The sequence below is a fragment of the Canis lupus genome, chromosome 23 (assembly GCF_048164855.1).
Source record: "Canis lupus baileyi chromosome 23, mCanLup2.hap1, whole genome shotgun sequence".
Classification (NCBI taxonomy): domain Eukaryota; kingdom Metazoa; phylum Chordata; class Mammalia; order Carnivora; family Canidae; genus Canis; species Canis lupus.
Window position 1 is genome coordinate 48,862,281 of NC_132860.1, and position 72,089 is coordinate 48,934,369.

The 72,089-nt window shown below is 34.6% G+C and overlaps 1 pseudogene; it reads right to left on the reverse strand.

The window, feature by feature from the left end:
• Window positions 1-20,974: 20,974 nt before the first annotated feature.
• On the reverse strand, window positions 20,975-60,310 carry LOC140615348 (protein Jade-1 pseudogene; annotated as a pseudogene).
• Window positions 60,311-72,089: the final 11,779 nt, after the last annotated feature.

Below are 72,089 nucleotides of genomic sequence, written 5' to 3' on the forward strand. Positions count from 1 at the left end.
TCCTTTGTTCATTTACATATACATATATAGTTACAAATGCATAAAATATATATCCTTACTAGTACAATGTACTTCAAAGTGTGTGAAATAAGACACAGTAATTTAAAAAAACATTTATTGAAATATAATTCATATGTCATACAATTCACCCATTTAAAGTATACAGTTACAACTATCACCACAGTTAATTTTAGAATATTTTTATTGCCTCAAAAAGAGTTCATTGCTTTGCCTAACTTTCTATATCAGTTCCTTTCTTTTGTTTACTTTAAGTTTGCTTGTCTTTTCTTATTTTTTAATTGAAAAGTTTGGGTATTAATTTCAGATTTTATCTTCTTTTCTAATGGAGGCATATGCTTTTATAAATGTCCCTCTAAACACTGCTATGTGTCCATCTCATACATTTTGGTTTGTTATGTCTTTATTTTTATTCAATTCAAAATATTTTCTGATTTCCTTTTGATTTATTATTTGGCCTCTTGGTTATTTAAGACTGTATTATTTAATTCTCACATATTTACAAAGTTTGTAAAAAAGTTTGTACAAAAGTTACAAAACATTTGAGTTTACAAATGTTTTATTATTGATTTCTGAATTAATTATTTTATGAACAGAAAAAATGTTTTGTGATTTTTCTATATTTTCAAATTAACTGAGGTTTGTCTTACAGTCTAGGGTATGGCCTTTACTGGAAAGTGTTCCATGTGTGCTTGAGATGAATATATATTCTGCTGCTGGGTTATAATATTATATTGATGTTTGTTAGGTCTACTTGGTTTATTAAGCTGTTCAAGTCTTCTGTTTCCTATTGGTCTTTTTCCTGGTTATTCTACCCATTATTAGGTGAGGTATTTAAGTATTGGTCTATTATTGCTAAATTATCTACCCTTCCTGTCTTCCAGTTTTTGTTTCATGTATTTTGGTTCTCAATTTTTAGGTGCATATATTTCTTTAATTATTATATGTTTATTGTATTTCCCCGTTTATCTTCATAAATATCCTTTTATCTTTAGTAATTTTTATATTAAATTATCTTTTGTATGACATTAATAGTTTATACCAGGTTTTTATCATCTTACTATTAATCTACTTATATCTTTTAATCTAAAATATGTCCTCTGTACACGACATACAGTTGGGTTTTATTTCTTTACCCAGTCTGAAAATCTCTGCCTCTTGATTGAATTGTTTAGTCCATTACATTTAATTGTAGCCACATTAAATTAATGAGACTGGTGGAATATAAAACCTACTATGTGGGATATTTGGGATAGCCTCTAAAAGAGTGAAAAACATAAGTTGGTAGGTATTGCCCCACCAAATACTTAAAAAGAGATACATCACCTGGTTGGCCCCATTAAGGGAATATATATCATATTTTCTTTGTTGGTCTAACTCAGGAGTCAACAATTTTTATTTTTATTGGCTAGATAGAAAATATTTAAAACTTGCTGGCATACTGTACCTGTTAATACTACTGAACTCTGTCATTAAAATTTGCAAATTTATTTATTTATTCATATTTATCCTATTTACTATTTTTAAGATTTTATTTATTTATTTATTCATTAATTAAATTTTGAACAACGGGCCATTCATAAGGTCCTATTTACTATTTATTTAAGATTTTATTTATTTATTTATCCATGAGAGACACAGAGAGAGGCAGAGACACAGACAGAGGAAGAAGCAGGCTCCCTGTAGGGAGCCTGATGTGGGACTCAATCCCAGGGCCCCAGGATCACGCCCTGACCTGAAGGCAGATGCTCAACCACTGAGCCACCCAGGTGTTCCCATAATATCCTATTTATAATCAGTTATTATTTGATATATGAAGATCAGTTATTATTTGATATATGAAGAAGAAGAAGAAAGTTAACACATTAGCAGTAGAGGGGGAAAAAAGAGGCCATGGAAAGGAGACAATGGAGGGTTGATGAATTGGAATAGAGATTCAGTTATGCATGCTGAATTAGTTAGAGAACTGCCATACAGTATAGTGGCTATAGACAATAATGCTGTATTAAGCACTAAAAATCTTGTTAAGAGGATATGTCTTATGTTAGTTTTTTCTTTAAAGATTTATTTATTTATTATTTTGGAGAGAGAGAGAGAGATGGGGGAGGGGCAGAGGGAGAGGGAGAGAATCTCCAGAATAGATCAATGCCATCACAGGGCTAAATCCCAGGACCATGGGAAACATGACACAAACTGAAACCAAGAGTCTGATGTCCAGCCAATTGAGCCACCCTAGCATCCCAGAATGGTACACTTTTTGTCAACGAAAACCTACACTGACACATAATCATTCCAGGTATATAGTTTACATTAGGGTTCATATGTATGTTCATAACACACATATATTGTTTCTTTAAGAAATAAAAAGGGAAATCAGATTTTTAGGCAAATAAAAATGTGTGTTCTCACAGGATTTATTGAATTGAGAGAGGAAAATTTGTAGATGTTTTAGAAGAAAAAAAAAGATGACTTCACTATCATGAGTGAGCCATACATTGCATGAATTTAGACAAATGTCTATTACATATTATTATAATATCCTAGAGTATTTTCACTCCCTAAAAATAAATGGTAGATTTTTACTTCTTTATTGATCATTAATCCAGTTGGTTGGAGTCAGTGCAGTTGAGCTTCTTTAATTAAATGCCCCTGATGCATGTTGGTGCTAACTTTTGTATAAAGAACCACATAGAGCTCCAAGGACATCAGAGATAGGGTATGCCCTTGTAGAGCTTCATTAACTTTTTTTCACTCTAAGTATGGGGCGATGCATTTGTTTCCTTCTCTAATATGAATAAATCAGTTTCCAACAAGACATGAATTTGAAGGAGGATATAAATCAGTCATCCCTAATATGAAAACTCATAAAAAATGAGGAAAAAAGATAACAAAAGCAGGAAGGTTAACTTCCTTTGTGCCCTAAAAAGAGGTAAAACTGGAAGGTGGTTTTAAGCAGAAATTTTAAGTCTAAGAGAGACGTTTCAGATAAATTATTTAAAGCTATGTAAATTACCTTAATAAAACATGTTATGAATTCACTGTGATGAATTATTAGGATTTCCACATAAATACGGCTTATATATCTCTATATGGATGCACATGAGATGTATGAGATTCTAGGAATTTTATGAAAACAAATTATTGCAAAATAAACAAAAATAAAAAGAAGAGTCACTCGCATTTTCAATGATATTTGTTGAGTACCTTTTATAAGCCTGGCATTGTTCTAGGTACTGTTGATACAGAGGTGAACAAAGAAGGACCAAAGATAAACACATAAGGTGATAAAAATAGATTATGCTAATTATAAATGTATATATATATCAGAATATATAGATATAACTGAACATTTATGATAAATGATTTATAAATTATCAAAAAATAAATATAAAAATATTGAGTGGTGTTTCCTGAAAAAGAATACCAAACAACCTTTTGATAAAGTTGACTTTATTGCTTACCATGGATAAGACTATTATTGCCTTAGCAGAATTCTGGTGGCTCTCAGAGGAAAAAGAAAAAAAAAATTGCATTTTCTTAAGGTCTACATTAAAGTTAGGCTTTCATTGTAAGAGCTTACTATGGGCTGGTTATAGTCTATGATATAATATTTTAGAATTGGTGGACAGAGGAATGAGAGAGTTTGAGGAAGAATTTTCAGTGAGACTCAGAAGGAAATGGTCATTTGGCACTACCTGTTTTAAAATTGAGTATTTGAATTTCCATCTTTTCCTTCCTTCTCTCTTTCCTTCCCTTCTTTCTTCCTTCTTCCTTCCTTCCTTCCTTTTTTCTTTCTTTTTCTCTCAAGTTTTTATTTTAACTCCAGGTAGTTAATATCAGTGTTATATTAGTTTTACGTCTACAATATAATAATTCAACACTTCCATATATCACCATGTATTCATCAAGGCAAGTATCATCACCTATTTTACTCATCTTCCCCAACCACCTCCCCTTTGGTAACCATTAGTTTGTTCTCTATAATTAAAAGTATGTTTCTTAATCTCTCTCTCTCTCTCTCTCTCTCCCTCCCTCTCTCTTATTTTCCCCTTTACTTGTTTGTTTCTTAAGTTTCATACATGAGGGCATTCTATGGTATTATCTTTGTCTGACTTATTTCACTAAGCATTATATTCTGGTTTCATCCATATTGTTACAAATGGTAAGATTTCATTTTTTATGGCTGAATAATATTGCATTGTGTTTATCCATTCATCAAGTGATGGACACTTCGTCTGCTTCCACATCTTGGATATTGTAAATAATACCGAGATAAATATAGGTGTGCATGTATGCCTTTGAATTACTGTTCTTGTACTCTTTGGGTAAATACCCAGTAGTGTGATTGCTACATCATAAAGTAGTTCTTTTTTAACATTTGAGGAACCTCTATACTGTTTCACAGTGGCTGTTCCCGTTTGTATTCCCACAAATAGTGCATGAGGTTTCCTTTCTCTCCATCCTTATCAACACCTGCTGTTTCTTCTGTTGTTGATTTTAGCCATTATGCCAGATGTGAGGTGATATCTCATTGTGGTTTTGATTTGCATTTCCCTGATGAATGATGTTGAACATCTTTTCTGTTGGCTACTGTATGTCTTCTTTAGAGAAATGTCTGTTTACATCTTCTGCTCGTTTTTAAATTGGATCATTTGGGGTTTGGGGATGATGAATTGTATAAATTCTTTATATATTTTGGATATGCCATTTGAAAATATCTTCCCCCATTCTACAGGTTGCCTTTTAGTTTTGTTGGTCATTTCCTTCATTGTGAAGAAGCTTTGTATTTTGATGTAGTCCGAATAGTTTATTTTTCTTTCATTTTCCCTTGCCTCCGGTGACAGATCTACAAAGAAGTTGCTACAGCTGATGTCAAAGAAGTTACTGCCTGTGTTCTAAGATTTTTATGGTTTCAGATCTCACATTTAGGTATTTAATCCATTTTGAATTTATTTTTGTTTCAATCTTTTGCATGTTGCTGTCCAGTTTTCTCAACACCATTTGTTGAAGAGACTGTTTCTTTTTTTTATAATAAATTTATTTTTTATTGGTGTTCAATTTACCAACATACAGAATAACACCCAGTGCTCATCCCGTCAAGTGCCCCCCTCAGTGCCCATCACCCATTCACCCCCACCCCCTGCCCTCCTCCCCTTCCACCACCCCTAGTTCGTTTCCCAGAGTCAGGAGTCTTTATGTTCTGTCCCCTTTTTGATATTTCCCACACATTTCTTCTCCCTTCCCTTATATTCCCTTTCACTATTATTTATATTCCCCAAATGAATGAGAACATATAATGTTTGTCCTTCTCCGATTGACTTATTTCACTCAGCATAACACCCTCCAGTTCCATCCATGTTGGAGCAAATGGAGGGTATTTGTCGTTTCTAATGGCTGAGTAATATTCCATTGTATACATAAACCACATCTTCTTTTTCTTTTTCTCCCATTGGATATCCTTTCCGGCTTTGTCAAAGATTAACTGACCATATAATTGTGGGTTTATTTCTTGGTTTCTGTTCTGTTCTGTTGGTCTATGCATCTACTTTTGTGCTAGGACTGTACTATTTTCATTACTATAGCTTTGTGAAATAACTTGAAGTCTAGAATTGTGATGCCTCCAACTTTGCTTTTCTTGTTCAAGATTGCTTAGGCCACTCCAGGTCTTTTGTGGTTCTATACAAATTTCAGGATTGTTTGTTCTCATTTTGTGAAAAATGTGTTGGTATTTTGATAGGGATTGCATTAAATCTGTAGTTTGCTTTAGATATTATAGACATTTTAACAATATTTGATCTTCTAATCCATATGCGTGGAATGTCTTTGCATTTCTTTGTGTCATCTTCAATTTCTTTCAATAGCATTTTATAGTTTTCAGAGTACAAGTCTTTCATCTCTTTGGTTAGGTTTATTCCTTGTTGTCTTATTATTTTGGGTGCAATTATAAATTGGATTGTTTTCTTATCTTTTGTCTATTTATTATTATTGAATAGAAATGCAACAGATTCCTGTATGTCAATTTGGTATCCTTTACTGAAATCACTTGTCAATTCTAGCATTTTTTGGTGGAGTCTTTAAGGGTTTTCTATATACAGTAGCATGTCATAACAGTCAAATTTTTACTTGTTCTTTACCAATTTGGATGTCTTTTATTTCTTTTTTGTTCTCTGATTGCTGTGACTAGGACTTTCAGACTTTCAGTAATACGTTGAATAAATGTGGTGAGAGTGGACATCCTTGTTTTGTTCCCGACCTTATAAGAAAAGCTCTCATTTTTTTCCCCATTAAGGATGATGTTGGGTGTGGGTTTTTCATATTTAGCCATAATACTTATGTTGGATTTTAAAGTAATAAATTTGCTTTCTACTATTCTTTCTTTTTAAAGTTATAGCCTCATAAGAAATTATCATACAATGACTTTGCTACAATAAAATTAATTTCTAGTTCTGTACTTATGTGAACATCACCTCAATTGACTGAAAGGAATGGAGGAATTAAAGGCATAATTTTTTGTAATGGATTGAGTTGAAATAGTCTACCTTTAATGAGAAATAACAAAAGCTGAAATTAAAGTTCACAGAAGACTTCAAGTATCCATAACTCTGACACATAGAGATTAGAATTGGTGCTATGTATTGGTGATGTAAACCATTATAAATGCACATTTGGGTGTATATTGAGCAATTTTGCTGGAGGATGTCAAAAAGGAACATACTAAACTTGATATCTATGGATTTTGTATTCCCACTCTTAAGGAAAGTGCATGTCTACTTAAACAACCAATTTAATAATTAAAAAAAGAATGACTCAGGGAGCCTTTGGCTCAGGACATGATTTCGGAGTCCACGGATGAGTACTGCATTGGGATCCCCACAGGAAGCCTGCTTCTCTCTCTGCCTGTGTCTCTGCCTCTTCTCTATGTCTCTCATGATAAATAAAATCTTTAAAAATTTTTTTTAAAATTAAAAATTGACTAAACAATTGAATTAAATAATTTTTAATAAATAGTTACTGCCATGTTCCAAAAGTTTTCTATGTTTGTGTTCAGACATGGGCTTAATGAGTATAAAAAATAGGAATGCTTCCTGCTAACTTGCATCTCATAAAGCATAGATGAGACCTAGAGACAAGATTAGAATGCTTACAAAATTAATTATTATTACATTTGCTTCTCTCGATTGAGTCCTTCCCAAAAACCAGCCACTGGTAGATGTCCTATATATATTACCTCACTGAATCATATAACAATCCTGCAAGATAATTGTCCTCATTTATGTACGAGAAACTAAGGTTCTGTGAGTTTAATGAGGTCATTTAGCCAACACATTAAAGTGCTTCAATAAGGTAGAAATAATGATTTTGTCAAAGCTGCTGAGAATCCAAGCAGGATTAATGCATATAAATGATTGAAAAGTATTTGATAAACTTGAAAATAAGCCAAACCATTCGTGAACTTGTTAAGAACGGTGCTTTACAGTCAACGTAGTAGTCATTCATGGACTTAAATAGAAAGATGTCACAAGGGAATGAAAATCTGATAAGAGAAAACAGAATGGGTCATGAAGAATTAGAAACAGTAAACACAAACAACTTTTGTGGAGATTGTCTGAAAAATGGAAACAGATAATTGATCAATTGTTAGAGGTATCTAAAGTAAATGGCCAAGGGAGTATTTTACAAGATTTAATAAAATTAAGAACGATTTTGTTTATGCTAAACGTAACACGTGTAATACAGGATATAAACAATGTTGCAAAAAGAAAGAAGATAAATCAAGAGTGAGATTTTTGAGTGACAAGACACATGTAATATGTATAATAACTAAAAGTTTGGACTTAGGCAGAAGAAGGGAAAAAAAGAAAAAGCTAAATAAATAGGGATAATGAACAACCAAATGAAGGTATTTTTATGAATAATTAGGTCATATGTATATATATATATATATATGTATATATATACAAATTCATTGACTGAAAGCAAGATAATGGGGGGATGTTAAAAGGATACTCTTTTACCAGAATGAGAAAGTTAACCTATTGGAGCAACATAGTATTTTCAGTTCAGAGAGCTCAGTTGAAATCTGTGATTTTAAACTTGAAACAAGAAATCTGTGGTCAGTATAGTTGTGTATTTCTACAGATATATTCATCTGATTTGGTGTAGGTCTAGTTGTTGTATTCCCCAACCTAGAATAATTAGTTTATTCTTATTTTCATTTTTTAAAGATTTTATTTATTTATTCATGAGAGACACACAGAGGCAGAAAAGCATGTAGGCAGAGGGAGAAGCAGGCTCCCTACAGGGAACCTCATGTGGAACTCGATCCCAGGACCCCAGGATCACCACCTGAGCTAAACACAGATGCTCAACTGCTGAGCCACTCAGGTGCTGCAAGATCTGAGTTATGGCTGAGTAATATCTCATTGTTTATAAATACAAAATCTTTTTTATCCATTCATCTATCCATGGACACTTGCTTAGTTTGCTTCCATATCTTGGCTATTATAAATAATGCTGCAATAAACATAGGGGTGCATGTATTTTTTCAAATTAGTGTTTTAATTTTCTCTGAGTGAATACCCAGCAGTGGAATTACTGAATTATGTATCATACATTTTATTATTATTATTATTACTGAATTATGTTGTATTTATATTTTTAATTTTTTGAGAAACCTCTGTACATTTCCACAGTGGTGGCACTGATTTATATTCCTTCCAACAGTGCACAAAGGTTCTCTTTACTCCACATCCTTACCAATGTTTGTCTTTTTTTTTTTAAGGTTGTGTTTATTTATTTATTTGAGAGAGAGAGGGAGAGAGAGAGCATGAGAGGAGTGAGGGGCAAAGGGAGAGGTAGACTGCCAGCTGGGCAGGGACCCCAATCTACAGCTCCCTCCTGGGACTCCAGGATCATGACCTGAGTGGAAGGCAGACGCTTAACTGACTGAGCCACCCAGGTTCCTCTAGTCTTGTCTTTTTGATATTAGCTATTCTAACTGGTGTGAGGTGATTATCGACACTAAAATAAAATATTTTGCTCAGCAAAAGAAATAATCGACAAAAGGCAAACTAGTGAATCAGAGAGGTATTTATAATTGATATACCTGATAAGAGATTAATATCCAAAAATGTATGAAGAATTTACATAACTCAGCAGTAAAAACCCAAACATTCAATTAAAATGGGCAGGGTCCTGTAGAGACAATTCTTCCAAAAAGACACAGATGACCGAGAGGCACAGGAAAAAGTGTTCAACATCACTCATCATCAGGGAAATGCAAGTCAAGACTACAATGAGATATCACTCCACATCAGTTAAAATGGTCGTTCTTTAATTAAACAGCTTTACAAAGCTCAGAAATAAAATAATATTACTTATTTAATTTTATTTTTACTTTTTAAAAATATTTTATTTATTTATTCATGAGAGACAGAGAGAGGCACAGACATAGGGAGAAGGAGAAGCAGGTTCCCTGCAGGGAGCATGATGTGGGACTCAATCCCAGGACCGTGGGATCACCACCTGAGCCAAACGCAAATGCTCAACCACTGAACTACCCAGGCACCCTATTTTTTTTTAAGTTTGGAACAAAATGTATAATATTTCTAACTACAAAGTTCAGAGAAAATGAACTTGATTATTTAAAAGATTTGTCTACAATATGCAAAATAATATGCAAAAACACTTAAAAACATTCACTTATTTAACTGACTTATTGGTCAAATTGGCCTTGTTTATCCATATTGTTATCACTTATTGGATAGCAGTTTGACATTGAGAAAACTAAAAAAGGAGTATGTTTTAATTAGCTTAACATGTGAGGTTTGCAGTTATCTTTGCATGTTGTAGGGGACAGAAGATAATTGCTAAACCACACCTGTGAATACAAGATGCATAAGGAAAGAAAACTGGAATCCCAATTCTTAAGTAAAAGATGATAATCCACATATCCTCTGAATATTGTTTCCATACTACTTAGTCTGAGGAACAAAACACTGCAGACAGCTTTCAATTGTTATAATTAAAAATACAAAACAACAAGGTATATAAAGTAATCATGGGATCAATAAAATTTTATTATTTTAATTAAAGTCTCAGAAGCCCAGACTGTAACTGCCAGGTTTTCAAAATGAATTTTTTTTAGTTCCTTTCTCTCTTCTTACCTGCCCCTTTTTAAACCAAATATGTCACACAGTGTACTCCAGAGGATAGTTCATTAAGTTGTGAAAGGAAAAGAAATGCTTGAGAGAGCTTAATGCAGAGTTGTTTGCAAATAGCCCAATGAATCACTGAAACATTTATGGCAAAAAAAGAAGTGGATTACAATTAGTTAATTAACCAATTCATTAATTCCTTAAGAAAAGAAAGCATATTTCAAATAGAGATAACTGTATATTGAAGATATATCAAATATTCGGAGTAGATAATGTATCTACATCCCTTTGTTTCCTCAGACCCTACCACTCTCCTTAGATCATACAAGCTTCACGTTACCTCATTGTCTTTGGAATTTCATGTCTGTGTGGATTCCTCTATTAAATTCGATTTTCTCCTGTTAATCTGTCAATTTGATTCTAACTGGAAGGACCTTGTAGATCAGAGGAAGGTCTTCCTTCCCAACACTACTCAAACCTGTCTTCTCTGACCCTGTTCGTCTTACTTCTAAGGTCAATTATTTATGATACCAATGGTTTTCCCACTCTTTGGTCTTACTCATGCATTAGTAACCACTCTATTCTATTTCAATAACATGTTTTAGGTCTTTTTCTGCCATTTGGTCACCAATAATTTTATGTAATTGACAGGTAGCCATATATATATATATATATAACCATATATATATATATATAATATATATTATATATATACACACACCATATGCATATATAATATATCACATGGTATAATGGCATAATATATACCATTATATATAATATGCACTATATATATAATGTATACAATGTGTTGATTTGGCACAGGTATATATTTCAACATAATTACCACCATAGAGTTAGCTAATATCTCTATTCACTCACATGATAATTTCTTCTTTGTGTTGAGAACAATTAAGATCTTGTCTCTTAGCAACTTTGAAGTCTATAATATAGTATGTTTGATATAAAGTACGATATGTAAGTACTGCTCAGCACTGCAGTCATGTCTTGATTAGAATCTAATTGTCATGTTTTCAGTAGCCTTATATAGACATTCGTATGGCAAGGACTAATCTCTTCTACTGATAGCCAACAGGGACTTGATTCCTATTAACATGCTTCAAGGGTGAACATAAGTCTTCCCTCAGTTGAGTTGTGACTGCAGTGCTGGGCAGTACTTACATGACGTCTTTGTCAGAGTCCCTGAGCAAGATGAACCTAGAAGCAGCACCTGAATTCCTGCTCCACAGAACCTATGAAGTAATAAATGTTTATTAGTTCAAGCCACTAAATTTTATGGAAATGTATTATGTAGCAATTGGTAATTAGAATACCCTTTTTTATAATAAATTTATTTTTTATTGGTGTTCAATTTGCCAACATACAGAATAACACCCAGAGCTCATCCCGTCAAGTGCCCCTCTCAGTGCCCGTCACCCATTCACCCCCACCCCCCGCCCTCCTCCCCTTCCACCACCCCTAGTTCGTTTCCCAGAGTTAGGAGTTTTTATGTTCTGTCTCCCTTTCTGATATTTCACACACATTTCTTCTCCCTTCCCTTCTATTCCCTTTCACTATTATCTATATTCCCCAAATGAATGAGAACATATAATGTTTGTCCTTCTCCAATTGACTTACTTCACTCAGCATAATACCCTCCAGTTCCATCCACGTTGAAGCAAATGGTGGGTATTTGTCATTTCTAATGGCCGAGGAATATTCCATTGTATACATAAACCACATCTTCTTTATCCATTGATCTTTCGATGGACACCGAGGTTCCTTCCACAGTTTGGCTATTGTGGACATTGCTGCTATAAACATCAGGGTGCAGGTGTCCCGGCATTCATTGCATCTGTATCTTTGGGGTAAATCCCCAGCTGTGCAGTTGCTGGGTCATAGGGCCGGTCTATTTTTAACTATTTGAGGAACCTCCACACAGTTTTCCAGAGTGGCTGCACCAGTTCACGTTCCCACCAACAGTGTAAGAGGGTTCCCTTTTCTCCGCATCCTCTCCAACATTTGTGATCTCCTGCCTTGTGAATTTTCCCCATTCTCACTGGTGTGAGGTGGTCTCTCATTGTGGTTTTGATTTGTATTTCCCTGATGACAAGTGATGCGGAGCATTTTCTCATGTGCGTGTTGGCCATGTCTATGTCTTCCTCTGTGAGATTTCTCTTCATGTCTTTTGCCCATTTCATGATTGGATTGTTTGTTTCTTTGCTGTTGAGTTTAATAAGTTCTTTATAGATCTTGGAAACCAGCCCTTTATCTGATACGTCATTTGCAAATATCTTCTCCCATTCTGTAGGTTGTCTTTTAGTTTTGTTGACTGTATCCTTTGCTGTGCAAAAGCTTCTTACCTTGATGAAGTCCCAATAGTTCATTTTTGCTTTTGTTTCTTTTGCCTTTGTGGATGTATCCTGCAAGAAGTTACTGTGGCCGAGTTCAAAAAGGGTGTTGCCTGTGTTCTCCTCTAGGATTTTGATGGAATCTTGTCTCACATTTAGATCTTTCATCCATTTTGAGTTTATAGTATACCCTTATTTTGAGATACCAAAGTGGCTTTAATTGCTCTATTTTTTTTCCCCTTAGGTACAATCTTATGGTTTACTCATTTGATTCTGACATAAGACTAGGAATGGTCTACACCAACCAGATCAAGTATCAAATTTACAATCAGAGCATCACAAGAAACAAGTAATGAAAGTAATGACAAGTAATGATTTTGGAAAACCAACCTCAGAAAGCCATAGAGAAAGAAACAAAGAGCTAAAAATTCTGTCATTTTAAAAGTTGAATTTTTTTTTCTACTAAGAATCTTATAATGTGGTCCCTACAGATTCTATAATTTGACTTTTTCTTATAGATCTCTGTAGAAGTTAATGTGTACAATTATCAGTTTCAGTGGAAAAGGAGTTTAGGTGCTTTAATGGAAGGGGCTGTGTGTTAGCTTACTAGGGCTACCATAATAAAATACAACATAAATTTACTTTGCCTAGTTTAGGAAGCCAGAATCCAAAATCGAGGTGTTAGCAGGTGTGATTTCTTCTGAGGCCTATCTCCCTTATCCTGTGGATGGCTGCCTTCTCATTGTGTCCTTACATGTCTGTCCCTCAACTCTGAATGCACCTATCTGATGTCTTCTTCTCTATGAGTCCCAATCTTCTCTTGCAAATACACCAGCCATATTGGTTTAGGGCCCAACACAATTACCTTGTTATACTTACTTAGTCTCTTTAAATGTCCTCTCTCCAAATACAGTTGTAATCTGAGATACCAAGGCTTAGGGCTTAAAAATAGGAATGGGATGGGGCACAGGGCACAGTTCAGCCTATAGCAGAGTAGTAGTCTTCTCTCTCTCTCCCTCTCTCTCTCTCTCTCTTTCTTTGTCTTCTCTTTTTTTTTAATTATTAGGTCACACCTAGTCATCCAGTTCATATGTTGACTATGTTTCTGTGAAGGGGGAAGGATTTGTATACTACTTTAGACTTACAGATTTAATTTGTTTTACTTGTCAATTATCTTTACAGTGTGATGATTTAGTGAAAGATCAATTTATCAATACATTGTCAGAGAACCAAGTTTGTTCAAAGTACATACTCAAACATTGTAGGTAGTACAAATATATTGCTCTCTCTTCCTATACAATCTCTACTGGAATGTTTGATAAAATCAAGACCCTGATACAGTTTTTAAAAAGTATTTTAATGTTTTCATATGTCTATATATACCACACAGCTGCTCAAAACAAATACGTGCATTTATTTCCTGTTTTTATTTGGTATGAAGTATAATAAGAATATAAACCAAAAGAAAAATTATATTGCTTTACTTTTGGTAAATTGTATGTGTTTCATTCTGTTTATTTTGATTTAGGCTTTGAAATGGTTTGAGAAGTTGAAGAGACTCGATTTCAGATCTTGGCTTGACTGTTTACTAGCTCTATAGTTTTTAGTAAGGAACTTCATTTCTTCAAGCATCAGTGTGTTCATCTTTAAAAGAGGAGAAAATCATGTCAAACTTCTAGGAGTTATAAATGAATAAAAGTTGTGACTATACTGAAAAATGAATGAGTGTAGAAAATGTTAAGCACAGAAATTGCTGGAAATAAAAAAATTGCTATATTGATAAGGATTTTTTAAAAATTATTTTGTAAAATAATTTGACATGTACTACAGGAACTTATAAGAATGTTTGGTGACAAAATGAGTGAAAGAATAAAAGGCCTTTTACCCCTACTTTCCCAATAGAATTCCTGAAGCATTTTCTGTTCTCCAGGAAATATTGTCTTGATATGCTAAGTAGAGGAGCAATGTGTTTAAGAGTCATTAATCTCAATTAACTTTATTTTCCACCAGAAAGTTGTTCAAATGACCTTATCTATGCAAATTAGGCCTAATTACTCCCAGTAAAGGAGCTAAGTCCAATTATCTGATATCTTGGAGTTCCGCCAGTGTGTTTTGTCCCAAATATTTCAAACCTTCAGAAACTCATTTAGCATCTCTTTTAACAAAATGCCCCTTATGGTGCCCAGAATCTATAGAACTGGTGATATAACTTAATTTGTAGTGTACTGCATTTTGCCTTATCACCATATCTTAATCATGGTCTCACTTTAAGCTAACGTGGTATATTCAGAGGTCCTGTCAAAAGTAGTAACATAAGCTTAGCTTCAAAATGAACCTAATAGAAAGAAAAGCATGAATGTGAATTTTTATAAAAGAAAATAAAGTTTTAGAATTTTAAAACAAACATAATTAATGTTTCTATCATCTTTGCTGATCTCTAGCATTATTGCACCTAGGCCTGATCTAGGGACAAACACTGAGGTCTTTAAGTCTTCATGTGTACTGATTGTGTGTACTTTTTGATATTAGATGTATACCTTTTGTACATGCATGATTGTGAGTCTTTATGTTTGTGTAGGAGGTAGAAAATAAAAATTAAGGTTGTAGCTGCCAAAAATAGATATTCACGGTTTTACACCCAGATCTATTAGGTACCAATAGTATGAATTTTAACTAGTTGGGTTGTTTTCCATCTTTGTTCTTGGAATAATATGCCTACTATTCAGTTAGAATTAAGTGGGGGTAGTTCATGAAAGTGCTTAGCATAGTGTTTTATAAATGAAGCATTTGAGTAAGACAAGCCATTATTATTGCTGTGTTTGTTGACATTCTTCTCAGGGTCAGTAAGTACATAAATTTGTTCTGTGAAGCACATCATGAAGTGACATACTATTGCTGATTTATTTAGAATTCACCAAATACAAACACACAAAATACATCAACTTTCAGGATCATTTGATATTTTTAAGAACACAGATAAAACAAAACCAACAAAAATAAACACCTCTCAATTTTTGTAAGCGAAGATTTTGGCATTTCTTTTATGAAATGTTGACAATTGCTGTGTGTCTAAGCCAAAATATAATTTTGGATGAAAGGATTTTGGCCTCCTCAACATTTTTCTCCTAGACCTAAGGACTGCTCAGAAATTGTATAAGAGATGCCAAAATGCTTTATAATCAGCTTATATTTCACTGCCCTAAAAATAATACTGTCGCTGAGATTAATTACAATGAAATAGACTTCTGGAGAAGTTGTACTTTCTTGGATAAAACTGAAATTACAAAAACTCTTAAAAGCTTTTAAATCTCTGCCATTTATTTAGATTATCAGGTTATATTGTCCCTTGAGACAGTAAAATATTAAACTTTTTTTTTAATTCTTGTAACAAAATACATCCCATCATTACTTACTGTCATTTTATTGTTTATTTTGATTTAAAAAAAAAAAAACACATCCAGAAAAGATGGTTATGCCCTAATCTCTACAATCTTTGAATACATTAGCCTGGGGAAGAAATGTTGCTGATTTAATTATGGTTTTACTTAAAATAGTGAGATTATCTTGGTGGAGCCAATCTAATAACATGAGCTCTTAAAATCCCAGAGCTTTATCTGACTCAAAGCAGAGGGGTAAGGAGACAGATGGAGAAATGAGATAGAGTTGCAGAATATGAAAGACTTGACCCATTATTGGTTATTTCTGGGTTTGGAGATGGATGAAGGTAGACAGGAGCCAGGGATATGGATGGCATCTAGAAAGTGAGAATTGCCTTGAACCAATAGCCAAGAAATGGAAACCTCAGTCTTAAAACCATGAGAACTTGAATTAGAGCAACCACCTGCATGAGCTTGAAAGAAGGTTTTTTCCTCCAAGCCTCCAAAAGAAGCACCGTCCTCCTGACATCTTGGTTTCCACCTTGTGAAACCTGGAACAGAGAACCAGTTGAGTACTGTTGTGCCCAGAGCTCCCACACATTGAAGATAATTAAGGAATTTTGTTTTGAACTGCTGAACTTGTGGTAATTTGTATGGTGATAACAAAAGACTAATACACTCATTTAATATATTTTTCTGAAAAAATATATTTTTCTGTATCCATGCTGTTGTTATTTATGAAGCCAGTTAGATTTGGGTAGGAAAAAAGTGACTTTCATTTCCACCTTATAACTCTCCTTTTGAAATTTACTTTCTGATACTCCTGCTTAAATTTGTTTTCTAAATTTAAAAAAAAAATGTCACATTTATTTTATTTATTTATTTATTTATTTATTTATTTATTTATTTATTATATTTAAAATATTTGGGGACAGCTAACTTTAAGAAATAGCATGGATCAAAGCCATAGGACAAACTTCTATTGTAATACATATGTTTCTTAGGAGCATTCAGCTATAATACTAGAATATGGAGCCCAACTGTGGCAGACAAACTCTATAACTTTCATCATCTGAATCTCCTAGTGTTCACATCTTCTAGGCAGTGGGAATTATGACTTACTTAGGACAAATAGAATAGGATAAAGACAATGGGATGTATGTAATTACATTACATATATAGTAATGTCTACCTTGCTAGGTGAGACTTTCTTTTGCTAATTTTAAGAAAGCACTCAGACCTGTCAATTAGGAATTTACTGCAGCCTTCAGCCAAGAACTCACAAAATACTAAATACTTCTAGCAATCATGAGCTTAAAAGCAGGCCATTCCCCAGTCAGACCTTAATGAGATCATATTTTCAGCTAATACCTACATTATAGTTTCACAAAATCTAAGCAAAGTACATAACTAAGATGTCCTCAAAGTCCTGACCAAAAGGAACTGTGAGATAATAAACATGTGCTGCTAAGTTTGTGGCAATATTGTTACACAACAAAGATAAATACAATATTCTTATTTAGATTGGTAGTAATGTTAAATGATGCCTGCTGCTCCTACTCTAAAGAAATGAAAAGATGAGGACCAATAAAAATACTTATTAAGCAAATAAATACTTCCATCATGAATTTCCAAAATAATAGAAGTGATAATTATTTTTCCAGTTATAATTATTTTTTTTAAAGATTTTATTTGTTTAATTTAAGAGAGAGAGAAGGAGGTCACAGAAGGACAGTGAGAAGAAGAAACAGATTTCTCTCTGGGCAGGGAGCCCAATGTGGGACTCAGTCCCAGGACACTGTGATCATGATCTGACCCGAAGGCAGACACTTAACTGACTAAGCCACTCAGGTGTCCCTCAGATATAGTTACATGTGGGGTATTTTTTACATTTTTAGCAGCTGGTATGAATGATATACTTGCTCAGTATATAGTTTTCTTCAGATATGTTTTAAGCCCCAGTAAGTTGTGAGTCTTCAGGGCTGATTTAGTAGGTTAGATAAAAACTAGGGTGTGGGGTAATAAAGAAATCAGAAGAGGTAGGGCCAAAGACTGAAAGAAGAAAAAGAAAAATCCAGAGTCATGAAGTAGAGGACTTTGGGAAAAAAAATATGATAGATTTTAAATGAAATGATAGGCATTTTCTCTCACTCCAAAAATCTTCAAAAATAATGATATACTAGATAGGATTTGAAATATTTTGCAAGCCAAATCATTGGAGATGCTAATTTTATATCAAAGATATCTTAGGGTTTATTGCAATCAATCCACAAAGTCATTGCATTTTATTTTTTTGGTTAATATGATAATCAATAACTAATTACTTATTTAAAATGTGGCATCCTAGTAGACTAGAATGATATTTAGAGTAAAAAGACCAGATGTTGAGAGATATCTCTGCCATTTCATAAAAGTGGTTCAAGTTAAATAATATCTCTGGGCCTTAGTTTAACTAATGTATAGAAATATACACACAGGGGTGTACCTAAAAGTCTCAGTCACTTAAGCATCCAACACTTGATTTCAGCTCAAGTGTTGATCTTAGAGTTATAAGTTATGAGTCCCACATTGGGCTGGCTCCACACTGGGCATGGAACCTATTTAACAAAAAGAAAAAGAAAAAGAAAATAAATTCAAAGAAATACAGACAAAATATTAGTTTTACTAGGTTATTTTAAAGATGAGGTGAATAACAGTAAAAGAGTACATAAAAGCAAAGTAATATGATTAATGGAAATAACTTAAACTAATCTTAAATATCAATATGATTATCAACCAAAGTGATTTTATTTCGAATTTAAAAAATAACCAAAAATGCTTTATCTGCATTGTTAGTCAATGTGATAAGCAAGTAAGCTTTTTTATTAGGAAAATGTTTTGTCATTTAATACTACTTAGTGTATACACTCAACTTGCAAGGAGGTTGCTAAATAGACTGTCTTTTGCCATCATATATCTTGAAAATGAAAAATATTTAAATGATATCAAATTTTTATGAAACAGTAAAATTTACAGTTAAGCAAAGGAGTGGAAAGACATTTTAGCCATCATTAGAACTTCAGAATTAAAAGTCTGCTTTGTATATAGGAAAAGATCATGATTTCTGGCAGCAAAACAAAACAACACAACATATTCTCATTCATTTTTTATCCTGCCTATGGGATTTTAACATCCTTCTATTTTTGTGTGACTTTTGAAAAATATTACCAAAAAGGAACTTCTCCAGTGACAAAAAGATTTCATGTATTTTGTTGGTGGTTATACATTGTATTTGTAAAAACTTATCAAACTTTACTTATAAACTTGATAAATTTTATAATTTATAAGTTGTACTTCACTACAGCCAATTTAAAAAAATGAAAGGGTTCTCAGCATTTTCCCCCAAAGGAGAAACATAGTTCAGTCCTATATTTATTTCTTGTTAATAAATTAATTTTCTTGTTTAGTTCAAATTTCACCTGTTTGCATTAACCAAAATTAATATTACATTTTTTAAAAAGTCAAGTGTAAAAGAGTGGAAAACTGGTTAATACTCAATTCAAAAATGGATTAGTGAATGGGAGGGAAAACATGTATGTACTATATATTTAACTTCCTTCTTCCATCAATCATTACATGTTCCCTATGCCTCAGCCGGTGCCCAATTTGGTTAGGTTTCTTTGCCTGGTAGGTTGCATCAAAATTTCATACTAAAAATATCTGAGTCTTAGTGGTCTTGCCTGTATTGGAACGATATGAAATTCCTATTAATTTACCTTCAAATACATAAGCATTAAGACAAGCTTCAGAGAATTCCTTGGGTTTCAAATATACTCCTTTATATGATTTTAAAGCAATTGATTTCTAGTTCCAATATATGTGTGTTTCTGGGTCTCTTTCTATTAATTTTTCTTTTCTTTTTCTTAACATTTTATTGAATCATATTGACATACACAAAATTGAACATATTTCATGTGTACAATTTGTTGAGTATGGACATTCGCATATAACCATGAAACCATTAACAGGAAATAATAGATATACCATGACCTCCAAAAGTCCCCTATGTCCCTTTATTGTTGTTGCTGCTGTTTTGTAGTAAGAACACCTAATATGAGAGGCAATACTGAGCACCTGGGTGGCTCAGTAGATTGAACATCCCACTCTTGATTTTGGTTTGGGTTGTGATCTCAGGGTTATGAGATCAAGCCCTATGTGGGACTCTACACCCAGTGATCAGTGGGGAGTCTGCATCTCCCCTTTTCTGTCTCCCTCTGTCCCTCTCCCCTGCTGTCTCTCTCTCTTTCTCTAATATAAATAAAGGAAATCTTTAAAAAAAAAGAGAAGTGTACCATTCTGGTGAGTGATGTCAATAATGGCAAAGATTATGTATGTGGGAATATATGAGAAATCTCTGTACTTTTCCCTCAGTTTTGTTGTAAACCTAAACATGCTATAAAAACATCTTTAAAGAAAAGTTTGCTGATGTTTTAAATTATAAAAAAAATAAGGCAAGGATAATACTTTATGGTTTTAGTTACCCTTTTGTCATAATTTCTAAAACTATTTAGACACATCTTATATCAGGAAAATAGAAGGTACTCTATATATTTCAAGCATTAAGATTTTGATCTGTTGAAAACAATGAGGCAGCAAAGGTAGAGGAAGGGATCAGGGGATCTATTTTAGGCTAGAGTTCCAAGGTGAATTGTTCTCAGGAGCTACCCTGGAACTTCTGTAAATATCACAACCACTCATGTGTTTGGTCAGAACTTAATCCAGAGAATATTAGCTTCTCCTCTGCTTTAGCTTTCCAAATTGTCATTCAGTGCTTCTACTTGGTTAAATCTGGTCTAGAACTTTACTAGAAAAGAGATTCTGGAAAATACAGTTTCTCTATGTTGCAGAAGAGACATTAATAGGTAGTGGTGGTGATTTTAAGTTTATAACAAACATTTCAGGACATCACCACCAAAACATACACACACACACACACACACACCATACATATATAATCCAGATTTAGGTATAAATCTGCTTATCCCATCCCTGCCTACTGCCTAGATTCTTTTTTTTTTTTTTCCTTGCTTCTTTACAGAAGTGACTGGTCTAAGTCGGATGAAAAACTACAGCGTACCAAAAGGGCATATATGGCAGCCTCTCTCGTGCTAGTTGCATCACTTTGCATTTTAGGTTTTTCCTCTTTACTTTGGATTCTAAAGAGAATTTGGGGGATTGAAAATTAAAATATGAGAAGTAAACAGACTTGAAATTTTCCTTTGTTCTTGCCGTGTTGATTTTTATTACATTGAAATTACCTGAAGTTAAGTAGAAAAACCTGATTTTTACATACAAAAGAAAACATTTTTTTTTCACAAGAAAACATTTTGTCCTAAAACATTTCCCAAAAGGACACTTCTTATTTTTTTTTAAGATTTATTTATTTAGCAGAAGAGAGAGAGAGCCCACTGAATATGGGGGAGGAGCAGAGAGAGAAAATCTTCAAGCAGACTCCCTGTTGAGCACAGAGCTCAATCCTGGGAACTAGGAGATATTGCCCCTAACTGAAACCAAGAATCTGGTGCTTAACCAATTAAGCCACACAGGTGTTCTGGACACCTCTTATTTTTTGATGACCAATTGACTAAATAAAGTCCCATAACTTGGGTAAGTAGAAAAACAAACACGTAAGTTGAAATAATAACTGAGGCAACACTCACTAAATAGCTTCCTGAATATCTCAGTCTGGGTAATTAATACTAGGATTCTGATTTTCAAAATTCCAAGGATTTATTTTTTCTTTCATCTCTGTCTTCTCTTTGCAACCCTAAATCACTTAACTCATTTCAAAATTCACAAAAGCCTGCAGGAGAGCGAATCAAGTCAAGTTAATGTTTCACCAGCAAATTTTTGTGAAAAACTTGCTGTAAACCGTACCTTTTGTGCCATGCCACTATTTAATTTCTTTTACTCATTTGAGGTCTTCTTGAAACCCAAGAAGAACTATTAATAAAATTATTTCTAATATAGAACAATACTCCCTCATAGAAAAGACATCCTAATACAATAATCCACAGACTAGCAATAAGAAGTAACATAATTAAAAATACAAAATGTGTTCTACATCATGTTATAGTGATTTTTATTCTAATAGTTAAATTTCAATTCAGAGTGACCTAAAATTCTTCTTAAATGTAGGGCAATGGTTCTCAGCCAGGGATAACTCTGCCCCTCCATGGGACAGATATCTGGAGATAGTTTAAATTGTCACAACTTGCAAATGTGAGGGGGATGAAGGGAGATGGTTACTGGCATCAAATGGGTAGAGATCAGGACTGTTGTTAAACATTCTACAATGCATCCCAAACAAAAAAAATTAAAAGGTCTTAAATGCCAATAGTGCCAAGTTAAACATCCCAATCTAGGATGATAAAAGGAAATAGCATCAATTGCACCAGTGAAATTCTACTTCAGAAATGTTCTTTATTCTAGACCTTGCACTTGCACAGAAAATTAAAGTATAAAACAGAATTTATTTTAAAGTAGGATATAATGTGAAACACAATTAAAGATGACTTTAAAAATTACTAGTATAGGGCAGCCCTGGTGGCTCAGTGGTTTAGCACCGCCTTCGGCGGGGGGGTGTGATCCTGGAGACCCAGGATCGAGTGCATCAGGTTCCATGCATGAAGCCTGCTTCTCCCTCTGCCTGTGTCTCTGTCTCTGTCTGTCGGTCTGTCTCTCTTTCTGTGTCTGTCATGAATAAATAAATAAATAAATATTTTTTAAAAATTTCTAGTATATAAATAATTACTACCATATAAAATTAAAATTTCTGTATTTAAGAAAAAGAAAGTATAAAAGATAATATATAGAATTCGACCCTTAAGATCTTTATAGATTTTTTCATGAATTTACCTCAATTTAAACAAATTGTATTATCAAATAAATAATTTTAAATTTCATTTTATTATGTATGTCCCTAAGAGACCTCAGTGTACGTTATTCTTTTAAAATATTTTATTTATTTCTTTGACACAGAGTGAGGGCACAAGCAGGGGAAGTGGCAAAGGAGCAGGAGTCCAATGTGGGGCTCCAACCCAGGGCTCCAGGATCATGACCTGAGCTCAAGGCAGATGCTCAACCTACTGAGCCACCAGGTGCTCCACAAAGTACTTAAAAGAGTCATTAATATTCATAGGCTTTTATGATAGAACAGTCATTATTTTTTAAAAGATCTTTATGAAAATACTGGGTAGGTAAGAGGTTATCTAAAAATACGACTGGAGCACTTCTCTATTATACCCTGACAAAACTTTTCTTCCAGTTTCAGAGGACCTAACATCTCCAAAGAAATTCTTCCACCATACAATAAAACAATTGCTGCTTTGAATTGAATGTTCACACTGCCACCTTTTCAAAATGCATCCTTCATGCCTCTGAAATAGAAGAAAAAAGGATACGTACTCGGGATATTTATCCAGATGATCAACAAGAAATTGGATTTGATTCTACACAATGAGGAATATATTGTATCTAAAGGATATTGTCCAGCACTGTGAGATCAACTCTTAAAAGTATTTGAAGTTTACAGCAATTAAATACAGAAATGACTCTCAAGGGCTCAGACCTTTTCAAGAATAAAGTTTTGGTTACTCAGGCTTATAAAGAACCTTGGCAAAAAAAAAAAAAAAAAAAAAAAAAGAACCTTGGCAAGATAAAATTATGGTTGAAAGGGCAGCTCAGTAGTTTAGCAACACCTTCAGCCCAGGGCGTGATCCTGGAGACCCTGGGAGCGATGCAGGTTCCCTGCATGGAGGCGGTTTCTCCCTCTGCCTGTGTCTCTGACTTCTCTCTCTCTCTCCCTCCCTCCCTATCTCTCTCTCTCAGTCTCTGTCTCTGTCTCTCTCTCCCCTTTTGTTTCTCATGAATAAATAAATAAAATCTTTTAAAAAATCATGGTTGAGAGCAAAGGTAATATGAAATAGATAATGAAATGAGAAAGTTACAAACAAAAACTGCAGTTTTATGGCCAGTTACAAAAACAAAGGGTATAGTAAAAGCTTTTATTTTCTACATTTTCCTCTTTCCTCATTTCATTTTCTCTATTTTATACTGTGTTATGCAATGACTGTGGTTATTTCTATAGCTTATTCCATAGGGTACAGGTTATCCAGTTGGGATTTTGACTGAACAGAGAAGAATGCACGTAATAAACAGATTCCATGTCTAAAGATTTTAGTATCTCCTTTTAGAGTGACAATGAACATATTTATGTTTGCATCAGGGAGATGTTTGCATCATGTAATATAAGAGCTTGTAGATGTTGGTAGTTCCAGAAGGTTATGCATGGGAAGCTATATCCATGTATATGCATAAGAAATATCATAGAAGTGGACCATGGTGAATATGATGAATTGACAAACATAAAATTTGGAGTTGAGAAGTAAGGCAGGGGATACACTTTGGCTGTTTTGGTTGTTACTGATAGCTTTCCAAATGAGAAGGCAGTGTTCTCAGATTGCAAAAATAGCTCCCTTGAGCTATTTTTACCTGTTTTGTTTTTTTTGACTTGGTGTAATAGTTAATTTTATATGTCAACCTGTTTGGGTCATGGAATACCCAGACATTTTGTTAAACAGCATTCTGGATGTATCTGTGAGGATACTTGCGGATGAGATTAGTATTTGAATTGATAGACTGGGTAAAGCAAATTGCCCTTTCTAATGTCAGTGGGCCTCATCCAATCAGTTGAAGATCTTAAAAGTACAAAAGTCAATCATTCCTGAAGGAGAGAGAGTTCCTCCTGCCTAAGCTGTGATCGTGGCTTTTTCCTGATTTCAAACTTGAACCATGAAAACATTGGCTCTTCCTGGGTCTTGAACCTGCCAGCTTGCAAACTAAAACTGTGCCATTGGCTTTCCTAGGTCAGGTTGCTGGCTCACCCTAAAGATCTTGGGACTTGTCAACCTTCCTAATTGTGTGAGCTAATTCTGTTATAAATCTCTCTCGCTCTCCACACGCGCAAGCGTGCACACACACACACACACACACACACACCTATATATACATCCTAATTGCTTATCGATTCTGTTTTTCTGGAGAACATTGGCTAATACACTTGGATTCAGAATCTATAAAGAACACATCAAAATCAACACCCCAAAATAAATGATCCAGGTAAGAAATGGGCAGAAAATATGAATAGACATTTCTCCAAAGACTAAGAGACACATAAAAAAATGTTCAACATCACTCATCATCAGGGAAATATAAATCAATGCCACAATGAGATGTCACCTAAAACTCTGCAGGATGGCTAAAATTAACAACTAAGAAAGAATTTGTGCTAGCAAGGATGTGGAGAAAGGGAAACTCTTTTGCACTGTTGGTGGGAATGCAAACTGGTACAGACACTCTAGAAAACAGTATGGAAGTTTCTCAAAAAGTTAGAAACCAAATTACCCACTGACCCAACAATTGCACTACCAAGTGTTTATCCAAAGGACACAAAAATGCTGATTTGAAGGGGCACATGCACCCCAGTGTTTATAGCAACACTGTCAACAATAGCCAAGTTATGGAAAGAGCCTACATGTCCATCGACCAATTAATGAATGAAGAAGGTGTGATATATATATAATTGAATATTTCAGCCATCAAAAAGAATGAGATCTTGCCATTTTCATAAATGTAGATGGAGCTAGAACATAAAGACTCCTAACTCTGGGAAACGAACTAGGGGTGGTGGAAGGGGAGGAGGGCGGGGGGTGGGGGTGACTGGGTGACGGGCACTGAGGGGGACACTTGACCGGATGAGCACTGGGTGTTATTCTGTATGCTGGCAAACTGAATACCAATAAAAAATAAATTTATTATAAAAAAAATAACAACCGAAAAAAAAATGTAGATGGAGCTAGAGTGTATTATACTAAGTGAAATAAATCAGTTAGAGAAGACGAATACCATATGATTTCACTCATATGTGGAATTTAAGAAACAAAATAGATGAACATAGGGGATGGGAAGGAAAACTAAAATAAACTAAAAGCAGAGAGGGAGGCAAAACATAAGAGATTCTGAACTATAAAGAACAAACTGAGGGTTGCTATAGGAGAGGAAGATGGGGGGATGCATTAAATGAGTAATGGGCACTAAGAAGGGCAGTGTTGGGATGAGCACTGGCTGTTATATTTAAGTGATGAATCACCAAATTCTACCCTGGAAGCCAATACTACACTATATATTAACTAACTTGAGTTTAAGTAAAATAATAATAATAATAATAATAGAAATTATTAAAGGCAAATTTAATTTTTATCAGCACTTCCAATACTTTTTAGGCAGTTTAGTAATCTATTGTTAATCTTTTTTTAAAAGATTTTATTTATTTATTTATGACAGACAGAGAGAGAGAGAGAGAGAGGCAGAGACACAGACAGAAGGAGAAGCAGGCTTCATGCAAGGAGCCTGATGCTGGACTCAGTCCCAGGACCCCAGTATCACACCCTGATCTAAAGGCAGACGCTCAAAATAAATAAATAAATAAATAAATAAATAAATAAATAAAGGCAGATGCTCAACCACTGAGCCACCCAGGTTTCCCTATCATTAATCTTTTTATGCATAAACTAGACAGAATAGATTCTCTTCTGTGAAACTTAACTCTGGATGATATAAATGAATGTCTAAAATTGTCTTCTTTCCACCCTTAGGCTTGATTAAATGTTTAGTTAATTGATTGTATGCTTTTATGTTGGAAATAATACTCCCTGATAATTTTGAGGCTTTGTCCCATTTCTCCCTTTCTTCTAGTCCTATTATACATATGGTTCTACTAGGATAGTAATGTTTTGATCTTTCTTTCTTTTCTTTCTTTCTTTCTTTCTTTCTTTCTTTCTTTCTTTCTTTCTTCTTTCTTTCTTTCTTTCTTCTTTTCTTTCTGTCTTGTTTTGGATGGGTTCTATACCTGTGTTTCTGAGTCAATTGTTTTTCTCTTCTGCAGTACATAATCTGCTATAAATCAATCAAGTGAAATTTTCATTGCATATATTTATTTGTCATTTGGAAGTTCCATTTGTTTCTTCAACTAAACATATCAATTGTCTCACTCTGATATTAGTAATTTTCTTTAAATCTTTGAGCATATTTGTTAGAACTATTTGAAATTCTTTGTCTTCTAGTTTAATTGTTTTATTCACATTAACATTATGTTGTAGAGCATCTGAATAATATTATCTTCTCTTAAGAGTACTAACTTTGTTAGGGGGCATTTAAAATTATGAGGGTCAGCTTGGTCACTCTATTGGCTCAGTTATGAAATAAACATTACTGTAGAAGGTGCAAACTACTAAGATCTCTGGCTATCCACTGAATGTCTCAAGTATTCATGGTGGGTTCTCCAATTTCATGGGCTAGAAGTTGAACATCTCCTGACCTTGACTGTGTTCTGATAATTATTGATGTTGTTCTTTGCCAAGCCTTGCTGAATTTCACAATTTACAGACACTGGTTTTCACTCAATGAAAGAATCAAGAGAAAATGTGTGCCAATTTCTTCTATGCTGTGTCTATGTTATTCTCTCCACTAAATTACTGCATATCACAAATTCAGTGGACTACCTATTCCTTCCCCACAATGACCAACCTCTCTCTCCTATATTGACTGTTTTCTTTTTTATAAGATTTATTTATTTATTCATGAGAGACACACAGCAAGAGGCAGAGACACAGGCAGAGGGAGAAACAGGATCCCCACAGGGAGCCCGATGTGGGACTTGATCCCAGATCTCAGGATCACACCCTGAGCCAAAAGCAGATGCTCAACTGCTGATCCACCCAGGCATCCCTATTGCCTGTTTTCTATAATAAAATCTGTAATTATTTTTCCAACTTATGGTATTTGCCTTCTAAGATTGTATAATATTTTCCCCCATAAAGATGCCTTTATGTTAAATTTTTATTGAATTTATTTACCTTTTTATGACCCTTAGATTTTGAATTTTACAAAATCTCCTTTCTAAAATAACTAAAATTGTCAATTTGTTTTAATATATTTTACTTCCTTTTTTATATTTATGTATTTGATTTAAAACTTTTCCTGATATTCTTTGTGAGACATGAACCCAATTTATTTTCCCAAGATTACTAATTGCCTTCTTCAACACCATTTATTTTTTTTCAACACCATTTATTAAACACTTTGTTATCCATCCCTAAGTATGAGAAACACTTTTTTTTTGTAAATTTATTTTTTATTAGTGTTCAATTTGCCAACATATAGAATAGCAACCAGTGCTCATCCCATCAAGTGCCCCCCTCAGTGCCCGTCACCCAGTCACCCCTGCCCCCCTCCAACCACCCTTCCTCCTACCCCTAGTTTGTTTCCCAGAGTTAGGAGTCTCTCATGTTCTGTCTCCCTTTCTGATATTTCCCAGTCATTTTTTCTCCTTTCCCCATTATTGCCTGTCATTATTTTTTACATTCCCCAAATGAATGAGACCATATAATGTTTGTCCTTCCTAATTGACTTATTTCACTCAGCATAATACCCTCCAGTTCCATCCACGTAGAAGCAAATGGCGGGTATTTGTCATTTCTAATGGCTGAGGAATATTCCGTTGTATACATAGACCACATCTTCTTTATCCATTCATCTTTCGATGGACACCGAGGCTCCTTCCACAGTTTGGCTATTCTGGACATTGCTGCTAGAAACATCGGGGTGCAGGTATCACAGCGTTTCATTGCATCTGTATCTTTGGGGCAAATCCCCAACAGTGCAATTGCTGGGTCGTAGGGCAGGTCTATTTTTAACTCTTTGAGGAACCTCCACACAGTTTTCCAGAGTGGCTGCACCAGTTCACGTTCCCACCAACAGTGTAAGAGGGTTCCCTTTTCTCCGCATCCTCTCCAACATTTGTGGTTTCCTGCCTTGTTAATTTTTCCCAGTCTCACGGGTGTGAGGTGGGATCTCATTGTGGTTTTGATCTGTATTTCCCTGATGGCCAGATATGCAGAGCATTTTCTCATGTGCATGTTGGCCATGTCTATGTCTTCCTCTGTGAGATTTCTGTTCATGTCTTTTGCCCATTTCATGATTGGATTGTTTGTTTCTTTGGTGTTGAGTTTAATAAGTTCTTTGTAGATCTGGGAAACTAGCCCTTTATCTGATACGTCATTTGCAAATATCTTCTCCCATTCTGTAGGTTGTCTTTGAGTTTTGTTGACTGTATCCTTTGCTGTGCAAAAGCTTCTTTCTTGATGAAGTCCCAATAGTTCATTTATGCTTTTGTTTCTCTTGCCTTCATGGATGTATCTTGCAAGAAGTTGCTGTGGCGGAGTTCAAAAAGGTGTTGCCTGTGTTCTCCTCTAGGATTTTGATGGACTCTTGTCTCACATTTAGATCTTTCATCCATTTTGAGTTTATCTTTGTGTCTGGTGCTAGGGAATTGTCTAGTTTCCTTCTTCTGCATGTGGATGTCCAATTTTCCCAGCACCATTAATTGAAGAGGCTGTCTTTTTTCCAGTGTATAGTCTTTCCTCCTTTATCGAATATTAGTTGACCATAAAGTTGAGGGTCCATTTCTGGGTTCTCTATTCCGTTGCATTGATCTATGTGTCTGTTTTTGTGCCAGTACCACACTGTCTTGATGACCACAGCTTTGTAGTACAACCTGAAATCTGGTATTGTGAGGCCCCCAGCTGTGGTTTTCTTTTTTAATATTCCCCTGGATATTGGGAGTCTTTTCTGATTCCACACAAATCTTAAGATAATTTGTTCCAACTCTCTGAAGAAATCCACCGTATTTTGATAGGGATTGCATTAGATGTATAAATTCCCCTATGTAGCATTGACATTTTCACAATATTAATTCTTCCAATCAATGAGCATGGAATATTTTTCCATCTCTTTGTGTCTTCCTCAATTTCTTTCAGAAGTATTCTATAGTTTTTAGGGTTTAGATCCTTTACCTCTTTGGTTAGGTTTATTCCTAGGGATCTTATGCTTTTGGGTGCAATTGTAAATGGGATTGACTCTTTAATTTCTCTTTCTTTAGTCTCCTTGTTAGTGTATAGAAATGCCGCTGACTTCTGGGCATTGATTTTGTATCCTGCCACACTGCCTAATTGCTGTATGAGTACTAGCAATCTTGGGGTGGAGGCTTTTGGGTTTTCTATATAGAGTATCATCTCATCAGCGAAGAGGGAGAGTTTGACTTCTTCTTTGCCCTTTTGAATGCCTTTTATTTCTTTTCGTTGCCTGATTGCTGAGGCTAGGACTTCCAGTACTATGTTGAATAGCAGTGGTGAGAGTGGACATCCCTGTCTTGTTCCTGATCTTAGGGGAAAGGCTCCCAGTGCTTCCCCAGTGAGAATGATATTTGCTGTGGGCTTCTCATAGATGGTTTTTAAGATGTTGAGGCATGTTCCGTCTATCCCTACACTCTGAAGAGTTTTGATCCAGAATGGATGCTGTATTTTGTCAAATGCTTTCTCTGCATCTATTGAGAGGATCCTATGGTTCTTGTTTTTTTTCTCTTGCTGATATGATAAATCACATTGATTGCTTTATGAGTATTGAACCAGCCTTGCATCCCGGGGATAAATCCTTCTTGGTCGTGGTGAATAATGTTCTTAATGTACTGTTGCATCCTATTGGCTAGTATCTTGTTGAGAATTTTTGCATCCATGTTCATCAGGGATATTGGTCTATAATTCTTTTTGGTGAGGTCTTTGTATGGTTTTGGAATTAAGGTGATGCTGGCCTCATAGAACGAATTTGGAAGTACTCCATCTCTTTCTATCTTTCCAAACAGCTTTAGGAGAATAGGTATGGTTTCTTCTTTAAACGTTTGATAGAATTCCCCTGGGAAGCCATCTGGCCCTGGACTTTTGTGTCTTGGGAGGTTTTTGATGACTGCTTCAATTTCCTCCCTGGTTATTGGCCTGTTAAGGTTTTCTATTTCTTCCAGTTCCAGTTTTGGTAGTTTGTGGCTTTCCAGAAATGCATCCATTTCTTCTAGATTGCCTAATTTATTGGTATATAGCTGCTCATTATATGTTTTTAAAATCGTTTGTATTTCCTTGGTGTTGGTAGTGATCTCTCCTTTCTCATTCATGATTTTATTAATTTGAGTCTTCTCTCTCTTCTTTTTAATAAAGCTGGCTAATGGTTTATCTATCTTATTAATTCTTTCAAAGAACCAATTCCTGGTTTTGTTGATCTGTTCCACCGTTCTTCTGGTCTTGATTTTGTTGACTTCTGCAGAATCTTTATTAACTCTCTTCTTCTGCTGGGTGTAGGATCTATTTGCTGTTTTTTCTCTAGCTTCTTTAGGTGTAGGGTTAACTTTTGTATTTGAGTTCTTTCCAATTTTTGAGGGATGCTTGTATTGCGATGTATTTCCCTCCCAGGACTGCTTTTGCTGTATCCCAAAGATTTTGAATGGTTGTATCTTCAGTCTCATTAGTTTCCATGAATCTTTTTAATTCTTCCTTAATTTCCTGGTTGACCCTTTCATCTTTTAGCAGGATGGTCCTTAACCTCCATGTGTTTGAAATCCTTCCAAATCTCTTCTTGTGATTCAGTTCTAATTTCAAGGCATTATGGTTTGAGAATATGCAGGGGATGATCCCAATCTTTTGGTATCAGTTAAGGCCTCATTTGTGGCCCAGTATTGATCTATTCTGGAGAAAATTCCTTGTGCAGTTGAGAAGAATGTGTATCCAGTTGAGTTTGGATGTAAAGTTCTGTAAATATCTTTGAAATCCATCTGCTCCAGTGTATCATTTAAAGCTCTTGTTTCTTTGGAGATGTTGTGCTTAGAAGACCTATCCAGTGTAGAAAGTGCTACATTGAAGTCACCAAGTGTAAGTGTCACGTGGAAGGCGGTGCAGAAGTTCACAGAGCACTGTATGGAGGCCCCAATCTTCTCGTTGTAGAGGCTACACATCAGCGCCCACTCACCGTTGGGGATGTGAGACACCTTCTTGAGGGGTTCCATCTTCTCGGGGCTGCCAATGCTCACCTCAGGGATCCACAGAACACAGCTGACATGGACCTACTTGGTGCCACTGTGGGTATTCTTCATCGCTCCACCTCTCTTGGGACACAGCAAACACTTTGGCTGAACCCCCAGGGCATATGTTCGGCAGAGGGAACTGCCGTCCGGCACCTTGAGGATTCCGTAACAGGCCTGCTGTGCACAGGTGTTGCGTTTGTCACGAACACCATCTCATTGCCGTCCTCACCGTCAGGTGACTAGTACACATCACAGACAACATGTTCATCGTATTTGATCCCAGGCCTTCCTCGGTCTCTATAGCTTGATTCATATTGTCATAGCACCGCTGCCCAAATTCCTCTAGGACCCTTTCCATGGTGTATTCATCTCATTCAGGCATTCCCATCTCCTTAAATTCCTCATTCGTCAGCTCCAGCCACCGAGCATCCATGTCGTTGAGGTCGTAATGACACACACTGTCGCTCAGGGTCCGGATATCGACAGAGCCCAACTCTGGAGGCTCGGAGCCCGGCGACACAATGTATTTCTTGGGCCTGATGAACACGAGCCTGGTCACCGGCTGAGGGATGGTCCCAGGGCTCGCTGGCCCCTGAACCCCTTTTTCCCACTCCTGTCTCCAGGGATCTGCCCGCACAGAGTACTCCTCTGGGTTCAGCTGACAGGAGTCATGCAGCCTCACTGCGGTGATCAGGTCCGTCCTGAGCGCCTCTGTAGGTTTTCGATCTTCATGTCCGGAGCATGACCCTCTCCCGTGCTGGGATCGGGAATTCTGTGACCAAGTAGTGGAGAGGCCGCCACGTGGTCAGAATCCTCAGTGCCGCTGGGAAGGCCACCTGGTTCCGTGATCGCCCTGGGAAACGGCCCAGCGGCAGCGTCTGTCACAGGAGCCGTCCCGCGGGGAAGGCGGCGCCGACCCTCAAACAAACGCCTGCGGACGCCCCCCAGAACCGCCCCGGGACGGCCCCGGAGCTCCCCACGCCGGCCCCACGGGGAGGGGGAGGTGACGCCTCGGCCGCCGCCGCCCCTTCCCCACCGGAGCCGCCCCTGCCCCAACGCCGGGGCCCCCAGCTGCCCGCGTGCCGCCCCTTCCCCCGCCGCCCTCGGCCGCCAGGTCACCTGTCGAGAAACCTCTTTTTAATTCTACTTAACACCTGCAGTTCTGTGCTCTGGCTTTCTCATTCTAGATTGTAAGTTCCTAATAAATAGTAATTTATTCTATATAATACACTCTATATATTTATCCTAAATAATATGTAGTAAATAGAAATCTCTCAATAATTACTCACCAAAAAATAAAAGCTTTCGTATTTATTTATATACGCAAGAAAGTAATCTATTATCAATCTAAGTATCCTTCATTAATTCTACAACATGACAGTAACATAGAATTATAAACTCTCAGGATGCCCGGGGGGCTCGGTGGTTGAGCGTCTGCCTTTGGCTCAGGAGTGACCCCAGAGTTCCAGGATCCAGTCCCACATCAGGCTCCCTGCATGGAGTCTGCTTCTCCCTTGGCCTGTGTCTCCACCCCTCTCTCCGTGTGTCTCTCTGAATAAATAAATAAAATAAAATAAAAATTATAAACTCTCAGAAAAGAAAATGTTAGTTAATAAATATCCAATGAGAGTTTACTACTTGAACTTCATTATGTATTTACATTTTTTTTAATTTATTCATGATAGGCACACAGTGAGAGAGAGAGGGAGAGAGGCAGAGACATAGACAGAGGGAGAAGCAGGCTCCATGCACCGGGAGCCCGACGTGGGACTCGATCCCGGGTCTCCAGGATCGCGCCCTGGGGCAAAGGCAGACGCCAAACCGCTGCGCCACCCAGGGATCCCTGTATTTACATTTTTATACAGGGATTTTATCATTTCTGTGCAAACATAACAAAAAGAAAATATAAACAAAATAAATTGTTTAAAGGAGGGGCCAGCAACATTTTCTGTAAGGAGACAGATAACAAACACTTTAGACTTTGCCATTGGCTTTGGGTACAACTGCTCAAAGCTGCCATTATAGCAAAAGACAATCAGGGACATAACGCAAACCAATAGACATACTGCATTCTACTAAAATTTTATTTTCAAAAACAAGTGGCAACTTGAAGTGAATTATGGACTATATTCACCCAACTCCTTAGGTAAGCATAATTCCAAAAACATTTTGCAATCAGATTCCAAATCTTCACAATTATTTTTGACTCAGGGTCATCAATACTTATGTTTTCTATACAATATCATCTTTCAGTACATTAAAATGCTTTAGAAATAGCATTGTTTCAAAAAATGTCTTATATGTTTTCAAGCAACACTGTGCAATAAGAATATAGTATGAACCATTTATGTAATTTTGAAATGTAAAACAGATTAATTTAATGGTATCATATTTTAATTCAGTGTATATAAATTTTTCACTCCATTATGTAATAAATGTAGACATTATTAATGCTACATTTTATATTTTTACAGACACATTTTTGAAATTTGGTGAATATTTTACACTTACATCATATCATCATTTATACCAACTGCATTTCATTTAAAATGTTCATTATCCACATGCTGATGATGGTTACACTCTCCTACCACATAAGTCTAAAGGACATTCCTTCAAGTCTCTCATTCAAATTCTGCAAATTTTAAGGGGTTTATCTTCCCCCAAAGTATCCAGTGGAGATTTTTGTTGTTGTTTTTTGTTTGTTTGTTCATTTTGTTTTTTTCAGAAACAAGCAGGAACTTCTGTTTATTGCTAAAAATGTTCTTTAGGCAGCCCGAGTTGCTCAATGGTTTAGTGCCGCCGTCGGCCCTAAAGCGGTTTAGTGCCGCCTTCACCGTGCCGCCCCCCCCCCCCCCCCCCCCCCCCCCCCCCCGCCACCAAGGTGTGATCCTGGGGACCCAGGATCGAGTCCCACGTCCGGCTCCCTGCATGGAGCCTGCTTCTCCCTCAGCCTGTGTCTCTGCCTCTCTCTCTCTCTTTCTGTGTCTCTCAATAAATAAATAATATCTTTAAAATAAATTGTTCTTAAATGCTTCAGTGACTGAATCCTTGAGGAATGCAATTGCCTGGGCATGCCATGAGATATAAAATTATTATACAACAGCCATCAAGATAACAGCTATTTTCAGATGTCCTTTACTCAGAGATTTAATATGTAAACAATTCTGCTGCTTAAATTTATAAGATACTGTAGTTAATTCCCAAAGAAATGGAAGACAGAGATTGGATTTTAATGTCTTGTCTTTCTTTTCTCTCAATATGTGAAATGTATGCATATGTAGTATTCTCACATGCATAAATGTGTGTGGCACATGTGTGCATTCACACATGCATGGGTAAGAGAAAGAGAGAGAAAGAAAAAAATATATATAATTATTTTATTTTATTTTATTTTTGATATAGGCTAAACAGGAGGATAAAATTTGAGGAAATGCCAGTTTGCTCAAAAGAGATAATGGTAATATAACTGTCTCTTCTTAATCACCACATTATCACCAGTCGTCTTTATCTCCTGGGTCTTATTTTTCCAACCTAAAAGTACTGTTAACTGTACTTTTCACTATAAGGATCTTTTATTAACCCATTAAAGCAATTGGTAAGTTAACTGCGTGAAACACAACTGCATTCATAGAAGGACCTCACACAAAATTACAAGTAAATGCTTTAATTCAGTATTAATGGGAGCTCCTGGAATGACAGGATGTGATATCAGCCAGAGGTAAATAGAATTCTAGCCAAACAAGAGCTGTGAGCACGCTTTAATCAGATTGAGAGTTTATTCTCCAACTGAGATTCATATGTTTAAAAGTTGATATATACTGGAAACTTTCAACAGAGCAGACTGGAATGAGCATGGAGATTTGAGCTGTTGAGTTTGTTGCCGTAATTACTATAAGGGATAAAGAGAGGTAGGAAGATGTTAAAATATTTTTCTTGGTTCTTTTAGTTCAAACAGAGCAATAAGTTTTCAAACAATTTTTTTCTGCCTTACATTAGGACTCTTCCTTGACACTTGAGGCTTTTATTTTTTTGCTGGTGATTCAGCCAAATCCATGTAGCATATACACTTAAAGGTCAACAACAAATTATTGAAATGCATGGTCATTTTCATACATATTTTAGGATTTGTATTCCAGTACATTTTCTCTATCTTATATAAAATGTGATTAGTAAAATTTTCCACTTATCTTTAAGTGAACCAATTTCTTTGTCTTTGGTTAGAACTCTTTATAAAGGGAAAAGGGGAAAATGTCTCCTATGAAAATCATTATAAAATTATGAGTAAAATTGTTTGAAAAGAAACCTTAGATATCCTCTGCTCAAAGGGATTGTAAAAAGTTCAAATTTGCAGTGAAGTTATGGCTTCCATCATGCTAGTAGAGGAGAATAAATCTCACCCTTGGTATCAACGTATCTAAGTATTTGAAGTTGACATTTTGAGATAACTCCTCTCAGTAGCTGCCGTCTATATTCAGAGTTCTTCGTACCAGAGTATGAATTTGCTCCTACGGACACTTTGGTTATATGCTTACCTTATAACACAGAAGATCAGTTGGGAGAATGAGAAAAGAGTCTTCCACTTGAACACAAATCCACTCAACTCAATTTATCCAGCAAATACCCCAGGCCCTGATATGCCCATAGAATAACATGAAAATGAGGGACTTATTTATATCTCTTCATATCTTATTGAGTCTCTTATCTTGTTGATCTATTAATTGTAGTACTATCTTTTCCACATGAATATTTTCTCTAACTTAAATTGTGTAACATTGTGGAATTACTCCTGAGTTCCAGTGAACCAGATTGGTGGCAACTATTTTTAAGGGACCTATGTTGCAGCATGAGTGGTTCCACTAAAGGATATGCATGACATCTTTCCATAGCAAAACATATTTGAAGAAAATAAGAACATTTAAGATCTGAAACATGAGAGCATTAAGGATATTGATGTTTTGTTTAGCATTTCTGGTTCTTCAGATGTCTTTTAAAAAATAGGGTAAAAAGTGGAACATATGTTGTATGGGCCCATCAGTCAATTAAATTGTTTGCTGCTTTAATTTGAGCTTAATGTTATTCTGTTTATATAAATTGAAAATTGTGGGTTATAAAAATTATGTTAACCATATGGATAATTTTGTACTTAATCCTATGACATCTGTCTGTACCTTATACTTGTATGGAAGGGTGTGAAAGAGGGAAGCTACTTATTAAAGCCCTTTAGGCCATGTTCAATTTAATTGTCAGGGATCATTACGATTTACATAGAGTGTATGTAAGTATATACATACGTAACACCTGGTGCTCCTTGAGGTTAACTAAATGTGGTAAAAATATACTGGGAGTTTTCTTGGAAGTATACTATAATTTTTTACCTATCTTTATTTTCTTCTTATAAAGAAATAAAGAAATAACAGTCACAATAATATTTAAATCTTTAGAAAATTAATACCAACAGAACCAAATCCTATCTTCTTTTTCAAATATTTTGCAATCAGGCACCACCACTTATGCCAACAGTAACAATAAATAGTAATGAATTTTTGCATTTCCAATCAACGTTGCATGACTGATTTAAACTCTGCAACTGCATGAGTAAGTATTCCTGGTATTCATCCAGAAGATCACAGAAAGGTCTAGTCTAGTTGAAAAACCCCTTTTTTTGCCAATAGGTAAGAGAAAGATTTGTGAGTCTAATTACCTTCATCTTTACATTTCTTGATCAAACACAGATTCCAAATCAAGGCTTTGCCATTAATTTCAAAAGCTTTAATGAGAAAATGCTAGTAAGTTTTACAATCTATGCTTCATATTCTTTGCATTACCTTAGATGAATCAGCACCTGCAGCCATAGGAAGATTTTTAGGACATTCTGACAGAGAAAAAGAAATAATGAAAACCAAAATAAGACCTGGACTACAGTAGAAGAATTTATTTAGTGATTGTTCTCCTCTTGCAGTAGTTTCTATTATTCATTTGCTGATCAAAATATTTAGGCTGGGGTTCAACTCCTTGCTTGAACATAATTTCAAGGAAGAAAAGAAATTCTATTGAATCAGGGATTTATCACTGGCAAAGCATTTAAAAAATAAAATGAAAATAAAAAGAACTGGGGGTCTACCAAACCCTTGAGCAAAGCTACACTCAATGTTACTCTGTCTAACCTTGGATCAGATTATTTGAATATCAACTCCCTTATAATATGGCCTTCTGAGATGACAAAATGAAGTCATAGATTCAAGCTAATCTCACCAAAGATTCAACCTATTTCTTCACTTGCTTTTAATATCTACTTATTTTTGCAAATTTTTGGGCCTTGGCTCCACAATTTTTTTTAAGTTTTAAGATTTTATTTATTATTCATGAGTGTCACAGAGAGAGAGGCAGAGACACAAGCAGAGGGAGAAGCAGGTTCCCTGCAGGGAGCCCGATGTGGGACTCGATCCCAGGACCCCGGGATCATGACCTGAGCTGAAGGCAGACACTCAACCCATGAGGTGCCCAGGCGTCCTGTCTCCACATACTTATCTAAACTCGTAACTCTGGTATTTCAGGAGTTTTTTTATATACCTAATTACTTGACATTTAGTCATCAAATTTCTGCACAGCTTTTCATTTAGTCAACACCTTGATCACTTTATCTTCAGTTTCCTTAGGCAAGAACTCTTCACTTGAGGTCATATTGAAACCTTATCCTGACAGAATCCTAATGCTTCTGCTTTATCAAAAAAATTTTTAGTTCCACCAGAAACTCCCATTCGGTGTGGGGAGAAGAATTTGATGTTATTTTATTTTTTTTTATTATTCCTAAAATTTCAAAGATGAATTGGAAATAATGTAAAATACAATATGAAAAAATAAATATTTCCCACAACTCATAAATAAATTAGATTCAACATTGGACAGCATGAAGAAATGTTTACTACTTTTTTGTATGAATATGGCTCTAAGCTTCTTGTGACCAGGCCATCCATAATTATAATGAAAAATATGTCTTCAGGTAATTCTGCTTATTGGAAAACATTGTTTTCTATCTAGTATTACCATACCAGTAACAGGAGAAAAGGGAACTTCTGCCATATTAAGGACTTCTCTTTCTCTGGATTGTTTGTCACTTTTTTTTACTTTAAATCATGATAACTAACCTGAAAAATAAAGACTCTTAAAGCTTTATCTTATTTTAGTACACAAATCAATTTACATTTTTTACAAGAGTTTTCAATACCATTATTTATTTTTATTTTTTAAGATTTTATTTATTTATTTATTAGAGAGAGAGCACAAACAGAAGTGGCAGGCAGAGGGAGGGGGAGAAGCAGTCTTCCTGTCAAGTCTCCCAACATGGGGCTCCAATCCAGACCGTGGGATCATGACCTGAGCACAAGGCAGATGCTTAACTAACTGTCTGAGCCACCCAGGTGCCCAATACCTTTAATTTTAAAAGTAACATGATAAGATATTAATATACTATAATAAACTATGTTAAAAACTATATTCCTCAAACTTGTTATTTTGACCTTTATATTGTTCACTTATACTAGCTATGCAGTTGGGCACAAGACTCTTCAATCATGCATAAATGGTTCTTAAATTTAGCTTGTATAGTTCATTCAATATATGATTTTTTTTTCTTTTACTTTTATCTTTGATACACTTACCTTGACAATTACTAGATATAAAAATAACACCTTACTTGTTATCATGATTCCCTGGTTTTTACACTTTCACAATGGCTACTGAATTATACATAGGAAGAAAAAAATGCAAAAATGACCTAAAAGGATCAACCTCAAATTAATTTTACGCAACTTTGAGTAGGCCTTGGGAAGGAAGCACCTTGGCTTTTAAATGAGTCTTTAGTTCCCTAAAAGAGTCATTAGAAAACTGAGACAAAGCATTCATATATCCTCAACTCCACTACTTTTTTTTTAAAGACTTTATTTATTTATTCTGTGAGACACAGAGAGAGAGGCAAAGACATAGTCAGAGGGAGAAGCAGGCTCCATGCAGGGAGCCTGATGTGGGACTCGATCCCGGGTTTTCCAGGATCACGCCCTGGGTAAAAGACAGGTGCTCAACCGCTGAGCCACCCAGGAGTCCCTCAGCTCCACTACTTAAAATCTCCACAGATTCCCTCCTCACAAAATTTATGGAGAAGATAGAAGACATCTAACACAAACTTTTACAACTTCAAACTTATTCCTATTATTTTATTCATGCTCTCTTCTTTTTCTCCTTTCTGATCTTCATTGTAAACTCTTTAAAAACTATTCTGGATTCACTCTATTCCTATTGGACATTCATCTGTGCCATTATGTATCATATCTAAATCTTTGCTTTCATTATCTTTAGATTTTTTTTCCTTTTAAAATCTCTGAATTAATTTTTGTTGGTTGTTTGTTTTCCACATCATTTCCTACAAAGTTACAAAAGGGAGTTTTAGAAAACATCAGCTTAACATTTTCAATGCCAAGAGCCTCTTTTATGACAATATTGCAAATCAGATATCCTAAAATGTACCTGTACAAAATACATAAAAATGTCAGAACACATAATGTAACAATTCCTTTAAATGTGTGGGTGAAAGATTGCTAGAACTCATACAGCAATTTGGTAGCCTGGCAGGATAAACAATCAATGCCCAGAAACCAGTGGCATTTCTAGACACTAACAATGACACTGAAGAAAGAGAAATTAAGGAGTCAATCCCACCTACAATTGCACTCAAAAGCATAAGATCCCTAGGAATAAACCTAACCAAAGAGGTAAAGGATCTGTACCCTAAAAACTATAGAACACTTCTGAAAGAAATTGAGGAAGACACATGGAAAAATATTCCATGCTCACGGATTGGAAGAATTAATACTGTGAAAATGCCAATGCTACATAGGGGAATTTACACATTTAATGCAATCCCTATCAAAATACGATGGACTTTCTTCAGAAAGTTGGAACAAATTATCTTAAGAAAGGATCCCGAATAGCCAAGGGAATATTAAAAAAGAAAACCACAGCTGGGGGCATCACAATGCCAGATTTCAGGTCGTACTACAAAGCTGTGGTCATCAAGACAGTGTGGTACTGGCACAAAAACAGACACATAGATCAATGGAACAGAATAGAGAATCCAGAAGTGGACCCTCAACTTTATGGTCAACTAATATTCGACAACGCAGGAAAGACTATCCACTGGAAGAAAGACAGTCTCTTCAATAAATGGTGCTGGGAAAATTGGACATCCACATGCAGAAGAATGAAACTAGACCACTCTCTTGCACCAGACACAAATATAAACTCAAAATGGATGAAAGATCTAAATGTGAGACAAGAGTCCATCAAAATTCTAGAGGAGAACACAGGCAACACCTTTTTGAACTCGGCCACAGTAACTTCTTGCAAGATCCATCCATGAAGGCAAGAGAAACAAAAGCAAAAATGAACTATTGGGACCTCATCAAGATAATAAGCTTTTGCACAGCAAAGGATACAGTCAACAAAACTCAAAGACAACCTACAGAATGGGAGAAGATATTTGCAAATGACATATCAGATAAAGGGCTAGTATCCAAGATCTACAAAGAACTTATTGAACTCAACAGCAAAGAAACAAACAATCCAGTCCTGAAATGGGCAAAAGAAATGAAGAGAAATCTCACAGAGGAAGACATAGACATGGCCAACATGCACATGAGAAAATGCTCCGCATCACTGGCCATCAGGGAAATACAAATCAAAACCACAATGAGATACCACCTCACATCAGTGAGAATGGGGAAAATTAACAAGGCAGGAAAACACAAATGTTGGAGAGGATGTGGAAAAGGGGAACCCTCCTACACTGTTGGTGGGAATGTGAACTGGTACAGCCTCTCTGGAAAACTGTGTGGAGGTTCCTCAAAGAGTTAAAACTAGACCTGCCCTATGACCCAGCAATTGTACTGCTGGGGATTTACCCCAAAGATACAGATGCAGTGAAACCCCAGGACACCTGCATCCCAGTGTTTCTAGCAGCAATGTCCACCATGGCCAAACTGTGGAAAGAGCCTCGGTGTCCATCGAAAGATGAATGGATAAAGAAGATGTGATTTATGTATACAATGGAATATTACTCAGCCATTAGAAGCGATGTACCATTTGCATCTACGTGGATGGAACTGGCGGGTATTATGCTGAGTGAAATAAGTCAATCGGAGACGTACATTCTAGGGTCTCATTCATTTGGGGAATATAAAAAATAGTGAAAGGGAATAAAGGGGAAAGGAGAAAAAATGTGTGGGAAATATCATAAAGGGAGACAGAACATGAGAGACTCCTAACCCTGGGAAACGAACAAGGGATGGTAGAAAGGGAGGTGGGCGTGTGGTGGTGGTGACTGGGTGACAGGCACTGAGGGGGGTACTTGATGGGATGAGCACTGGGTGTTATGCTATATGTTGGCAAATTAAACTCCTAAATAAATAAATAAATAAATAAATAAATAAATAAATAAATGGGTGAGCTGACAAGAACATATCTCTTCTAAAGCCAGAAGATTTATAGGAGCCTAAGACTAAGAAGTCAGCAGGCAGCAGAGTTATTCATACTTGACCAAGAGCCTAATGCTTGTTTTAATGATCTCTGGAACGTAAGGCTTACTAAGTAAAGCTTGAGTCTGCATAAGGCAAAATATCTGACCTTAGACTAAGGAGGTGTTTGAAGATCAGATATACTCACTCACACAAGAAAGAAACAAACAAGCAAACAACCAAATTCATAAAAATAATAAATAATAAATAATAATAAATCACAAGCTAGCAGAAAGTAAAAAAAAAAACATATGGTGTGTCAAATGTGACTCTGAATGGTTAGGTGAAAAATTATAAATGTTTATTTTAAAGATGTTGAATTGCACATTAGTTGGAAGCTGGAATTCATTCTTTTTCCAGGTTCTGAGAAAAGAAAACAAAACAAATATCTATAACAATGTAAATTAGACATATTGATAGTGCCTCCAAAATGTAGGTAGAAATTCACTGGTAAATTAAAATGGTAATCCCATAAACTTACTTTCAAATATAAGGGGAAATAATACTATTTTAGACACCCTAGAGCAGAACAAACTTAAAATGCAGAAATTCATTTATGTCACTTCTGAAGCATATACTTCAATAAGCAGAAAAGTAAAAAAATCTTTATCAAAAGGAAATTTTGAGAAGTAAGACAAAGAGTTGCATGGAATGGTAAACACGTGGATTAATCCTCAAGAGTAACTGACCATATAACATAATAATTATAACTGTATCAATTATAATACTATATTATTTTATATTATTACTATTACTTATTTGTTGTTACCTAACTCATCATTGCAAACTTTAGCAAGCTAAAGTACAGTAAAGATTTGTTGTTTTTTATAATGTTCTGTGTCAGGAATTTTAGGGTGGTTCATTTGGGCATCTCTAACTCAAGTTCTCTCATGAGGTTGCAGTTCGATGCTTGGGGGGCTATATCTTAGGAAGGATTTGTTTCCAAGATGTTTTATTCAGATTGTTGGCATATTTGTTCCTATCCAGTGGGCCCCTCCACTGTGCTGCTTGATAGCACATAGATGGCAGCTGGCTACTCCAACAGTAAGGAATTCAGAAACCAAGGCAGAGTATGCAATGCCTTTTATAACCCAGGCTTGGAAATCAGACACAATCAAATCTATTGTTTCCTATTTGCTACAAGACTACAATAAAATTCTTAAAATTGGTGAAAAATACTGTTTTATGAACATTCAAGACTATGAAGATGTCAGTCTTTCCCAATTCACTAAAACTTCTCACTTGGGTCTTGTGTGTATTTTGAATAGTAATGTGAAATGCATCCAAGAGTAAAGAATATCTGAGAGATCCTTGGAGAAATAGAATGTGTGTGAAAAATTATCCTAACGTATCAATTACATCAAAAGAAACACTGTGGAATCTATAAATCATCCAATGAAACTTATAAGGACAGAGCTGATAAACCCACTCATACATGAAAACTTGAGCCACATCAGAGTTGGTTCTGGAGACTAGTGGGGAGATGATGGACTTTTCAACAAATGAAAGAATAAGAATGAAATCCTTTCAATCAATCAATCCATCCATCCATCCATCCACCCTTGCTTAACACAAAAGATTGATTACAGGATGAATAAGGATTTACATGTGAAAGACAAATAACTAAAAGTTTTTAAATTATAGTATAGGAAAATATCTTTATTAACTTTGTGTAAAGTAGTTCTTAAACTCTAAAGAGTGGAAAATATTAAAAAGAAATAAATAATTACATGGAGATTAACAACATCAAAATGTATAGTGATTGTTCCTCAGAGGCTACCATAAAGAAAGGAAGAGTAGAAAGCACAAACTGGAAGCTTGACACTAATATAAGTGACAAGCTATTAATACCCAAAATATATTTTAAAACATTACAATTAATAAGAAAATAGCAACTCAATAGTAAAATGGATAAAATATTTCATGGCATAACAGAATAAAAATAGAAAATGCCAGCAAATGTATGAGAAAACCTCAGCCTTGCTAGAATAAAATGGAGATGCTAAGGAGAAATTACAATAAAACATAATTGAACATATGTAATTTACTTATAAGAAAGTATGTTGCTACAACTTTAAATAGCTAATTTTATCTGGTTAAGTTGAAAATATTAATACTTGGCAACTGAATTTAAGAGAGAAACTTTCTAGAAAAGAAAGTTTAGTGCATGTGTACATGAGATAGGATGTTAATAGAGGGATTTAGGTAATAGAAAAAAATCCCAATGTAACAAAAGTGATCATCTCAATATACTGGATATGTAAAATATAGTACATTCATACAATGGATATTATGCTACAATCTGAATTATAGCTATGTGCATCAACCTAGCTATGTCTGGCAAAGATAATGCTTAATAAAAAATGAATATCAGAAACATAAAAGGGATAAATGGATACATGCATATATGGTAAAATTGATAATAAAAACAAGAAAACTATAAAATAACATTTCATAAGGTTGTCACTTCAACGATAGGAGTCAGAGGTATGAGACTAAGTCAGGGCAAATGAGAAATTTTAGGGCTATAATTTTTCCACATTCTAAATTTCCAGTTTAATTCATTGGGTATTTGTGTTGTTGTTTTGTGTGTGTGTGTGTGTGTGTGTGTGTGTGTGTGTGTGATTTTGCTTTATTGCTTACCTATACACACAGAGACACATATGCATATACACATACATATATGTAATCTGCCATATAGTAAAGGTCTAGTAATAATAAACACAGTTTAATATACGAAACATAAAATAATGATGCTGCTGCTCATTCTTTTCCTTGAATACTTTGTCCTGCAATCTCGTTTATGGTGACATGATGGCAGAATCAATATTGAGATAGTTGTGGGTTAGATTCTATGCTCTGCCATTTACATGAACATAAACAGTAGCTAGATCTCTCTGACTTTCAAAATCTCTAGCAAATGGGTCTAAATTAACCTACTTTGCACTTGATCCATATTTGAATTATTACACTGAATCCTTGTCTATTATGTTATTTGAGTTTTTCCTAGATTAAATGTTAAATGCTCAAAAGTACTGTAAATTTAATAATCATTGTAGTTTCATAGCAAATGGCAGTGTATTACACATAAATGATAGTTTGCTTTTGTTGAATGAATGAATGGGTACATAAGTAAAAGAATACATAGAGTTTAGTAAAAATATAGGCAGTGAATAAGTTCCTCCAGAGGTTGATGAGGAAGAAAAGAATCAAGTTAAGAAACTTTAAATATCAGATATATGTAAAGAATAAAATTCAATAATTAAATATCATTAGTTAACCTATCACAAAAAATATTTTCAAAAGGACAGTGGCACACACACACACAAGATCCCATAAAGACAGCACACTCTATCTAGGCTGTTTAGAAGTTGTTTATTGTTATTAAGTCACAGTCATATTTTATCAGCTTGTCTGTTGTAAATCTGTTTCATAAGAGTAAGTCTCCTCTTTTTTCTTTGGGCAGTGTAAAAGTTCAATTACTGAATGTGATAAATTCAAAAAAATCCCTAGGCTAGTGTTTTTCTAACATGTACCTCAAAATCAAGTGTGGTACCAGATCAAATACAAATTCCTCAGCTATGTGAGATAGGTAATGAACCTGAATTTGCTGCTAGATTCCTAGCACTTACATTTTTAACAAGTCCCACATTCTAATGATGAGTTATATTTTTGGTGAATTCAACAAGATGCCAGTACTCAATTTTTTTTTAATATGAAGCTTAACCTATTTCTCAGCTTTTAACTATAAACATCTGTATCAAAATTGTTAAGGAACACCAAGGAAATAATGTTCACATCTCCCTCATCCTCAAATATCTGAGACTTTGAAGGTCTTTACTTACCCTTGTATTTTCCACTGTTTTATTATTTTTTATAACTTGGAGGAGTTGAAAGTTGAACTTAGACTCATAGCTATGTGTACAATGAATGGACAGATATATAAGGCCTAAATAAATTATACCATTATTTTATATTTAACAAATTATAAGAATAATTATTCTTCATTCCATTTCATTCCTATCTGCATAGATTCATGGAAGTAAAATGATTTCTATTTCTATTATCAACTATTTTACTCCTTTAATAAACAGGCCGTGTGCTATTGGAATGTCACAGAAAAAGTAGATTAGCAAGACTTTAAACTTCAGGAAAAAACAGATTCATTTTGTGTCAGTCATACAAAGGAGAACAAGAACATTGGAGTAATGTTCAAGAATTATTATAGAAGCAAATGTCTACTAGTGATATTATTTAATATTCTTTTACTATTGCCCTTCCTGCCATTGGTTGGGCTCCATGCTCAGGGGGGAGCCTGGTTCTCACTCTCCCTCTGCCTGCCACTCAGCCTAGTTGTCAAGTAAATAAAATCTTTAAGAAAAATATTCTCTTACTATTGAAAAGTAGTTACTGAAACAAATTAGTGAAAAAATAGACAAATATGTTAATATGCAACTTTGCAGAGTTTTTGTCTAATGTTCTATAATTGTTTTATGAAAATTATATTATTTGAACATTTTCTAGTAGCATAGGCAGATAAATAATAAAAATGATAAAAAAGTAATATTAGGTTACTGGATGGGTATATTAGATCATGTCACTATTAAAAATATCAACAACAAAAATAGGTAAAACAACAACCACAATAAAACCTTCCTAAACTATATAGTTTCCTTAAACGACTGATTCTGTATCCTAGAAAAATGAAAATAATGGTAAGAATCAATGAGAGGTTAGAGAAGCCAAAATCAATGAAGAAATAATTTGTTGTTTTAGGGCCCAAGACACTAATTATGATTATGGTAAGAACAATTCCCATTTACTGAAAATTATTTGAACCTAGGTTCTCTGTTTAATGTCATTGACATGTATATTAGTTGACTTGAAAATCAGAGTCAGTTGAAGAAAAAGCAGCAACTTAATTACAAAGCTTCCATCACTGATGCATCCTAATCTCAGATAATCAGAACAGTAAATTCTGATTAAAATTTCCCCTTGCTTCACCTCAGTGTGTCTATGTTGAAGATGAAAACCTCATCTGTCTCATGTTGATTTTAGAATAAATTGTCTTAGACATATGGTCACCACTGTTACCGCTTCAGTATGAAAGAAATGAAAGGTATTATAAAGCCATGTAAAAATAAAGTCAAAGTAAACAGTTGATTATTTCTCTGTGCAGTTAAATCAATTTGGATTATTTATGGTTCAAAACCCATTTTGGGCCTGATCCACCTAAATGGTTTCTGAATGGAAATTATCTTTTTGTCTAACAGCCTAAAGAAGAATCCATGTTAATCTCAGTAGCTAATGTTCAGTTATTCACTTCATTTTAGCTTTAAATACCTCATATGTTTTGCAGCCATCTCTGCTTCTTGATCTTATCAAAAACAAAAGTCTTCCTTGAGCCACTCATAAAGAGGTTCCAGTTAAAAGTCTTAAACGAAATTCTCATGAATCTATTTTGTTTCCAGATTCTCCATTCCATAATGAAAGCAGAGTTTTGTCATAGGCTAAATATGGAAACAGAAGATATTTCATTAGATAGCATGAAAGGCCGTACTTGTACCAAGTTTACAGCAAGCCTTTATACACCTTATTTTGTAAACAATATACCCAATACCACAAGTCTTGAACATTTATGTTAAATTTAATAATTTAATTCTCTCACTTTAAACTACTAATGAGTAACATTTTTGGGATAAAATACTAATCATTGGGATTTATGATTCAATGTATTTCCATAGAAATAGTAGATAAGAGATGTAGCGCCAATTTTAAATTACAGTAACCATAAGAATAATGAGGAAAAAAGTGGAGCATAAAATAACAAGTATGCTTAGGAAAGACAGTAAATATGGAGCAGAGAACTTGTGCAACACTGCTAAAAAGATGTGATTTTTTTCCATGTATAACAAAAGCCAAAATTTTTAAAGTAAAAGCCAAATTATTTAAGGAATTTATTTTTATGGATTTTTAAGTAATGGCTTTTGTATGGATGCTTCACAATTTGTTTATTTCTTCTCCTTGTGAGGAGCATTGATGATTTATTTGCCTTCTGCTCCCATAACCGCATCCATAAAAAACGTATTAAATTACACTGTAATAGTCGCCTCCTGACCAGGAAGCACACTTGGTCTTTCATTCTCCAGCTCCTGTTCCTGCTTCTAGTTAAATCTTTCTCCAGTGTCACTTTGGTCTCCTGGACTCAACACAATACCTGTGAATTCTGGAGGTGTGAGCATTGTGGATTTACCTCATCATTCTCTTTGGTCTATAACTCAGGCCAAGTTTAACCATTTCTTGTAAACTTAGGAGATCAGTGCAGTTTCATTTCTCTTTCTTAATGTTTTTCTTAGCATTCTTCAAAGATTTCTATCAAGCAATTATCATACTGTTCATAGTCATTGATTTGTATTTCTGTCTCTCTCTCCTATGTTTCTGGGGCTGATAACAAGTAATATTTTTCTTTATTTAGCACTTTGCTTGTCACATAATTGGGTAGTCCTGAATGAGTATAGAATGCATGTTTAGTTGATAAATATGAAAAAACTCTGTAAATGTTATGAGCAAAACAAGAATTGCTGTCATGTTGGAAAATGTATTATCTTAGATTCTTGTTTTATTCTACAAGTTTATCTTCAACTTCTAATATTGTTGAATATTACAGTTAGCTTATGATATGCACCACCTCCCCCAAACAAACAAACAAAATAAAGCTAAGGTCATTAATTAATCAACTACTTATAAATTCTAATTACATTCCCCATTAGCCACTAAGCAATTTCCTGAAACCTAAAAGAAGAAGACAGGACTAGATACTATTATCTCCATTTGATAGGTAAAGAAAATAAATATGGAATATTAATAAACTAAAAGTTTGAAATAAAAATGAAAGATTCTCTTTAGTTTACATCTTTTCTTATTGATAATTGACTCTTATCCTGCATTTGAAAAAAGGTGATATATTCCAATATTACAATCTTACAACCTAAGATCCTGAGATGTTGTTGGATCAGAACAGCAGAACAACAAAGCTAAGCTCACATTTCAATCTCTGTTTTCCTGAAAACTGAGAGAAATTTGTCTAAGGATTAAAAAAAGGGGGAGGATACTTATTTTCAAAACCCTCCAGGAGAGAAGATAAATTTGAAGTCAAAGAAATAAAAACAAAACTTTAAGGAGACGAGGGTTTATTCATTCCTTGCAATTAGATTTACTTCATGAAATGATACAGTAAAAATAACTTTTTTTAGCATACTGACAGTGATCTATGCTGTGAATGAAAGAAGTTTCCTTTCTTTCCAGGATACAATTTATTTTCTAGCTTAGCATTAAGTCTTCTTTAACTTCAGTAGTTCAGCTAGATATATTTTGATTATGTATAGTGCAAAATATTTCTTCAGTATTAATCACACATATATTTTTACACCTAGTTGTTACCTATCTCTTTTTTAATCTCTTGCCTGGCTATAGAAGGAAAGGAGGAAGAGAGGAAGGAAAAAAGGAAAAAAAAAACCATATGCAATTGCATTTATTCAAAATGTGAAAATAATTCAACAAGTATCTACAAAGTCTGGAGAATCTATATAAATTATTTTCTCTTTAGGCCAAATATAGTATAACTAGTAAAATATTGGAGACATTCAAATAATTTTTGTCTTCATCCCAATAGTATGTTTCTATTGTGCATTGCTAAATGCATACATTAAAATGACACATGTTGTTTATGACAGAAAAGAATACATGGGATATTTTAATTGCTACAGTGCAGTAATCCTGTGTCACTCTCCAGTATTAATTAACCATGAACTAACTAACACAATATCGGTGTTAGTTTCCAGTACTAATTAACCATGAACCATAAATTTCAAGTACTAATTTCAGTACTAATCAACCATGAATTTTCAACATTGTAATCTCTGGAGAACAAAATGATTATTTTTAATAAAGATAATCCTGATGCTTCACATGCCATGCTGCTAGTAGAAATAAGAAATTAGTATAACTTGACTTTCTGTCAGCAATCACCAAAATAGAAATTATTAGAAATTTTAAAGCCCATTCAAAAATTAGTTGCAAGAACAGATTCTCTAATTATTTTCCTTTCTTTCATTAATCAATTCTCTGTACAGCAAAACTAATCTAAAAATGGATAGTTTAAATCTCATTCTGTACTTTAAGCCTAATGATTTTATCTAATGTTGAGAATCCCACCTGAATTGCCAATGAAAATTACCTGTGTTCTTACTTAAATTTTATTTGCAGGGGATGAACTGACAGCACAACAAAAATGAAACTGTGATTGTAAAATTAATGAATACAGATCACTTATTTCTTCTTAATACACCAACATAGTTGTTGCACATCACATAATAGTTTTATATGTACATTATAGAAAATGCTTAGCATACAGTTCATTTGCCATTATAAGCACTAGGGGAAGGCTTGGATGACAGGCAATTCACAAATACAATATTCTATACTAATTGAACTAGGATGAAATAGAACAGTAATCAGAAGTGATTTCACATTCTGCTAGCTTTATGAGTTGAAAATAGTATCTTCTCCCAAGGGGGATATATTGTGACAGTCTTAAACCAACAAGACCTATACTATTACTCCATGTCTCATGAGAAAGAAAAGGTCTAACACCACGGCTTTTATAATCAAATAAAAATACCTGGGAAGAAAGAAATTATTGAAATGAAAGAGGCTACCATGGCAAAAAGAGGATTTCATCTCTTTTTTTATTATAACTTCTTCTTTTCTCTTTTAAACTGATAAACATTTTTCTTTTGATAGTTTTCTCCTGGTCTCTTGCCCCTATTCTTTTCCTCTGGACAGATATTTCTTGACAAATCTCTCACATAAGTTCAAAAAGTACTCCATAGTTTTTAGTGGATTGTAACATTGACATTGAATCCTTTTCTTCATGTTGTGCACCATAATATACACTTTGGGAATGCTAAAATATATTTTTTATTTTTTTTTTAAATATATTTTTTAAAGGAGCATCTATACATGATTGACAATGTCTTTACTAAACACTTTACAAACTTTATGAAACTAAAAGCAGCCTTTTTTTTTAAGAAGTAGTAAATTCTGATTACTAATTACATTCCCTCATCTTCAATAGAGACTGCTTTCTGATGAAGGCATATGACTTTTTTTATGCTTTTAAAAACTAGTAAAGTTAAATACAGTTTAACTAATTAAAGTTATATATAGGAACAGGAGCTGGAGAATGAAAGACCAAGTTAAAGGGCTGTTCTAATTTTCTGAATAACATACATTAAAGGAGTGAAATCTGGAAGTTTCATCTCATTTAATAAAAAGATATAAAAATTACATTTTGAGAATATTTTAGTCTCTAAACAATTCACTTTTTTCTCATTGTCATGCAATACAATTAGCTATTTTTATTTTTAAAAATATTTTATTTATTTATTTATTCATGAGATACATAAAGAGAGAGGTAGAGATATGGGCAGGGGAAATAAGCAGGCTCCTTGTGGGGATCCTGATGCAGGACTCGATCCAGGACCCCAGGATCACAACCAAAGCCAAAGGCAGATGCTCCACCACTGAGTCACCCAGGCATCCCTCCAATTAGCTATTTTTAATAATGAACTTAGATTAAATAAAAGTGAAAAATTGTGCTTGTTATTTCTAACATTTTCATATAGTACCAAATATTCAATTTTTTAAAAGATAATGTGAACTTAAAATTTCCAGTTGATTATTTCATGTTAACTTATTTCTGGGCATCTGTCATACCTGGATTTATTACCTCCTCAACTGCATATAGATACAAAAGGATCAGTGAAATAAACTGAAACTTTTCATGACAAATGTAGAAAACAAAAGGAGGTATGTTACTATAATATGAAGTGTCTATACATCAAGTATTCAAACATTACTTTCCACTAGAAATACAACATATAATTACTTTAAGTATAGGACATGAGATACAAATGAGAATTACCTAGTTATTAAGTAGTTAAACTGTGTGAAATGTGTTATTTCAGAGTACACAATTTGATATGATTTGTGGCATATGTTCAGAGATAAGATATAACATAGTTTTACTAAACAGGTGAACTGAAATCTAAGCACTGAAAAAATTTTAAATGTTAGCAAGAGAAATAACAGAATTAAGCAGTGGATTCCACTATTCGTTGTAGCCATAGTTATGTCCTAGAATACTAAAAAGTAGATACATGCTACCACATGTAAAAGCTTCATGAGTGGTAAATTTCCTGCCATCACAGTACTTGTAATCTATGGGTTAAACAAACATTAAAAAGCAATTATATGAATAAATAAATTATATATGCACACAGATTTCTCTAATAAAAGAGATGTGTGTGGTGACATGAAATATAACAAGAAGGATTCATTTAGATTAGAGACTTTCAGTGGAAGTGACATTTAAGCTCACACTCAAAGATAAGCAGAAAGGAAAGGAAAAGATAAAAGAAAATGAAATTTTCTACTACAGGAAAAATTTAACACTTCTCAGGAGCTAAAATTGGACTTTGTGGCTGAAGCTGAAGGAAAAAGCATTTTGAAATGTAGTACAAAGTGAGGATGGAAAAAGGAGCAGCAACCTCTCAGAGAGGCCTTGTAGGTCACTATGGTGAGAGTGTGGAGTTTGGTCTCTATGGGAGTTTCCCATTGTCTTCAAGATTAATCAGTTCTGTTTTTCAACTTCTTCATTTGTTAAACAAATCCAGCTTGAGACCACTTACCTTAGTTTTGTATTAAAATCTTTGAACTTTTAAGTAGTTAATTTATAGAATAATAGATGTGCTATTTGTTACAGTATTAAAATTGTTTAAAATGTTTAAGAAAGGGGGCTTGGTGGTTTGAGTGTCTGTCTTTGGCTCAGGCCATGGTCCCAGGGTCCTGGGATCCAGTCCAGCATCAGGATCCCTGCAAGGAGCTTGCTTCTAGTTGTGAATAAAACTCATGAATAAATAAAAACAATCTTATAAATAAATAAATAAATAGATGATAGATAGATGATAGATAGATGATAGATAGATAGATAGATAATAGATATATGATGATAGATAGATAGATAGATAGATAGATAGATAGATGATAGATAGATAGATGATAGATAGATAAAATGTTTAAGAAGAGATTGTTTAAGGAGACTTCCTAAGACAAACTTCAAATTAGAAATCAAAACTCTGGTGGCAGAAGGATTTTTTTTTTTTTCTAAACTGGTAATACTCTAGTGGTAATGTCATGGGAGAGAGCTACACATGAAATGGATTATAATATTTACAATGGATTAAATGGCATAATGAATGTATATTACTCAAAATGCACTACCTTATATTTGATAAAATACATCTAACATAGTTAAATGCTACGTGTACTTCATGAATGAATAAATTTTCTATCTGTACTACAGACCTTCTCAGACTTGATTTGATTATCCATAAAGCCAAAAGATGCACCATGGTAAGACTAGTAAAGTAATTAAATAATACTTTTGTTGGAGTGCAATATGCAGACTTTTTTGGAGAACACTTTCAATCTAACATTAATTGCAAAACAAACACATAGAAAGATAGCATAACTGAAGGATAACTTAAAAGATGGCAAAGATCTTGGATTCTTTTTTTTAAGATTTTATTTTTATTTATTTATGAGAGACACAGAAAGAGAGGCAGAGACATAGGCAGAGGGAGAAGGAGGCTTTCTGCGGGAAGCCTAATGTGGGACTTGATCCCAGAACCCTGGGATCATGACCTGAGCCAAAGGCAGATGCTAAACTGCTGAGCCACCAAGGCTTCCAAAGATCTTGGATTCTTATCACATTTCAGATAATAACCAACTTTATAAGCTGAGCAAGTTATATAACTTCTCCTGGATCCTTACAGTATTAGACAATTTAAATGTTGGACAAATACAAATATATACTTACTTACACAATTTATTAAGATAGCTATAAATATCAGAACCATATTGTAGTAAATATTAGCCAATGAAATCTTGAGAACATTAATTTTAAATTCAAACTCATTTAATCGAATGCAGTGCTAATCAAATATACTGGATTTGAGTTGTTGTTATTATTTTGAATAAAACTAAGCAGCCATGCAGATTAATTTTATCCATAAGACACAAACATTATCATAAAATTGAGTATGCTATTAAGTGAATAGAGTTTTAAAGAAAATTTTACAATATAGAACATAATGTTATATTTTATTCCATGATTGTTTCTACATTAGGAAATAATGTTACTTTGTATTTACTCTTTTTAAGATTCTGTAGGATTATAAAACTTATTTATCCTCACATAAATAGATATTTCAAATAAATCCAGGCATATTTTGTGATATTATTTATTAAGTATATTGAACATGTTATATGTTGAATATTAATTTCCAAAAACAGAGTTATTTTGTTTGCCAAGCTTCATAAAATAAATAAAAACCTATACAAAAATCTCTTCATGTATAACAACAAAACATAACCATTTGGGTGAAAATGAGCAATCGGCTTTAATTAAGACTATTGGCCATTCAAAATAATCAATTTAATAACCTATTGTGCTTATTGGTAACAAACATTTTCTGAATTTACATATAATTTCTGAGTTGAATGAGGAATCCAATTAATGCATATAAAAATTTCAACATGAGAAGACTTGGCAGCAATAGACATCCAGAATATCCATTTGCTATGTTGATTTAAACAATGGCAGTATTGTATAACATTAAATGAAAACATGAAAGTAATAACTATTTTGTTTCTACATATTCTGAGAATACAAGAGACCATTTATTCATATTGTTTTATTTTGTTTTAATCTTTATTGAGGCTCTCAGAACATCAATAACTTAGAAAAAACTGCTTTGGACACAAAAATACAAGTCAGCATATATTTTACCATATCTCTACATACTCAACACACATGTTATCAGTTATAAAAACAGATATAATTGATGCAATTTGCTACTAATAGATAGTAACCATAATATGTGTGTATGGTAAAATATACTAAAGACAGTTTATTTTTAACCCTAAATATAGGTAAAGGTATTTTGTTTTTATTTATGTTTATTTTTACTGTTTTTAATTTTAATTCCAGTATAGTTAACATAAAGTGTTATACTAGTTTCAGGTGTACAATATAGTGATTTAACAGTTCTATAATCCATTTTTAGTGTTCATCATGATAAGCATGCTCTTAATCCCGCTCACCTATTTCACCCACCCTCCACCAATAACTTCATTTATGCTTTGTTTAAAACAAGTACCCTCATTTAACATTATTATTATTATTTTCAACAAGAACATGCTTTAGGGAAGCCTGGGAGGCTCAGCGGTTGAGCATCTTCCTTTGGCTTAGGGTGTGATCCTAGATTTCTGAGATCAAGTTCCACATCCGGCTCCCAGCATGGAGCCTGCTTCTCCCTCTGCCTGTATCTCTGCATCTCTCTCTTTCTGTCTCTCATGAATAAATAAATAAAATATTTTTTTTTAAAAAAGAACATGTTTTATTTGAAGCATGCTTCAGAATATATGGTTCTAAAAGATATAAATAAAACATTAAGAAAAACAGAATACACATTTTCTTTAAGTACATACAGAATTCCCTGGTTAAATCACATAATGAAGCATAACAAATATTACAAATGTAAGAAGACTGAAATTATGATAAGTATATTTTCCAAACACAATGGTACAAAACTAAAGAATGACAATGAAACATAGCAGGGAAATCTAATACATAAATATTAAACAAAACACTACCTCACAAGAAATGAGCTAAATAAGAAATCAAACAGCAGACCAAGATATGTCTCAAAAGAAAAAGAATTATAGACCAATATCCTTCATGAACACGGATGCAAAAATTCTCACCAAGATACTAGGCAATAGGATCCAACAATACATTAAGAGGATTATTCACCATGACCAAGTGGGATTTATCCCCGGGATACAAGGTTGGTTCAAGACTCAGAAAACAATCAGTGTGATTCATCACATCAACAAAAGAAAAAAACAAGAACCATAGGATCCTCTCAATAGATGCAGAGAAAGCATTTGACAAAATACAGTAACCATTCCTGATTTAAACTCTTCAGAGTGTAGGGATAGAGGGGACATTCCTCAGAATCTTAAAAGCCATCTATGAAAAGCCCACAGCAAATATCATTCTCAATGGGAAAACACTGGGAGCCTTTCCCCTAAGATCAGGAACAAGACAGGGATGTCCACTCTCACCACTGCTATTCAACATAGTACTGGAAGTCCTAGCCTCAGCAATCAGACAACAAAAAGAAATAAGAGGCATTCAAATTGGCAAAGAAGAAGTCAAACTCTCCCTCTTTACAGATGACATAATACTGTACATAGAAACCGAAAAGACTCCACCCCAAGATTGCTAGAACTCATACAGCAATTCAGCCATGTGGCAGGATACAAAATCAACTTCCAGAAATCAGTGGCATTTCTATACACTAACAGTGAGACTGAAGAAAGAGAAATTAAGGAGCCAATCCCATTTACAATTGGACCCAAAACATAAGATACTTAAGAATAAACCTAACCAAAGATGTAGAGGATCTATACCCTAAAAGCTACAGAACACTACTGAAAGAAATTGAAGAAGACACAAACTGATGGAAAAATATTCCATGCTCATGGATTGGAAGAATAATTATTGTGAAAAAGTCTATGCTACCCTGGGCATTGTACACATTTACTGCAATCCTTATCAACATACCATGGATTTTCTTCACAGAGTTGGAACAAATATCTTAAGATTCATATGGAATCAGAAAATAACTCTAATAGCCATGGGAATATTGAAAAAGAAAATCAATTTGGGGGGCATCACAATGCCAGATTTCAAGTTGTACTACAAAGCTGTGATCATCAAGACAGTGTGATACCTGCACAAAAACAGACACATAGATCAACGGAACAAAATAAAGAACCCAGAAATGGGTCCTCAACTCTATGGTCAACTAATATTTGACAAAGCAGGAAGGACTATCCACTGAAAAAGGACAGTCTCTTCAGGAAATGGTGCTGGGAAAATTGGACAGTCACATGCAGAAGAATGAAACTAGACCATTCTTTTACACCATACACCAAGACAAACTCAAAATGGATGAAAGATCTAAATGTGAGACAAGAATCCATCAAAATCCTAGAGGAGAACACAGGCAACACCATTTTTGAGCTTGGCCATAATAACTTCTTGCAAGATACATCTATGAAGGCAAGGGAAACAAAAGCAAAAATGAACTATTGGGCTTAATCAGGATAAAAAGCTTCTGCGCAGCACAGGAAGCAGGCAACAAAACTGAAAGACAACCTACAGAATGGGAGAAGATATTTGCAAATGACATATCATATAAAGGGCTAGTATCCGAGATCTGTAAGAACTTATCAAACTCAACACCCAAGAAACAAACAATCCAATCATGAAATGGGCAGGTGACATGAACAAAAATTTCTCCAAAGAAGACATACACCTGGCCAACAAGCACATGAGAAAATGCTCGGCATCACTTGCCATCAGGGAAATTCAAGTCAAAACCACAATGAGATCCCACCTCACACCAGTGAGAATGGGGGAAATTAACAAGGCAGGAAACAACAAATGTGGGAGAGGATGTGGAAAAAGGGGAACCCTCTTGCACTGTTGGTGGGAATATGAACTGGTGCAGCCACTCTGGAAAACTGCGTGGAGGCTCCTCAAAAAGTTAAAAATAGAGCTACGCTAGGACCCAGCAATTGCACTATTTGGTACTTACCCCAAAGATACAGATGGAGTGAAACGCCGGGACACTTGCCCCTCAATGTTCACAGCAGCAATGTCCACAATAGCCAAACTGTGGGAGGAGCCTCGGTTTCCATTGACAGATGAATGGATAAAGATGATGTGGTCTATATATACAAAGGAATATTACTCAGCTATCAGAAAGAATGGATAGCAAACATTTGCTTTGAGGTGGATGGTATTGGAAGGATTATGCTGAGTGAAGTAAGCCAATCAGAAGGACAATCATCAGATGGTCTCACTCATACGGGGAATATAAGAAATAGTAAATGGGTTTATAGGGGAAAGGAGGGAAAATGAGTGGGAAAAATTAGACAGGGGGACAAACCATGAGAGACTCCTAACTCTGGGAAACAAACAAAGGGTTGTTGAAGGGGAGGTGGGTGGAGGTTGGGGTAACTGGGTGATGGGCAGTGAGGAGGGCACCTGGTGGGATGAACACTGGGTGATACTATATGTTGACAAATTTATTTTAAATTTAAAAAATGTAAAAAAAAGAAAAAAAGAAATTTGAATTAGGAATCAAAAATCTCCCAACACAGAAAAGCCCAAGAGCACATGGTTTCATTGGGGAATTCTAACAAACTTAAAATAAATAAATAAATAAATAAATAAATAAATAAATAAATAAATATAAATAAATAAATAAATAAATAAATGACAATCTTAATCAAAGTCTTACAAATAATGGATAAAAAATAAATTTAAAATCATTCCAAAAGGCCAGTACTAACCTGATACCAAAGCAGGATAAAAACAAGAACAAAAAGAAAATAATAATGTCTAGTTTTTATGATATATGTATTGCAACTTTCTTTTGACAAACATTTGTGTGATAAAAGTTTCTCTACCCCTTTCAATCCACATGTGTCTTTAGGTCTAAAATGTCTCTCTTGTAGGCAGCATACAGACAGGTCTTCCATTGTTTTTTTGGTTGTGTGTTTATTCTGATATCCTGTATCTTTTGATTAGAGCATTTATTCCACTTATATTCAAAGTAATTATTGAGAGGTATGTATTTATTGTCATTTTATTACTTGTTTTGTCATTGTTTCTGGAGGTATTCTCTGATCCTTTCTTGTCTTTATCTCTTTTGCATTCAAAGAGGCCCCTTTAATGTCTTGCAGGGGGGACGCCTGGGTGGCTCAGTGGTTGAGCCTCTGCCTTTGGCCCAGGGCATGATCCTGGAGTCCTGGGATCGAGTCCCACATCAGGCTCCCTGTGAGGAGACTGTTTCTTCCTCTGCCTGTGTCTCTGCCTCTGTGTGTGTGTGTGTGTGTGTGTGTCTGATGAATAAATAAGTAAAATCTTTAAATATATATATTTATGTACATATTTATATATGATGTATATATATTCTTGCAGGGCTGATTTAGTGGTCATGAACTCCTTTAGCTTTTGGTTCTGGGAAACTCTTTACCTCTCCTTCTGTTCTTTTCTAGATAGAATATACTTGGCTGCATATTTTTTTTCCCTTCAGCACTTTGAATATATCATGCTACTCCCTTCTGGCTTCCCAAATTTCTGTTGAGGAATCTCCAACTAACATTATAGATTTTCTCTTTTAAGTTAAAGAGTTCTTTTGTCTTGCTGCTTTTAAGTTTTTCCTTTATCACTATACTTTGCAAATTTAATTACAATATGTGTTGGTGTTGCCATGCTTTTGTTGATTTTGATGTGAGTTCTCTATGTCTTCTTGATCTGGATGTCTATTTCCTTCTTCAGATTAGGGAAGCTTTCTGTTATTATTTCTTGATATAAATTTTCTACTCCCCTTTCTCTCTCTTCTTCCTCTGGCACTCCTATAATAAAAATGTTATTACATATGATGAAGTCATTGAGTTCCTTAAATCAATTCTCACGTTCTATAATTCTTTCTCTTTTTTTGTTCAGTTTATTTATTTATTTATTTATTGTTATTTGGTCTTCTATGTCACTAATTCTTACTTCTGCTTCTTCCAGTCCTCTCTTCATTGCATCAAGTCTGTTTCCAATCTCCTTTATTGCATTCTTCATCTCTGATTGATTCTTTTTAAACTCTTTTATCCCTGTGGTAAAGGTCTCTGATGTCTTCTATTCTTTTCTCAAGCTCAGTGAGTATCCTTATGATTTCTACTTTAAATTCTCCATCAGGCATGTTACTTACATATGTTTCACTTAGATATCCGGCCATGGCCTTCCCTTATTCTTTCATTTGAGATAATTTCTACCATCTTGGCATTTTGTCTGAGTCTCTGCCTTCTTCTTTGTGTTAGAAAAGCCATTTATGTCTTCCTCTTCTGAAAGTAAAGGCCTTATGAAGAAGAGTTCATGTAGTACACAGGGTCTGGTGTTTTAGGGGTGTCTCCAGTGTGTGCTGCAAGCACTCTGCTGTTGTGTTTTGGGTGTTCTTCCTTCAGGCCAATTGTTTACAGAGGCTCTCCCTGCATGCTGTGGTCCGTGTTTGGTCCCTGGCCTGAATGTGATGAGTTTTAACTAGATATGCTCTAGCACCAATTCCACCAGAACTGAGGCCCTGCAGAACTCTGGGTTAGGAGACATGGCGTGGGCAGGGGTTTGTGCCAGCCAGTCTTCTGGGGGAAGGGGCTTGCCCTACTAGAGCTAAAACAAACTTGACAGAGAATGGAAGTCCATTCAGACCATGGGGATGGGGCTTAGAATAAATGGGTTAGGCAGCCAGTATCAGGGCTGAGCTGCTCCCCTCAGGTGATTCTGTTTATGTGGAGGTGCAGACAAGGGAAATGGCACCAACCAGCTTCTTTATTCACAGAGAGGTGTTTCCCTGAATGCTGCCTCTTAAGAAAGTTCTCCTAGAATAGGGAATAATCTCTCCACTGTGTGCCCCAGGTGTTTTTCAGATCACTGTCTCCATATTGTATGTCCCTGGGTTGTTTGTCTGCCTTCTCTCCAGGAGCCCTCCTGGATCAATCCCAGCCAAGCCTTCTGACTTTTAAAATCCTAGGCTTGAGGGACATGCTGTGGGGAGGGGCCCACACTGGTCTTCTGGGGAAAGGGCCTACCACTCTGGAACTGAGGCAAGCTTGACCAAGAAAAGCAGTCCTGCCAGAACAGAGGTGTGGGTCTTGGTATAAGCCAGTGTGGGTGTTGAACTGACTCCCACAGGTGCCTCTGTGTTTATGATGAGGGTAAGGGAGGGAAATGGCTTTGGTTCATTCCTCAGTTCCTGAAGATTCATCTCTGTGAATGTTGCCCCCCCAGGGAAGGTCTCCAAGACAAGCCAATAACCTCCCCTGAGTGCCTCGGACATTTCACTTTTCTCCAGACACAGTGTGGGTTGTTTGTCTGTGCTCCATCAAGAAGCAAGTCAGCACCCTCAGGGCTCTATCCCAGACAAGCCCACTGACCTTTACAACTGATGAAACTCTGCCCCTTTCATTTCCCAAGCCAATGACTTTAGGGAAATGTTCTCTTTGTGGGTTCCCCTGTGTGCTTCCTTCTTTCTTGTTCCTTCTCTGTGACCATGGCTCCCTCCCCTCCATGGCACCCATGATGTGTTTCTCCCTTAAACTATGTCTCCACACTTTCTAATTCTTCACTGTGAGCTCTTTTCTCCCTTCAGTTATAGAGTCTATTCTCCCAGACTTCAGGTCAATTTAGGGGGTATTTAGGATGATCTGATGGTTATCTAGTTGTGTTTGTGGGGCAAGAGGGGCCTAGGGTCCTCCTACTCTGCCACTTTCTTTGATTCTTCTTGTTTTATTTGTAATATCCTTTCTCAGTGTATGTGATCTGACATACTGTCAAGATTTGAATGACTTTGTTAATCTGAGGATCAAAGACCTCAGCAGATTTTCCTTACCAGGTTTATCTCCAGATTATGAACATTTAAGGATTTTCTTGCTGGAGATGGGTCCTGACAGTTTTCCCCAGGACAAGTCAAGGTTTAATGTTTTAGTGTAAAAAACTGGCCATAGATGTGCCCTGAAGATTTTGAAAAAAGGGAAAGCAATGTGCCCTCCAGTTGTGAAGTGAGAATCTAGGACTAAGCCTTGCCCCTTAAATGTTTAGAAAGGTATGTATGGAGGTAAATCTATAAAATCTACTGAGAAGTAAAAACAGGAACTAAGAAGTGTGGTATTATGGAACTCCAGAGTAAAAATGTTTTAATAATTAGGGAGCATCAAAGTTGTCAAATGTTGCTATGAAGTCAAGCAAGATAAGAAGTAAAAAGGAATGTTGAGTTTAACAATAAAGATTGTAGATGATGTAGATAGAAAAGGAAACTTCAGTGGAAGAGTGGGGGAAATGGTGAGTTAGCATAAATTAAGAGTGTATGTAAAGAAAGAAAATTAGTAAAATGACCAGAAATTACTCTTTCATGTTATTTTTTGGTCTATTTGCAAAGAGTTGTAGACAATTTTTCTTCACCATGCATAACATGACATTTGATATCTTCTTCCTTCCATTGTTTTTAATTTTCAAAAACATTTTAATTTTAAGGAAATCCAATTTATCTAGCTTTTTTGTTATGATTTGTTATTTTATGTGTGTTTTTTTGTTATCATATCTAAGGCCATTGCATTGATTCAGGTCAGAAGATTTATTTGTGTTTTCTTCTAAGATTTTAATAGGTTTAGCTCTTGTGCTTAGTTTTATGAATCACTGTGAGTTCATTTTTGTTTATGATGGGAAGCAGGGGTCTTAATCCACTCTTTTCCATGTGGATATCCATTTTACACAGAACCCTTAGTGGAAAAGACTATCATTCCTTGCAATTGAATTGCCTTGGCATCCTAGCTAAAATTCAATCGACCTTAAATAATTTGACCATAAATGATTTAAATGACCATATAGGATTTATTTCTGAACTCTCAATTCTATCCCATTGATTTGTCCATCTTATTTCCAGTACCATAATATCATGATTACTGTAGCCTTGCAGTAGGTTTCAAAATTTAAATATATATCTAAGTCCTCCACCTTTGTTCTTTTTCAAGATTGCTTTGGCTATTCTGCATTTTCATATTTATTTAAATAATAGCTTATAATTTCTGCAGAAAAAAAATATTTTATAAGTATTACATTTAAATTGTAGACAAAAAAAATAAAAAATAAATTGTAGACAAACTGGGCAAGTATTTCCATATTAACTACATAATTTGTAATTTATTAGTTTTAATAATATGGGTGTGTACATATATATATTTCTTTTTTTTTTAATTTTTTATTGGTGTTCAATTTACTAACATACAGAATAACCCCCAGTGCCCGTCACCCATTCACTCCCACCCCCCGCCCTCCTCCCCTTCTACCACCCCTAGTTCGTTTCCCAGAATTAGCAGTCTTTACGTTCTGTCTCCCTTTCTGATATTTCCCACACATTTCTTCTCCCTTCCCTTATATTCCCTTTCACTATTATTTATATTCCCCAAATGAATGAGAACATATAATGTTTGTCCTTCTCCAATTGACTTACTTCACTCAGCATAATACCCTCCAGTTCCATCCACGTTGAAGCAAATGGTGGGTATTTGTCATTCTAATAGCTGAGTAATATTCCATTGTATACATAAACCACATCTTCTTTATCCATTCATCTTTCGTTGGACACCGAGGCTCCTTCCACAGTTTGGCTATGGTGGCCATTGCTGCTATAAACATCGGGGTGCAGGTGTCCCGGCGTTTCACTGCATCTGTATCTTTGGGGTAAATCCCCAATAGTGCAATTGCTGGGTCGTAGGGCAGGTCTATTTTTAACTCTTTGAGGAACCTCCACACAGTTTTCCAGAGTGGCTGCACCAGTTCACATTCCCACCAACAGTGTAAGAGGGTTCCCTTTTCTCCGCATCCCCTCCAACATTTGTTGTTTCCTGCCTTGTTAATTTGCCCCATTCTCACCGGTGTGAGGTGGTATCTCATTGTGGTTTTGATTTGTATTTCCCTGATGGCAAGTGATGCAGAGCATTTTCTCATATGCATGTTGGCCATGTCTATGTCTTCCTCTGTGAGATTTCTGTTCATGTCTTTTGCCCATTTCATGATTGGATTGTTTGTTTCTTTGGTGTTGAGTTTAATAAGTTCTTTATAGATCTGGGAAACTAGCCCTTTATCTGATATGTCATTTGCAAATATCTTCTCCCATTCTGTAGGTTGTCTTTGAGTTTTGTTGACTGTATCCTTTGCTGTGCAAAAGCTTCTTATCTTGATGAAGTCCCAATAGTTCATTTTTGCTTTTGTTTCTTTTGCCTTCGTGGATGTATCTTGCAAGAAGTTACTGTGGCCGAGTTCAAAAAGGGTGTTGCCTGTGTTCTTCTCTAGGATTTTGATGGAATCTTGTCTCACATTTAGATCTTTCATCCATTTTGAGTTTATCTTTGTGTATGGTGAAAGAGAGTGGTCTAGTTTCATTCTTCTGCATGTGGATGTCCAATTTTCCCAGCACCATTTATTGAAGAGACTGTCTTTCTTCCAGTGGATAGTCTTTCCTCCTTTATCGAATATTAGTTGACCATAAAGTTCAGGGTCCACTTCTGGGTTCTCTATTCTGTTCCATTGATCTATGTGTCTGTTTTTGTGCCAGTACCACACTGTCTTGATGACCACAGCTTTGTAGTACAACCTGAAATCTGGCATTGTGATGCCCCCAGATATGGTTTTCTTTTTTATATATATATATTTCTTAGAATTTTCTATGCATAAGGTTATGCCATCTAGAGATAGCTATTCTTGATCCAGAATGATAATTCTGTATACTTTTACTAATTTTTTCTTCCTCAATTACCCCGTGTATATCTTGCAATACAATGTTGAATACAAGTGGTGAGAATAAGTGTCCTAGTTTTGTTTCTGATCTTAAGTGAAAAGCTTGTAGTCTTTTACTCTTACATAGGATTCTAGTTGTAAAATTTTGTAGATGCTATTTATCAGCTTGATGAAGTTCATTTCTATTCCTAGTTTCTTTAGTTGTCCTTTTTTAAATCTTGAAAGTATATTGAATTTTGTCACATGCTCTTTCTGTGCCAATTGAGATGATCAGTGGTTTTGTCCTTTTTCTTTTTCCCAGTTTTTAATAAGTATAATTGACAAATAAAAATTATATATATTTAAGGTATAAAATGTGATTTGATATGCATATACATTGTGAAATTATTACAAGTAAGCTAACTAACATATCCATCACCTCACATAATTACCTTTTTGCATATGCGTATATGGAAAGAACACTTAAGATCTACTTTCAGCAAATTTCGTGTATACAATACAATACAATGTTATTAATTAGAGTTACCATGTTGTACAGTAGATATTCAGAATTTATTCATCTTATAACAGAAAGTTTGTGCCCTTTGACTATCATTTCCCCACTCCCCTTACCTCTCAGCCCTCTGTTTCTCTAAGTTCAACTTTCTTAGATTCCACATGTAAGTGAAATCATGCAGTATTTCTTTTTGTGTTTGGTTTATCTCACTTAGCATAATATATCCTCAAGGTCCATTCAGATTTTTGCAAATAGCTGAATTGCCTTCTATTTTTAGAATACATAATACTCCATTGTATATATATATATTCCATATTTTCGTTATACATCCCAAAGTGTACTCTTTTCTCTTTGCCAATACTTGTTATCTTTTAATTTTGATAATAGTCACCTAAAGGTTTGAGGTGATTTCTCATTGTGGTATTAGTTTGTACTTAGCTGATGATTAGTAATGTTGAGAACCTTTTCATATATATACCTTCTGGCCCTTTGAAGGTCCTCTTTAGAAAATGTCTATTGAGGTTCCTTGCCATTTTTTGATAAAGTATTGTTTTATTATTGAGTTATAAGAGTTCTTTATAAGATTTAGTAATATAATTTGAAATCGGGAAGTGTTAGTTCTCTAGCTTTGTTGTTCTTTGTCAAGATTGCTTTAGCTAGTTGGGATCTTTTAGTTTCATACAAATTTTAGGAGTGCTTTTTCTGTTTCTATGAAAAGCATTATTGGAATTTTTTTAAAGATTTTATTTATTTACTCATGAGAAACAGGGAGAGAGGCAGACATAGGCAGAGGGAGAAACAGGCTTCCTGTGGGGAACCTAATGGGGACTCTATACCAGAGCACCAGGATCACCATCTGAGTTGATGGCAGGTACTCAACCTATGAGCCACCCAGTTGCACCACACCATTGGAATTTTTATAGGGATTGCACTGAATTCAAAGGTCATTCTGAATTGTATAGACACTTTAACAATATTAATTCTTCTAATCCATGAACACGATATCTTTCATGGATGTTTTGTCATTTTCAGTATATAATTTCTTGGTTAAATTTATACCTTGATTAATAAGTGTTATTCTTTTTTATGACATTGCCAATGAGATTGTTTTATTAATTTCTTTTTCAGATGATTCATGTGTTTAGAAACACAACTTATTTTTGCAAGGGGATTTTTTTTTTAAGAGTGAGATATAGTCTTGCTTAATTGCTCTGACTAGGATTTCCAGTACTGTGTTAAAAAGAAGTGGCAAAAAAAAAAAAAAAAAAAAAAAAAAAGTGGCAAGAGTAGGTATTCTTGTTTCGTTTCTGATCATAAAGGAAAAGCTTTGGTCTTGCCATATATGATCTTTGTTATATTGAGGTACATTTCTTTTATATCTGACATATTGAAAGTTTTGTCATGGATGGGTATTGAATTTTATTAAATGTCTTTTTTTGTTTTGTTCCATTTTCCTCTATTGAGATGATCATGTTTTGTATCCTTCATGTATCACTTTGATTTTCATATAATAAACACACTTGCATTCTTGGTATAAATCCCACTTGATCTTGATGCACAATCCATTTTCATGTTTCTGAACTTTGCATCTATATTAAAAATGAATACTGGTCTTTATTGTACTTATTATTTGTTTTTAATTTGATTATGGAATCAGAGTAATGGAATCCTCATGGCATATCTTGGGAAGTACTCTCACCTGATTTGTGAAGGACTGGTATGAATCTTTTTCATCCTTTACTTCCTTCTTATTTGAGTCTATGAATGTAAAATATGTATCTTTTATAGCTGGATCATTTTCTTTTTAAATTCTGACAATTCTGTCTTTTGATTGGAGTGTTTAATAAATGTGTATTTGATATGATTATCAAATAAGTATGGTTTATTCTGCCATTTTTTACTTGTCTTCTATACATTTTATTTCTTTTGGTTCCTTTTTCCTCCATTATCATTTCCTCTTGCTTTCAATATTCTCTATTATACCATTTTATTTTATTTTTTGTTTTTCTTTTACTGCATTTTTATATTATTTTGTCACTGCTTGCTTGGGGGATTACCATTAACAGTTTAACACAAAGCATTCTACAACTTAATTTCAATAAAAATAATTGCAAAATAATCTGCTCCAATATATCACTGTTCACACTGCATTCTTTGTGTGATTAATTATCATACAGGATTTTAAAGCTTTATTTTTTAATCACTCCTCTGAGATTTTCCTTTTTATTTTTAGTTGATGGTAAAACCCAGCTTCAAAGAAGATAAAGCTTTCTCTTTGAGCTCTATCTGAATTACCACCACAAGAACTAAATAGTATTCTAAAGAGTGTTTTGTAATGTGGATCTCAGCCATTGTTCCCTTCTTTCAAGATAAATATCTTCTAGTTTCCTTAATCATTTACATTTCCTTTCTTTTTTTGTTTTCTTTTGTTTTTGTCTAGGGTTTATAGTTATTTTTGACAGGACTATTATTTCCATTTATATATATTATATGTATATTAATATATAATATATATATATTTAAAAAACACTCAGATGAGCTTTAGGATCAGTTAACGTTTACCCATTGAACTGATTCCATGCTTATCAAGCCACAATGAGAATGTTAGGACTCAGCCTACTTAGATAACAAAGGGAAAAGTTGTGCTAATTAGGCTTAAATATATCTATCATCAGTCTGATACATTTATCTATCATGAAAATTAATATGTGGCACTGTAATTTTATAGACAATCTTTGAAAATTTGTTTTAGCATGGTTCAGCAATTTCTAGTCAGAAAAACTGTGAGACACCAACTGAAGTCTGCCAAGTAGATTACTATTATTTAGACGTTAATGAATTTTCCAAAGTAATGCCACTTTATGAGTAATTTCTGAATAAATTATGGTGACCTCCTCTGGTGATATCCTATGATTAATATAAGCTGTGTTTGTTTTTTATTTAAAATTCCTACAAACTTCTATACCTTCCCAGAAACTCTCAAGTTTGCATATGTTATTATGATAATAGTCCTGACTTACTTATCTGCCATGTCAAAATCAGCAAAGAATAGCAGGTAGTCATAGAAATGACTCTTATTTTTCTCTTGTTTTTGCTAGAGACTCTTTGGGTATTGAAAACAATATTCCACATTTTCTTAATTCTTAAGCACACTTTTTATCCCATTCAGAAACCTGTAGCATCAAGACTGGTGAGAGTAAAGTTCCCATGAAGGCTGGTATTCTAAACTCAACTTGGATCAAGAACTAAATACTAGATAGAGATCAGAGGACACAGAGTAGAAGTCCTATGTTATCTCCTTACTAATATATAACCTTTATGTCTAATTTATTTTGTTTTAGAGAGAGAAAGTTGGATTTGATTTCCAGTCCATTTTAACTTCTTATCAAGAATATATAATCAGTGTTTCACTCAGCACTCATGACCAATTCAAATAATTTGCAGATTAAACTGAATCTGATGTTTCCTTACATGGAACACGTAACATTCTTCAGTTCTATGAGGTCATTTACCAGATATTTAAGGCTTAGACTTTGTCTATACCTTGAAAATACAAACTTTTATAAATTTGTAAGATGACATTATGAGGTCTGGGACACATTTTACTTTTTCACTCTTGGAAATAGTCAATATTTTAGAAAATTATTACATGTATAATTTAAGTTTATGATATATGTCACATTCTTTTAATTATTAATATAACTCCACAATTTCATCAAAGTATCTCAATTTTTGCATTCCAAAAATCTAGAGGAGAAAGAAGACATTAGTCCATACCTTCAAAGTTTGTCATCTATAGGTGACCATCTTCTGTTCCGTGGGCATGGACAAAGATGCACTCCCACATCTCTAGTCGTCTGGTGCTGATTTAGCACCCCACAAAACTTACACTATCTAGGGATTTTTTTTTTTAATTTTTATTTATTTATGATAGTCACACAGAGAGAGCGAGAGAGGCAGAGACACAAGCAGAGGGAGAAACAGGCTCCATGCACAGGAGCCTGATGTTGGATTCGATCCCAGGTCTCCAGGATCGCGCCCTGGGCCAAAGGCAGGCGCTAAACCGCTGCGCCACCCAGGGATCCCTATCTAAGGATTTCATCACCAAACACTCCTGTCTACCATCTCTTGATTAGTGTTTTCTCCACTGTCAAGGAAAGGCAAACTCATCCTGAGGTCCAGTCATTTTTAATTTACTTACTAAAGGTATTTCCATTTTTTTCCACATCTTACACACTCAATTTGAAAATTCAAAGCAATTCCTTTATATAACTTTTGTGAAAAGTAATGCTGACTCCAGTTTTTGTGACAGGATACTTTTCCTCAAATGATTCACCATGTTACACATGAAAAGGATTATATACTTAAGAAAAAAACTGGGGTAGGACAGGATAAAATTTTTCTTTTAGATTACAGTGGAGTAAGGAAGATAAACAAAAATTGTTGTATTTCATTTCTAATGAGTATGAAATGTCTTACCTCTCACTTATATTTAAATGACATACACTTCATAATCTAACTCAGCTCCTAGGAGGAAATCTCAACTATCTAGGCAATTTGCCTCAATGCCCTATTTTGTGTCTACTTACTTGGCATAACACTTGTGATGTTTTATTATTTTTACAATAGGCAAAACCTCTATTTCCCTGGAAAGTAATTTATGATTGACTGTATTCTAGAATCTAGCCTGCCATGAGGTCCAATGGATTAGGAATTAATATCTATTAAACAAGTTTTTCTCACACCGAATTAATTAATTATTAAAAGACTGTTACAGAGGAAAGAAATGGTAGGAGATTTGTATGAAAAGAATGCCCTGCCTTCTTTCCCAATGATTCTCATGCATTAATCTTCTCTTACTTTGCAGCCCGGTATCTCAGAATCTCCTTCTATAGGCCATAGGAGGTGGAGGGAGAAAAAAGAGAGACTTCTTACTTCCTGAGCAGTAGGAGAAGAGAGTTTAAGTATATTTCAAAAGAGAAAGCTAAATATAACTCCTTATTGTCAAATGATGAGTTTTGGCAAGGGCTTTAGGATACTATATTATTTCAGAGGATTTCATGAGTTGCCTTGAGACTATCCATGATTCTCTATGTTAAATTTAATTTCTCTCTTTAATAAATGTGAAGTCCTCTTTCAGAATAAAATACAATTATATTTTGGTATATGCTTTTGTTTTTCATCAGTGTAACCTTGGCTCTGAAACATTTTAGTCTACAAACAGAAATGATAGTTAGCATTTTCTAAGTCAAGTGGCATGCTTGTCAATATGATATGATATGTGGTACTATGCAATGTGCAAAAAGATAGATAGAAACCAGTCAGAAGAATCAAATAGCTCAAAGCTGACAGTTTAACATAATATTGAAGAAGACACCAGATAAATATCAGATAAGATATATTCTGTAAGAGCAAAGTTATATATATACATATATAACTATATATATAAGTATATATAACTATATACATGTAAGTATATGTATATATACATATATACTATATAACTATATATAAACCATATATATGTATGGTTTATATATAGTTATATAGATATAGATAGATATAGATATAGATATAGATATAGATATATAGAGAGAAAGAAAGAGAGAGAGTTAATCAAGAAATATCAAGGGAGATGTCTGTACTTAGGTGATAGATGAACCATGGGGATAGGCTAACAGATCTTTCTTTAAAATGTGAACTGACTTTTGTGCTTTTCCCTTTAGATCCAGATTTTAAACTGGTTTAACCAGGATTTTAAGTGTGATTGGAAAAATCACTAACCTCCTACTCATTATTTCTAAATGGATTAATCTTTTCAGTTATTTCAGAAATGGAATTTTTCTTATAGGGACACAGTAAAATTGAGCCAAATTGTGTGCAGTACATAAAAGGAATGATGGCTGTTTCACTTCCACTAATCCTGTTCAATTTGTCACATGAAGACAAATAAGAACTTACAACATGATTACCTAGAGTAGATACTTTTCTATCTCCAGTGCTTCGTGATAAAACAAAACAAAACAAAACAAAAATCCACCTCATATTAAAAGTCTGCTGGGAAAAAACAATTTAAGAACAGGATTAACTTAGCCCGTCTTTACCATTTCTCTCTTCAAATAAACATTTTGTCCCTTTAATTGTGAACTTAATGTATAGTTGCTATATTTCTCTTAGTGTTAATATCCTTTCTCCCTAAGAATTGTGAATCACTTTGTGCAAGTTAACTTTGGAGGAACTGAATCATTCCTTTCTTCTATTGGTTTATCAGATATTGAGGCTAACATTTGATGGTAATAAATAGAATTATATGCTCAATTAAAAAAATATTAAGCCTCAGTTTTTAAAATTAGATTTTAAAGATCTATTTCCCTTTTTTCTGCTTCTATTTTTCTGAATAATCACCTACTGAAAAGACCCACTGTATACATATATATGTGTGTGTGTGTGTGTGTGTGTGTGTGCATATGTGTCCATGTGTGTAATTAGGGCAGAGGGTAGAACTGTATTATTCACTTGAATTCATTCCTTGGAGTTATCTGGACAGAAGCCTTTTAAATATGCGGGAAAAGTCAA